At 35.8% G+C, this 72,089-nt stretch overlaps 3 protein-coding genes across 6 annotated transcripts; 1 reads left to right on the forward strand and 2 right to left on the reverse strand.

The window, feature by feature from the left end:
• The first annotated feature begins 5,893 nt into the window (after window positions 1–5,893).
• On the forward strand, window positions 5,894–22,169 carry LOC126726584 (solanesyl diphosphate synthase 3, chloroplastic/mitochondrial). Of its 3 annotated transcripts, none has more exons than XM_050431864.1 (12): window positions 5,896–6,179; window positions 7,922–8,014; window positions 9,302–9,382; window positions 9,542–9,613; window positions 12,928–13,059; window positions 14,615–14,701; window positions 15,934–16,008; window positions 16,124–16,209; window positions 18,368–18,500; window positions 19,204–19,293; window positions 20,140–20,238; window positions 21,680–22,169. In XM_050431864.1, exons 1-12 carry the CDS (start codon window positions 6,054–6,056, stop codon window positions 21,857–21,859), a joined length of 1,254 nt encoding a protein of 417 aa, XP_050287821.1. In that variant the 5' UTR covers window positions 5,896–6,053; the 3' UTR covers window positions 21,860–22,169. The 3 variants fall into 3 exon arrangements, with proteins under 3 accessions (XP_050287823.1, XP_050287821.1, XP_050287822.1); XM_050431865.1 differs by having other exon boundaries at window positions 5,897–6,179; window positions 15,937–16,008; XM_050431866.1 differs by lacking the exon at window positions 7,922–8,014 and having other exon boundaries at window positions 5,894–6,179.
• A 1,709-nt stretch (window positions 22,170–23,878) lies between these two features.
• On the reverse strand, window positions 23,879–28,716 carry LOC126726583 (J domain-containing protein required for chloroplast accumulation response 1). Its single transcript, XM_050431863.1, has 7 exons — window positions 28,034–28,716; window positions 25,805–26,334; window positions 25,656–25,723; window positions 24,990–25,046; window positions 24,749–24,838; window positions 24,436–24,612; window positions 23,879–24,274 (listed from the first exon to the last, which is right to left on the reverse strand). Exons 1-7 carry the CDS (start codon window positions 28,567–28,569, stop codon window positions 24,230–24,232), a joined length of 1,503 nt encoding a protein of 500 aa, XP_050287820.1. The 5' UTR covers window positions 28,570–28,716; the 3' UTR covers window positions 23,879–24,229.
• Window positions 28,717–45,761: 17,045 nt separating this feature from the next.
• Window positions 45,762–52,193, reverse strand: LOC126726585 (pentatricopeptide repeat-containing protein At3g04760, chloroplastic). Of its 2 annotated transcripts, none has more exons than XM_050431867.1 (2): window positions 46,207–52,193; window positions 45,762–46,118 (listed from the first exon to the last, which is right to left on the reverse strand). In XM_050431867.1, the coding sequence occupies exon 1, from the start codon at window positions 51,865–51,867 to the stop codon at window positions 49,372–49,374; it is 2,496 nt and encodes an 831-aa protein (XP_050287824.1). In that variant the 5' UTR covers window positions 51,868–52,193; the 3' UTR covers window positions 45,762–46,118; window positions 46,207–49,371. The 2 variants fall into 2 exon arrangements, with proteins under 2 accessions (XP_050287824.1, XP_050287825.1); XM_050431868.1 differs by having other exon boundaries at window positions 49,283–52,192.
• Window positions 52,194–72,089: the final 19,896 nt, after the last annotated feature.

Here is a 72,089-nt window from a genome sequence, read left to right on the forward strand (position 1 = left end):
AATTGATATTATTGAGGGTCCTTTTTTGAGAATCCAAGTAGAAAGAAGAAAGCCCAACGACAAGGGCAACAAAGGGCTGGCAAACAAATGGCAAAACCATTAGGCCCAAGCGGCAGGAATAATGGATCACGGGTCCATGAAATAAACAAATGGGCCTTGAAGAGGCAAGTGGGCTTAAAGGAGCCCGAAAAGAGAGAAATAGCATACCCATGGGCAGTATATGATATAGAAAAGTGAGAAAGGGCCACCGTAGGCCCAAAGCAATGCAAACAAAGAAAGTAAGGGGTTAATGATAGACCCATGAACCCCAAGGATGAGAATAAGGTAATTGGGTCAGGGAAGCCCAATTAAGTTAATAAAAGCCCATGAGAATGTAGAGTTAATAAAAGGGCCAAGGAAGCCCAAAGAAAGCAAATGGGCTAAGGATGCCCAAGAGAAAAACAAAAGGAATACAGGAGCCCATAAGTAGGAAAACCAATGGCCATGCCAAGCCACTGGGGGAAAGAGTAAACGGCTGGCCTAAAGAGGCCCAGCAGAATTGAGTCATTACAGCAGGAATGACAGAGTAATATGGTAGGGAATGAAGGCAATCAAGAAATGGGCCGAAAGAAATGTAAGGCCCACTATCAAATAAAGCCCAGCTCCTAAGGGGAGTGGGAAATCGAAAAGCAGCTCACATAAAAGGTCAAAGAAAACAGACGGCAAACTATGCAAGCAAGCCTCCAGATCACGACAAGCGAATAAGCAGCAGGCAGATTTTGGACACACATAGAAGGGAGGCACGCGCAAGGCCCAGGTACCACCAGCTTGCACCCAACCAATACAGGGCATGGTGAGGTTGTGGGTCAGAGGTAAGAGGGTATGGTTTGGTGGTAGGGAGAGAGGAAAAATCTATTTTTAAGGTTTCAGCTCAGGCTCTTTTGGGGGAAATGTCCTACTAGGATGACATATTACCCAAAAGAAGCAAGCTGAGTTGGAAGCACTAGGTGCATGCCATGAGGGATAGGGAGAGAGAAAGAACCCAGACCGTAGCAGGAAAGGGTGCCACAGCAGACAAACAAACAAAATACCCTTCTTTGTCTGGTGATGGGGGGGGGGGGGGTGGCACACAGACGGACCAGTGGTGGTCGGCTAGTACACCCAGACCAGACAAAGGAAGTTAAGGGCTAAAACAGTAAAATCCGGTCACGGCAGGCACTATAAAAAAGGACCCTGGCCATGAACAAAGGGGAGGAACAATAACGGGAACCATAACTAAGGAATAGGAATTCGAAAAGATATACCAGGAAACAAAAAGAAACGAGTGTGAGGGAAAGAAAGAAAAGAGAACAACTAAAAAGAAAATAGATAGAGAGTTAGAATGGTAGGCATGCACCAATAGATTGATTCCCTCTCTCCCTCATAAAATCCTGCTCTCTGTCAAAACCAAAAGGAGTCCTTTGTGCATCAACCATTCAGGTTCGTTTCCCTCAAGGTAGTTAATTTCCACGGTAGGACTTTCCTAGGAGATTAATTGCATTGAGAAGAAACTTTTTTTCCTCTCTGGTTTTGCTCCTGCGGACCAGATTTTAATCTGACTTCTTTATTCCTAATTAACCCATATATATATTACCATTTGTTCCCTTTGTTCTTTTCTAAAAGTAATTATTATTACTGTGATTATGTTTCTTGAATTGGGATCATTTGGTCATTTTCTATTAAGTTGCCAGGATATTTTATTTTGTTATTGTTATGTCTGTCTGCCACAACTTATCTGAAACAGCTCTACCTGCTGCAAGCATTTTCTTGGCAAACAAGGCATAGTTTGCGCGCAAGCTAGACCAAATTGAGTTGCAGTTGGACCGATCCCAACTCCCTTATCCAGAAAACTTGGGCCTAGTGCAGTAGGAAGCAGCCCAACACTACAAACAAGACCCACCACTTTATAGATATGAAGAATTGAAATCGTGTTTTTAAAGCACAATTTCTATATAACATGAAAATTATTCGAAAAAGCCCTTCCTAAATTAAAGATATCCAAACCTCTAAAGATTCGAATGTCAGATATCTAAACTTCTAAAGGTTTAGATGTTTGATATGTAGAACGAAAATTATGTTTCAAACACACTACATCCAAATTGATATGTAGAACTAAATTGTGTCTCTATGACACAAGTCTATACAACTTGAATGCAAAATGCTCTAATTGCTTCAGCAAATTTGAAAGTCGGACCCAACAATAAGCTATGTAGTCCTTCCAGGTGATGTACAACATTATAAAAACTATGCCCTAAGAACTTTGAGATGATCCCACATAATTAAAATTATAAACCCCCATCCCCCCTTCTTTCTCATCATTGATGCCATCTCATTAGAGATGCCAAATGCCTTCATTCAGTGCCAATTTAACCTAGTTGGTGCTCATCCTGCCTAGGTTTTCTCCATCAAACACCATGTATGCTCCCATGTCACTTCCCATTCTAGTGATTTTGCAGGTATAATTTATTTGTCATGCCACATTAGTGTTTATAATTTATTGAAGAAAATTTTAATTTAATACCATTACTACAATGTATTTTTACCTAGTATTGGAGTTTTTTTTTTAGCAAATTTTAAACAGCAATACACAACTCTAACTAGATGTGAAGGCCCTTTTGTGATCTATAATTACATTATGGACAAAATTTGGCTACAAAACTTGATTGTAATCAATTATTACAATTTCACTCAATATTTTTTTATTGCGTAAATTACATAGTTGGTTCCTATCCTTCACATTATATGTCAATTTGATCATTGACCTTTTAATTGTGTCAATTTGGTCCCTAATTTTTCAGTATCGTGTCAATTTAGTCCCTTCTGTTATTCCTTTGGAAGGAAAAATTTGATGTGTCAACAGAGTAATAAAAAACATTTCTACATGCCATGCCTACTGCCAACCGTACCACCACATTAAATTTAAGAAAAAAAAAAAAAAAAACCAAATTTGTTATTCCCACACGAGATCAACTTTTGGGAAAAATTCTAATATCCCTAAATCTCTATCTCATCAGATTACATCTCCCTCACTTATGTACCCTTATGCCAATTTTATCTGGTAAGTAATATAGATTATAGAAAATCTTGGAGCACAACCTAGGACGTGAGATCTATTGTGAAGAGATGTAAAACAATCAGTTCTATGTAGCAACTATAGCACCATTAGAAGTAGGCCCTTGCATTCTTCTTGTCTCGGTTAATCTTTGGCCATAGGTTCACAAGAAATTATGAGAAAACTAAAATTGATCCCTTACTTATCTCAGAAGAGAACTCACACCCACTTCACTTCAGAGACTTTCACTCAAAGCAAACTACTACAACTCCAATCGATCGACAAAAAAGGCTTCAAAGAGAGAGATTCGACAAAGAAGAATGTCGAAATGATGGTTTAAAGTGATATATTGAAAGAACAATCAAGATGGTCATGGTGTGAGTTTGACAGAGTTCTGTTTGGATTTTGAGAAAGTGAATGCAAGAAGAAAAATTTTTGAAGCGTGTTGAGAGGAGAGGATAATATGATGAGAGGGACTTTTAAGGATTTTGTAAATTTTCCCCAAATTTGATCTCACGTGAGCAAATTTGAGTTTTTTTTAAAATTTTTATTTTTATTTTTTTTAAAATCTAACATGGCTGTATAGTTAGCAGTAGGGCTGTCCACGGGTCGGTCCGGGTCGGGTTTGTGCCCAACCCGGAACCGACCCGATAACTTCGGGTCTCCTGAATTTGGATCCGCCGCCGACCCGCCGGAGGCAAAGGTTCGGATGGTCGGATGTCGTCGTTTTCCGGTCGGTTTCCGGTCGGGCTCGGATTGTGGGAATCGTCGCCGGATTTTGCCAAAATCTGCTTATTTTTGCTTGATTGACCGGATTTCGAAGAGATCTCGGCGGATCTCAACGAGATTAGGCCGAATCTTGAAGAGATCTCAGCAGATCTCAACTAGATCAGGCCCGATCTCGAAGAGATCCGGCGAGATCTCGGTGGATCTAGAAGAGATCCGGCGAGATCTCGACGAGGTCTCGGTGGATCTCGAAGAGATCAAGCGAGATCTCGAAGAGATCAGGCCAGATCTCGACGAGATCTCGCCGGATCTCGACAGATCGGACGAAATAGACCGGCGAACTACTTCAATCGACGGAGAAAGCAATTTCCGGTGCGTTTTCCGGTCGGGTCGGTTGAAAATCGGTTTTCCATGCTTTAACCCGTCAACCGACCCGCCGGTCTCGGGTTTTGAGAGCAGAGATCCGCCGCCGACCGTCGCCGGCGTCGGGTCGGCCGGTTCTCGGTCCGGGTCGGCCGGGTTGGGCGGGTGGGTCGGTTGACGGGTCTGGTTGGACACCCCTAGTTAGCAGTTGAGATGACATGAAAAATCATTTTTTATTACTCCGTTTAACACATCAAATTTTTCCGTCCAAGTGGATAACGACAGAGATCAAATTGATAGGGCACTGAAAGGTTAGTGACCAAATCGATATAATTGAAAGGTTAGAAACCAAATTAATACAACTGAAATGATAGAGACCAAATATGTAGTTTACCATTCTTTATTTGGATGTGAATTTTGACAAATTTACTATAGTATATCATTTTATCCTTATACACTCTATATTTGCAAAATTTTTAGAAGATCAAATATCAACATTTATATTATCAATCAAATGTTTAAATTTTAATTTTTTGTAAAATAAAATTATGCATCAAAAATAAAATTTATGAATTGAATAGTAAATAGCATTTAATTAATACAAATTTTTTGACATACTTATTAAAAACATAAAATACATACAATTTAACTAGTAAAATTTTAAAATATATAATCATGTTAATTTCTTTATAGGCCCTTTGGTCCATTATTATTTTCTAGAGTTAACTATTTTGGCTAGGCTGTGTTTGGTTCGTGTAAAAGTATTTCCAGAAAATATTCTATTTTCTGGAAAGGAAAATGTTTTCATGTGTTTGGTTGCATTTCAAAAAACTTTTCGGAAAATATTTTCTGATGGTTGGTTGTGTTCTTGAAAATACCATAGAAAACACATTTTCACATTTTCTACTTGTTGCTCACATTTTCTCACATTTTCTTGGTTACCAAACGATTATATAATATCATTTATTCATCAAAACACAAACAAAACCCAGCAAAAAATCATCAAATCCGGACAAACGAAGGCGAGATTGCGATCGGAGAGATCGCGATTGGCGCGATTGTGATCGGAGCGGTCGGCGCATCGCGATCGGCGGCGCGATGCGTCGATCGCGTTCGCGCGATGCATCAATCGCGATCGCGCGAAGATCAACGCATCGCGCGAAGATCGAAGCAGAGATCGCGATCGCGATCGCCATCGACGCTACCGCGCGAGCCGGTGATGTCAGCGGACGGTGATGTCGCGATCTCTCTCTCTCTTTCTCTTTCTCTCTCTTCTATTTTCCAAGGTCGGAAGTACTTTGAAGTGAAAATAGAAACGGAAAATCATTTCCGTTGTTTTGGCTCTCAAATTCGGTCAACTGGAAATGCTTTTCAGTTTGACCGAATTTGAAGTAACAACCAAACACACCTATTTTCCGAAAAATCATTTCCGGAATCACTTTGAAGTCGATTCAAACGCAGCCTAAAAAACCAATTTGGAGGCCATACTCTAATCACTTTAATTGTCAATGTCCTCAATTAAAACGTTAGTTGGATTTGATAGAAGCTATTTTTTTTTTTTTTTTAAAGAAAAAAAAGTGATGTCATGGTGTACAATGTAAAAGTACAAGTGTGCATGTCACCGCTCACCGCTCACCAATGAACACCGCATTGCTTTAAAAAGAGTAACGATTTTAATCATTTAAAAAGTTTTAACTAGTTTTGGTTTTGTATATTTTGAGAGTAGTAGTAATAGTTAAGCATGTGGCAGCTGTTCGCCCTCGTCATAAGTTAAACACTTTTTGAGTTTTTTTGCTCTGTTTATTTTTAGTTTTGACTCTTCTCACCGCCTCCCCTCTTCCTCATCTACCCAAAACCTCAAGCCTCCCATTCTCTCGCTCTCTTCGACTTGACGATGTTATTTTCGAGGATTTCGAGGATTCGTAGACCTGGCTCCAATGGGTTTCGTTGGTTTCTCTCTCACAAAACCCACCTTCAATTCCTTAACCCACCTGCATATTCTTATTCTTCTACTCATAAGGTAATGTTAAATGTTAATGCCTCATCTACTCTGTAATCTTAATCTATATTTTCCATTTTCAATGTCATCTTCTGTTGTTGTACCTTGTTTTGTCTTCAATCTAGGATGTTCTACCATGAGCTACTACCGCTGTACTTACTTGGATAATTATTTACAATGTATTTAGGATTCAAAGTCGTCATTTTTTAACCTTTTCTTTTCTCCCTGTAAAGTGGGTGAGGTTTAGCTAGACTGTTTCCTGTAAGTCCAACCGACTTTGGATGGAATAGAATGGTGGAAAAGAACACATGTGACGGACCCCAAAATTTTGGGGTCTACGGTTTTTTGTTTTTTGTTTGTTTGTTTGCTTGAGGTAGAAAGATAGGTAGTGGGGTTCGAACCACAAACATAGAGTATCAGAAAGGATGTCATTACTATTGGCTGTTACTTAAACCTCTGCAGGGCTTGATTTTTGTTGTTGTTTGTGCAAAAATATATTGTTGTATTGGGTTTCGTGTTGGAATATGTGGGAGTGAGGTGAATGGAGTAATGGGTCGAGTCAAGTGCGTGTTATTGGGTGGTGGGTTGTTGTTGTATTTTGCTTTGAGCTTAAGAAACAGTGAAAAAAAAGGTCTAGTGGTGACTGATTGTCATTGTTTTATGATAGATGGGGTTGGTTTTCCATTTGAAATGTATCACTGTGGTTTTGGTGTTGTTGGGTTCAATTGGTGAGAGTTGGAGATTCAATATGATGTTTGTGAGGTGTTGTAGTTCTTTAATATATTTGCATGGGAATTTACCTAATTTACCTGAAGACCACTGGTAAATCCAATAGAGAAAAATGACTGGAGAACCTCTGTACTATTCAAAGTTAACTACTTTGAAGAAAAATCCTTATGATGATCCTTTCTCATAAATGCGCGTATGTGTGCAAGAGTGTGTGCGTGCTACTATGTCTTCTACTGTTACTGGTGTTTCTTCTTTTTCTGCTGTATATTTGTTAGAGTAAAGCTCTGCTTTACTGACAAAGATTGGTGGTTGTATATATGCAGTGCCCTCTTATATTTGGTTATTTATTTATTTTTATGAATGAAAATCTAATTTTGATAAAAAATCATGTATACAAACTGTCTAGTTACACACCAGGACACAACACCAGACTAGCAGCAAGATGCTGAAAAAACCTCAACTATACACCACAAAACCAGAGCCAAAACAAGCAGCAAAGGCTTTTAAATACTCAGCTACAGAAACTTTTTATTTTTATTTTTATAGATACGATACTCTACTACAGAAACTACCTTGCCTTAAAGGAACTCTCAAGAGGCTACAAGGCACCCTATTAAGAATCAAGTTTCTCACATAGATCAAATATTTGGAATATGGTTCTGGGTTGTTTGATGTGGATTGCTTGGATGGAGTGGAATCGTTGTTTGAGGATACATAAAAATCATTGGATCATTTAAAAGAATTGTGCCAGCGCACTCTTTTTGATTTTGCTTGGTGTTGGGGTTCCTCTGATTGTTCATCTAGCATAGAGTTCCTTGTTTCTCTTAGACTAGCCGTTTGGTTTTTGTCCTTTTTCTTTCCTTGTTCCTTTGTGTTCATCATCGTGAACTCAATGTTTTTAATATTTTTGATCAATATAACTACACTTATCACCTATTAAAAAAGTCTTATGTTATTACTAATCAGTTGGAAACCCCTTCCTCAGATAATATTCTGCCCCTATTGCTCTCATTCTTGTTTTTGGTGATTAGTAGGTTTCGGGTTGCAGAGAAATTTTTTCCTGGGGTTTGCCTGCCTTGCATGGATTTAGACATAACATCCATCATCAGAGCAGCTCCATAGTTGAGGTAAGGTGTAGAATGTTCGTTGGTATGTGCACTGTGTTTGTCAATATTTCTGCCAGCTTATATCTTTTGTGGAACAATCTTGAGTGCCAAAAGTCCGAGACTCAGGGCTAGTAGATAATATGATAATATCAACAAAAGAACCAGACGCGATCCTGTACTTAGAATTGAAATATGATGGTGCTCAGAGTTGTGATTGGTAAGGCTGAAGATGGGATCCACCTTGTGGGGAGAAGGTGGGGGGTGGGGGGGGGGGGGGGGGGATAAGTGATTCAGATGTTGAATTGTTTAATTTGTTTCTGAAAAGCTGAATTGTATTGCATGATGATATAGAGGAAGGTGAAAATTTTCAATGTATGTTGCTTTAAAAAATAGGTCTTTTCTGGAAAGCTATAACTTTATAAATGTAAGGTTATCGCTTATGGTGAAAATGGTAGTCCATTTGAGCTATAAGGTTTATGACTAACATGGATAGAGCTCTATGGGGGATTGTATTCTGGGGTTTGAGTGTTGATTAGGCTGTGTGTGTGTTCGAATTTATTAAACCTTAAAATGGGTATTTTTTTTTCGTTTTTTTTATTTAATTTTTTTATATGAGGCTTGTGGCTTGACGTGGCTCATGCTATTTTTGCATAAAACAGAGCTCATGAATGGCTAAACAGGTATCCTTAATTTGTTTTTGTGCCATCCTTGTGATAATAATGCTCTAGAAAATTAAGGGAAGCAGAAGAAAACAAATAATAATAACATAGATAGTTCAAAGTGTCTAAAATTTATGAGTTTTTGAGGCAGGGTGTGTGGAAAATGCGAGAAGGCCATGGAAAGAACTGCAGAATATTTAGGCTATTTGAATTGGGTCAGCATCTTCCTGTTGTGGAGTTAATTTAATTTGTAGCATAGGTGCTTATATTGAACTTAACTAAGCTTTCACCTGTGTTTGCATCACGCCCTTGTGCCAAATAAAAGGTGCATCTTTAATCCTGATATTAAGTAGATTAAATTAATGCTGTTATTTATGGATGGTTAACCCTTTTTTGTGTTTTGAGACTAAGGCTTAGTTGTTCATGTTGTTAACCCTTTTTGTGGTTTGAAAGTGCAAGTATGTCCAACCTTCTGATCCTCAAGATGATTTGTTCCCCTTCTAGCCCTTCTATAATTGATTATTTTTACTTTATAATTTTTATGTAATGCTTCAGACTTTAGTCTTCACGTAGGAAATTAATATGTTTTTCCATTTTATGTTGATATTTTTTTGATTTCTTACATGGAATTGTTACACTTTTTCTCTAGGAACAAAATGACCCATTTTCACTTGTTGCTGATGAACTATCAATGGTGGCTAACAGATTGCGGTCAATGGTTGTGACTGAGGTATCTAATTTCTTTCTTCTTGCTTTTATCTTTTCTTGTTAACAGAGTACTTGGTACATTTTTGGGGACATGCATGCTTGGAAGTAGTAGTAGATTTTTTTTTATGAAAAAAAAAAAAATTGATATTATGCGATCAAAGCTGGATTTCATCTCATACAGGTCCCCAAGCTAGCATCAGCAGCTGAGTACTTCTTCAAAATGGGAGTGGAAGGGAAAAGGTTTCGGCCCACGGTAATAAAATTTTTATTTTTAAGCTACTCTTGAGGGTTTTGCCACTTTTTGGATGATTAATTGGTTTTCACCTTATCATCTATAGCAACTTATGCTTTTACTGTGAGTTTGATTTTGTTTCTCCTTGTTGTGAGAGGAAACCATACGTGGAATAGGTTGTGCTGCCACTCATAAGAATGCCAATTTTTTATTTTCATACTACTACCATGTTTAAATGGATTTTAAGGCTATTGTCTCAAGTCAAAGCTCAAGTCAAATCCCTATAGCCAAATTTCCAAATCTTGAGAATTATGTGACTCGAGGCACACACCCGTAGGTTTTTCTCAGCCATCTTATACTTATCTAAAAGATGTCTCATATGAGTATCAGATCTTTTCTAGTATATTACATATATTTTATCTATGGCCACAAAATTTTTAAATCCCAAAGTATTTAGTGCCCATTTTTTATAGGTAAGAAATAATTTTAATGAAAAAAAACTACTTAATGCAAAAAAAGGCATTACATAGCTGAAAGAATTACAAAACTACAAGAAATTATGTACAAGAAAGGCGAGAGTCTATAAACATTGGAATGGAATCACTAGATGCGAGTCCCTAAGGTCTAGACCAATCAAATAAAGTGCCTACAAAAGAGGCTTGAAGTTGATCCCCAAGCTCTCCAAATCCTTGAACGCACAATTATTACACTTCCTCCAAATGCCCACATCAAACACAACAATATCAAATTCCAGATGTTTGATGAATGCTTCCCTAACTAGTTTCTCCACCCAACCAAAAGATCAAGCACACTCTAGTAAAACCCAACATACCCCAAATGTTCTAAAAACAAAACTCCATAATTGATAAGTTCCCCTACAATGAATCATAATATGGTCCACCGTTTCCCCACTACATTGGGACATGCAACACCAATCCACCATAGTTTAGCCTCTTCTCCTTAGGTTATCATTGGTGAGCATCTTACCCTATGTTGCCGTCCAAACAAAAAAGGAGGCCATTTGAGGGGCCTTTACACCCCAAATACCTTTCCATGAGAAAGTGACATAAGAAGACCCCCTCAAAGCATTATAAAACGAGTGAATGTCAAAATTCTTATTCTTCTTCAGTCTCCACCTTAGTTGGTCTCCACTCTCAGTGAGAGGAATATGTGACTCCACAGGATGGAGAAAATCCACTACCAACTCCATCTCCTAATAATTAAAATTTCAGGGGACCCTCACATCCCAACTTCACCTCTCCCCCACTCTGGTTCACCCATAAAGATTCCTCTGAAGCCTCCATATCTGTAGCATTCTCATATGAAACTGAGAAGGCCACTTTAAGAGGTTGGTCATGGGTCACCCCACCAACAATCATGCCAAAATCGTACTCTATTTCCCATACCAACCTCAAACCAAATATGTTGCCTAAAGCTCTCCCAACCCATCCAAATGCCCCTCCAAAGACCACAATGATGAGTATTTAGTGCCAATTTGTTACAGCTTATTTTTTTATGCTTTTTGAAAATGGGTAGTTTGAATAAGTTGTACCTAGAAAAAAGTAAGGTTTGCAAAAGCTGTACTTTGAAGAAGTGCGGTTTCAAAACAGGATGCCAAATGGACACTTAGCATCTGAAGTCCCGAGTGCTCTTCACTGAATCACGAAGCAAATCCTCCAAAATAAGTTTGTTAGAATTTAGATGTGTGTCGTTGATGCATTATTTTTTTTTAATCAATAAAACTTTTAAAAAAAAGTTTGATACGTAAACTTTGAGTGAATTTTAAAGCGTGCACATATATATATATATATATATATATGAAGTCTTTTTTGTTTCGGAAAAAGTTTCTATACATACTGGTTTGGAGGAAGTTCCTCCAAACCGCTAGGTGGCAACATTAAACAATGACAAGTGTCCTGGATATTTACATGACCAATTTTAGCTAAAAATTGAAAAAGTAATGCTGTTTAGTAGCGTTACTAAACTTCTTCTCTCTCATTCAGTCTTTCTAAATCAGCCTCTTTTTCTTTCTCTCTCTCCTTTGTCCTGGACTCAAATCAAAACATGAGGTTTTAGCACCAACATTACATTGCCAAATTCACTAGAAATGGCACCAGCCAACCTTTTTATTTTATTTTTTTGACTGATCTGAGATTTTATTAATGGAGAAACAAAGATTACAAAGATCTTGTACAGTATCTGGCACTTGATAACCTCACCACTAGGTTAATGGCCCAACCCCAAAATCTTGTACACAAAGATTTTAGTCAAAGCCCCTGACCATACCCACATCAAAGAGATTATGAAATCTAAGACCAGCAAATTAACCCCAGCCTCTTTTTCACAACAAGGATTCTGGATATTTTTGGTTTGGATTCAGTAGGGGTTGGGCAGACTGGCAGATAGAGCATGTGGTTGGGAACTGAGGAGCAGGGGAGAGTAACGTTACTTAACAGCGTTACTTTTAAATTTTAAGCTAAAATTGCACATGACCAGGACACTTGTCAGTGTCTAAAGATGCCACCTTGTAGTTTGGAGGAACTTCCTCCAGACTAGTTTGTATACAAACTTTGTCCTTTGTTTTCTATTTTTTATAATGAAAATTGTTTATTATGCCTGATTATTTTTTTTTGTGAATTCATATTTTACCCCAAAATTTTGGGACTAAGGCTTGGTGGTGATTGTTGTAGTTGTATGAGAAATTGTTTGTTATGGAAAGTAATTATTCTGTATAGTTATTCCTTGCCTGAATAGAATAGAAATACTTGACATAAGCTGTAAGAATTGAAAATTGAGGGTGCGTCTCTCCAAGTTTGGGTGTTCTTACTTTTTCCTCTGTGTGTGTGTGTGTGTGTTTTGGTGCGTTTTTGTTCAAATGCTGCACTACACAATTGGGGGTAGCCCTTCCCCTATCTGTATATCCCTCGAAATATGGGTGAAGGTGGGATTCTATCTTGAGTCTCTGGTATGATGCTAAGAGACTACCAGTTGAAGTAGTTGGCACATTCTGCAGGTTAAATTTACTTAATGTTTCAATATAGTGCATTTGTAGGATCAACATACCTTAGCTTCCATTGATATAAGCAGGACTGAGGGGACTGGATAAGCAACCTTTTATTTGTTAACTTTAGTGGATTAGCATGAACTTATAATTCTTTTATAATTTGCTCATGTATTGTTGTGTTGACTTGGTGTTTCATCTCAGCTCTTGCTTTGGAAATTTATGATGGCTACATGGTTTATAAGTTCACACTTTATTTGGTTTTAACTTGTATTTTCTAGTTTGTGCCTCATCATCTTTCATTTATACAATAACATAGATATGTTCTGCACAGGTTTTATTATTGATGGCAACAGCTATGAATATTTCTATACTGGAACCATCTCTCAGAGGGCCAGGAGATGCTTTGACAACGGAACTGCGTGCAAGACAGCAACGTATAGCAGAGATCACAGAGATGATTCATGTCAGTTCTTTAGAATTTTATGGTTCTTTTTTTAAGCTTTTCTGCAGTGCAATATTTTGCCAATCCTGATACGTCTTTCAATTATCTGTCCTTGCATGGATTGATCAGGGCTTTGGTTCCAGTCATCTTAAATTTTTAATATTATAGTAAATTTAATTGTGAAAAAAAATGCCTTATCATATGGTTGAGAAGAGTTTCTCTATTGAAAACAATGTCATTCAGTGCAAAAATGACTTTGTATCTCTTTGATCCTCTATCATGAAATTCTTGGTCTTATGCACCTTGCTTTTTTTTTTTTTGATAAGTAAAAGTTTATTGATCTCAAAAAATGGAACACCCTAGTACACAGGGAGTGTACAAGGGTTCAAACAATTAAGAACAAAAATTACAGGAATCTAAGAAATCAAGAAAGGAAAGAAAGGATTGGTTCCGCAAAGCTGCCAACCAATCCATTAATGTTCTAAAGAAAAATTGCTTCAAATCTGACATGGATCTCTCCTTATCTTCAAAGCACCGACTATTTCTCTCCCTCCAAAGGCACCACAATAAGCAATGAGGAATCATAAGCCATATATACCCATTACCTTGCTTTAGTATTCATTTTTAATTTGCACTAGGTGAGGTTTTCTAATATCCAAGCATCACTTGCTTTCTTCTTCATGAGTCTATTTATCTTTATTGTCCCACTATTAATTATAAATATACTATTTTCTTCCACTTCCATATCATCATATTGCTTCTAAGGAGATCTTACAATTATCATTCTTCCCATCTCTGCCTCAAGTTGAGTAAAAAAATCTTCCCATATTTCTTGTTTGCATGTGTTAGTTTTCTTCAGAGCACAGATCCCCTTGGGACCTATGATATTTTTGAGGTTGGCCCTAGCGTACAAAATCACCTCTTATCCCAGTTAATGGACTGCTCTAATTGCCAATTCACGTGCACATCTATGCATTAGCAAGTATACTAAACATCCTTCCAATTCTGCAGTGGGAATGCTCTGACGTTCTCGCTAAAGTTATAGTCATCCTTTTTGTTTGTTTAACTTGTATAACTAAAATCATCAGTATCCTAGTTTTTATGGATTTTGACCACAATATCCCCTAGTAATAGAGTGTTTATGTTCAATGCTGTTATTCAATTGTATCTGGATGTCTTGCCATTTTTTTTTCTCCCCTGGTTGAATTGTACAGGTGATGAAATAAAGTGTAATTGTTGCACTTTCAGAATCATTAAAAACATGTTTCAGTGTGCCTGCATCTTCCTCTGTGGAGCACTAAGTTTTTGTTCCCATTTGATAGTTTCTGATTCTGATTGATTGACCCTAATTACTATTAATCCTTTGTGACGCAATAGTTGTAAACAAGCTATGGGATTTTTATTGAAAGAGCTGTTGCATCTTGCATGTATTGTCCATGTATTTGAAATGTCCTGGAGTTTTAGGAGATAATTTTGTTGGCTTTATGCTTTTTACTCTTAATTCATATTGTTCTTTCCATATAAAGATCCTTCTTTGTTATTGCTTGTAGACTAACAAAATCATGATTCTCTTCAGGTGGCAAGCCTTCTACATGATGATGTATTGGATGATGCAGATACAAGACGTGGTATTGGTTCATTAAATTTTGTAATGGGCAATAAGGTACATCTTTCTCTTAAAACTGGTTAGTTTTCCCTTCTACTTTTTTGAACATAAATATTTGTAACATATCTCTGCTATTCTGTATTAAGCACTGCAGAAATTCTATTTTTGGTCTTGTAGATATTAATATACTGCACCAAGGATTCTTCTTTCGTTAAAAATATCAAGGATTTTTATTCCCCTCAGCAATTGTTAGTAATCTAAGTTGAGTAGAAAACTTTCGCTAATCATTTCTCTTTTGTGGTGGGGGATGGTTCTTGTATTCTTTTTTGGCATAATAAGTGGACTGGTGATGTTCCTCTCAAAATTCTTTATCCTCAGTTATTTTTGTGTTAAGCTAATAAGGAGGCTTATATTTCTGAGGTGTTAAGCCTTCTTGTGGGTGATAATGACAGAGTGTGGAGTTTAAGTTTTCACAAGGACTTCAATAATTGGGAGTTGGCGGCTTCCTACTCCTTTCTTCATTTCATCCAAACCTGAATTCCTAGGGAAGGAGGGTGTGATAGGCTTTGTTGGGATTTTAATGGCAGTGGGAAATTTGATACTCGGTCCTTTTATCATAAGATTCGAAATGCAGCTCCTTCCACTTTCCCTTGGAAAGGAATTTGGAAAGTTAAGGTTCCTAAAAGGGTGGCTTTTTTTATGTGGACAGCAGCCCATGGTCAGATTCTAACTTTGGATAACCTTATGCTTCGTGGTCGCCCTTTGGTGAATCGTTGTTGTAATGCGAAATCTGTGGATCACCTGTTACTTTTTTGTCCAATAGCTCATTCTTTGTGGATGTATATGCTTCGGTTGTTTGGGATGGAATGGGTTATGCCAGGTTCAGTTGTGGACTTATTATTTTGCTGGTATCATTGGCTTGGGAAGCATAGCTCAGATATTTGGGATTTGATTCCAGGATGCTTAATGTAGACTATTTGGACTGAATGGAATCGACGGTCTTTTAAGAATGAGGAGAAAACGGTGGTTCAGTTATTAGAGTATTGCCAGCGGACCCTCTTCGATTGGTCTCGTTGTTGGGGCTATTCGGATTGTTCTACCCTTTTGGATTTTCTTTCATCTATTAGTATAGATTAGGGGCTGCTTCTGTCTTTCTTCCTTTGTTCACTACCGTGAACTTTGTGTGCTTTTCTTGCTATTCTTTTATTAATAATATTCTCTCCTTATCAAAAAAAAAAGAGTAGTGTAGCCTAACATTTTTGTTTTTCCTTCCCCAATTATCTGTAAAGCAGTTAGCAGTATTAGCAGGAGATTTTTTGCTCTCTCGTGCTTGTGTGGCACTTGCTTCATTGAAAAACACAGAGGTATCATGTTTCTTATGCATTAATGAACATGTCAAAGTAGATTGAGCAATGAGCAACACTTACCTATTTTTTCTGTCTCTAACACATTGCTTGTGCCATCACTGTGTGTCCTTAGGTTGTATCATTATTGGCAAAAGTGGTGGAGCATCTTGTCACGGGTGAAACCATGCAAATGACTACAACATGTGAACAACGTTGTAGGTATCCTCCACTATTTCCATCATATTTATATATTTTGTTTTTTTCTTTCAACATATTTTTTGTGAGAAGATATTGAGTCTTATAAACGCAATACCTTGGTCTTCCATTAAAAGTGCTTTTTAACTTCTTGATCACCTTTTGTCGTCCTATCCATTACTCCATAATATTGTTCATACTTGCTAATGCCTTGAGTTAGTTAATTATTTCTCCCCTTTAAAGGAACCCGAACCACTATTTTAGGTCACTTCTGTGGAGCTCATCATATTATTATTGGAATAAATTATAGAGTAAATGGTTGTCAACCACAGCTTATCTAGAGGACCTACTAACATGTTGGTTCCACCATTTCTCTAACAGTTTTTACAGTTTGAATGTCTTTCTGGTCTAATACAGGAATTATGAGTGCTTATGTGTACTCTGTACAGATGCAAATTCCTTTGTCAATATGATGTCTTTTGTGATCTGCTCAACCATCTGTATTCTATTGACATTTGTTTAAAATTAGAAATGATCCAGTATTCCAGTCTCACAATATTTTTTTATGAATATTCTACTTCATCATCTATCTCAAGTTGTTTCTTTTTCTTTATAATAATAAATTTAAGAGATTAAATACTGCCAATTGATGTCTTTAGATTTTAATCAATAATAATTTAAATGCAATTTCCAACAATTGAGATTGCCTAACTATTTTTTCTTATGTAGGTCTGTAGATCGTGAAGTTAACTCTAATTCACTATTTGTCTTTTATCTTGTTAATGTCCTTTTGGGCACCTTCATGTCATTGTTGACCAAAATACAAGTTGTTCATGATGATGAACACAGGAAAACATAGACAAACAATAAAGAAAAAGAAATCAAGAGGCTATTCTAAGAGAAAACATAAACTCAGAAAGAGAGGAACAATCCGTAAAACCCTAGCATCGAGACCAATCAAAAAGACTACGTTGGCATAGAACTTTTAACTGTTCCAACGTCTTCTCAGTGCCCTCAAAGGAGCGATGATTTTGTTCCAACCATGCAATCCACATCAAACAACCTGTAATCAAATTCCAAATATCTGAAGTATGATTGCCAAGCCAATGATGCTAACAAAATAACAACCTCGCCACAGAGCTTGGCATGACCCATTGAATACCAAAAACCTGAATGTTTTATGACATAAAGTGTCTCAAACGATGCTTCTTTACTAAATTACATTGGTGATCAATGTTTTATGAATTTTCACACTTGACAACATTGTTTGCCCTGTATCAATTCAAATCTTCCAAGAACTTTTGACCTGCTCAATGCTATGTCTTATGAATTGAATATAAGCATCCTTCCTCTTAGACTGTGGGGGTCCCACACACTTTGAGAGAGAGGATGCATATATTCAATTCATAAGATACCTTCTCCCATTTGAGGCTTAGTAAGCCAAGCTCACAAATTATGACATGTATACTGGGCCATGGTAATGTCCTGATTCACCTTTCTAATTCAAAATAATAGGTATGAACTTCCCTGCAGGCAATGGTCACCTTCTTGGGTTTGTCCGCCGAGGCCAACTTCACCTAAGGGAATTTTGTTACACCTTTTCTTAGTTAGCTCTTCATGCCTTCTGATGTGTGATAGAAATCTACTAGGAATGGCTTGCTGGCAATGGGTAATGTAGGATGTTCCAATTTTCTCCTTTGTTGGGCTACAAACTTGTGGCTTAAACACATGCGCCCCCCCCCCCCCCCCCCCCTCCCCTCTTCTTCTCTCTCTCTCTCTCTCTCACACACACACACACACGAGTCCTGGATTATGTGGCAAGAAATGGGCAGATTGGCTTATCAAAAACAAAATGGGGAGATTGGGTTTCTTCGTTGAAATTGAATATTTATAATCCACACTTTAAGTATTAGTAGTTTCATGAATGGACACGAGCTGGATATTTATTTTAGCAGTTCAATTAGCAATAAATTCAACCTTTAGGGAGTAGTTATTTTAGATACTGTTCAGGGTTTCATGTCATGCTACTGTAGTCGTAGCAGTGCAGCAGTAAAGGGTTTTTTTTTTTTTTTTCCTTGTCTTCTTACAAGTAGGATTTTAATAAACTCTAGCCTTTACTTGCACCTCCAGGATTTCTGTAAGGTGATTTTGTGATAATATAATATTTTTTTGGCAAATGCAGTATGGAATATTATATGCAGAAAACTTACTACAAGACAGCATCATTAATTTCCAACAGCTGCAAGGCGATTGCACTTCTTGGTGGTCAAACTTCAGAAGTTGCAATGTTGGCTTATGAGTATGGCAAAAATCTGGTTTGTAAATTTTTATAATTCTTTCATCTGTTAATTACTTTAAAGAGCAAGCTAAATAGTGGGATCTTTTTGAGTTTATGAGCCATGTCCCAAGATGCAAGTATTGATTGAGTGATGAAAGTATAGAGTAAACTTTCCTTTCTAACCTCAAGTTAGTAGGCCTCTTGTTCTATTCGAAACTTAGTAAACATCCAAATTAGAATAGAAGCTATCCCATAAAGATACCAAACATGGCAGTTAAACTGAATTATGCAAAGGATCTTTTGAGCTGAGATCAGGCTGTAGTGGATCAAACGGGATCATCCTTATAGATTGTGGCCTGAACTGATTACCAACATTTTCTTATTCTCAATTTATTTCTGAAGATGTTTTAATTTAGCTGTGATACTTAACTAGATGTGTTTGGCTGCACCATTTTTGTTGCAGTTGTTGTAATTGCCTGCTTCTGTTGTTACCACTAGGATCAACTATTGAAAGACAATGCTGTTATTAGTGAAAGAGCATAGCTTATTGTGTTAAAATCATAGCAGCAGTAATCTGTACCTTTATTGGCCTGTGGTTGTGACTGTTATGTGTATAGGGACTGCAAATAAATCTCAACTGGATGCCTCCTTTGCTTACTCTCTCAAAATGTTTAAGATTCATTTATTTTTGTATGCATCTTTAGAGCTGACCTTTGAAATATTTTTCTTCTCTTTCACAGGGATTAGCATATCAATTGATAGATGATGTACTTGATTTCACAGGCACATCAGCATCCCTTGGAAAGGGTTCTTTATCTGATATCCGCCATGTAATTTATCTATCCTTAATGTGATATGTTATCAAAAGCAACCCTATTAATCATTTTATTTGTCCCTCTTTGCCTCCCCTCCCTCACTTGTATAAATTATCTTACTTATGCAAAGAATGATATGAGTTAGAGTTCACACTTTAAAAATATGACCGTTCAGATACTTAGACAATTCATTGATGATGTCATTTGGTTCTAGTTGAAAACTTCTTGAATTGCATGATTCCATGCAACCCTCAACTGTTAATAGTTTGCCCATCGCTGCCTAGGGACTTTGTTGCTTTATTGTGTTTTGGAGATAAACCTACTTAAATAACTCAAAATCTTTAACTATAGCTGGAGATGTGCTGGGATCACAAGAATTAAGGGTTTCTCACTTTGATTCTTCTCTCCTTCATTATGAGACCTTTTTAACTACTAAATAGTGAGCAATACCTAAAATAACTGCAGTATTTCCTATTTGGTTTCTTCATTTGACCCAACAAAATTGGGGCTATTTGGTTTCTTCATTTGACCCAACAAAATTGGGGATTTTTCTCTGGTTATCAGATGGTGTTGTATTTATTAGCTTGAAATATTGTCGGCATCTTAGGGTATTTATTAATATCTTTATTATAAGGTACAACTGCGGTTGGCCCAGAGGTCCAATTGGTTACCAAGGATCTGGTTTTAGAATATTGCTCTCAACTATTTTTTCACTTGCTAAATTTTAAAGTTTCCGTGTACAAACAGATGCTGTATTTACACAGCGTAGCTTGTTTCCTATTTTTGTAAACCCTATATGAATGTCATGTAAAATGACAACTACACCTGGCTTTATCAAAAAATTAATAATCTTTTTTGTAGGGGATCATAACCGCTCCAATACTGTTTGCCATGGAAGAGTTCCCTCAGTTGCGTGAAGTTGTTGATCGGGGCTTTGATGACCCTGCAAATGTTGATGTAGTAAGTCCTTGTGGTTCCTTTTTCTTATTTTAAATTTATTTTTTAGACATTTTTATGTGATTTGTTATGCTAGTCCATGTTGAATGTTGAAGCTACTACAGACGTTACATGAAGATGCTAGTGTTTCACTTTCTTATATGCTATTTTAGTCTCTTCTGCAAGGTGTGGTATTGGTATGATAGTTTCTTTGTTGAAGCTATTACAGATGGTACAAGAAGATGCTAGTGTTTCACTTTCTTATATGTTATTTTAGTCTCTTCTGGAAGGTGTGGTAATGGTACAGTAGTTTCTTTACAAAACTGAAGCACCTTCTATTGCATGAAGTCCTGTAACTCTCAGCTGATTGAAACTCTCTGCAGCAGAACACCGGTTTTAAAGTTTCCATCAATTTTCTAATAAACTATTCTCTTGTCCAAAAAAAAATGGAAAAAAGAAGAAGAAAGTTTCCATCAAGTTTCTATTAGGTTTGACTTCTAAGCATTTTTTTTCCTGGTAAAATTTGCAGATGTTTCTGTTATTATTTTGATTTTCAATGCATAATTTTAGGCATCTTTCAAACAGAAGTCAATACTTAGCATAATAATGAAGGAATTATTAATTTTGGTTTTATAGGTTTCACAAAAGTTGAGAGATATCTCTATGTATCTCTTGCTAAGCACTCCTATTTTGACTAGGAAGTAGGCACCACTTTTTAGTTTGGACTCTTTTTAAGTCTATTGTGCAAGACTTCCACTTTGAATGAACTTCTCTGCTTAATATTGCTCTACGTTGCTAAAGCTTAACCAGTTTTAAGACTTGTCTTCGACTTTAATTACTCTCACCTTCAAAATGACCCATCTACCACTAACCTTTCCCAATAAGATTTTCAATCTAAGGGAAAATGAATTGAATAACTGGTTATATTTTCTTATAGGACCTTAATCAGTTATGATACTATAACTTGTATCATTGAGGGGTCTTTTCTTTTGATGAATGAGCTAAAATTTATTGAACACAACAGCACGAGTGTAGGAAGCAGCCAGACTGCAACAAAACTGATCACAAGCAAGAACTCTGCAACAATGACAAAACATCACAACCTAAACTTTCTCCAAAACAGAAAAGCGGTTTCTCCATTGACTTAGATTTTTGCCTCTGTCCTATATTTTTAAAACTGTATATGCAAGCTGTTTGGTTCTTTTATTGAACATGTAACTGCTTATTTTTGGCTAATGGCTAGTACAAATGGGACTTCCTCCCTCAATAATGTGATGTTGGGTAAGGTTGTGGGTTCAAGAACCACCCACAAGGTGCGTGTGTAAGTTACTAATAAAAAAATGAACCTGTTTTAACTTGATCTTTCTGAATCTGTTTATGGGACTTGCAACCTTGAAAATAGTATTTCAACCATTATCTTATTGGATTCATTTACTTAAAGTTGATCTGTATTGTGAAAAATTAGGCTCTTGACTACCTTGGGAAGAGTCGTGGAATACAGAGGGCAAGGGAGTTAGCCAAGAAACATGCTAACATTGCTGCGGAGGCAATTGACTCTTTACCTGAGAGCAATGATGAAGATGTTAGAAAATCTAGGAGGGCACTTTTAGATCTCACTGAAAGAGTCATTACAAGGACCAAGTGACAGACGAGTGGTGCTCCACCCATTAAAGCACATCGTAGGTTTTCTGTAACATTAGGGGAATGCCTCTTATTTTGATCAATATTCTTTCAATCATACCATTTTTGTTTTTCAATAATTTTCTGAAAAACTCTCGTCTGTTGTAAATTAAACTCAAATGTGGAGTTACAATGTGACTTGTTGCTTTCATCTGGAATTAGTTTCCAGTTTTGAAGATCACCATGTCCTGTACCTGTGTTTTGGGAAGTACTTTTGGGTTCAAAAGGTAGATATGTCTCAAGATTTTCTTCAATTAATTTACATTTTCATTGTAGTTTTATTTTTAAGCTAGCTAAACTGGATGGAAACTAAATTTATTTTTAATAAAATCCAATTTCTTTTGGTATCTCTTTCCTTAAATATATAAAACTTCACAGAGCAATGACAAGCACTTAAGCAGTCATGCTGCACAGAATGCCACATTGGACCCTATTTTGATTGCTCAATCTTTGGTCTTTTGGGCCTCGTTTAGTAACCTTTCTGAATCATCCAAATCTCCGTGAGCCCGTTTTGAGAGTTGCAGAGGCAGGTGGCATTGGCCCATTAGCTTTTTGATTCTGGACGTATCAATGCTAGACCCTGAAAGGCTTAAAGTTAATAAGCTTAAAATAAAGCACTTACAGGAAGAAATAGTAGAGACTAGATTATCTTGAGCAGAAATTGGGGAGAGAAAGATTACAAGTTTAGGACCTTCTGGAGGTAGCTTATAGACTAAAGGGAAATTTTAAAGCTAGTAAGAAAATAAGTTATGAATACAACTTGAAGTGATTGCCCTCTTATAGGTAAAATAAGCACTATTTGCATAGTAAGGAGCAATTGGAATCAACACTCACGGGGAGCAGTGGGAATCATTCAGGAAATAATAGTAGCAAGAATCAACTTTTACTATTCAATTGGAAACAACTCTTGTGGTGAGCAGGAATCATTCAGGAAGTAATAGTAGCAAGAACCAACTTTTACAATTCAATTGTCATCCAAAAGTAGTTGAAAGCACAAAAACACCTTAGCATTATTTGCATAGGGAAAGTATGAACCAAATTTTTACTATTCATTTCACTTTTACTATTCATTTTACATCTATCAAAAGAAGTCAAAAGTGGCTTAGAGTAGTTCTTTCAATAGGTCTCTCGTTAACAATTGTTTTAGTAGTTTTGTTAGTATGTATCGACAGAGTTAGTTATCAGCTAAATCAAAGGTGAAAATAGGATCATGACCAAAAAGAGCCTGATCATAAAAGTAAAAGGTCATTTTTCATAAAAACAAAGGCTTCTGAGGATGCTTCAGATTCTTGTTCATCTTCATCATCTGAGTTAGTATTTACAGCTTCCTCTTCGTCCTTCCAAGACTGTTTTAACAAGGCAATCAGGGCAGTTTTACTAAGTCCAGTGAAAGCATACTTCTTTTTTGACTTAGTAGATGTAGTAGTCTGAGCAGGAGCTTGAGCTTGAGCTTGGACAATAAAGGTAGTAGTGCTTTGTGAGGCATTCGGGAAGTCATGAGTAACATCTTATAGTTGGATTATATGTTTTATATGTTCTTACTATACATGCTAATCGGATGTAATTTACCGTTCGATCCATAAATTTATCTTTATGAATTATTTTAAATTACAAAAACTTAAATTTAAACAATTAATTGATGACATGACTATTAATCTTTGATTATCTTGAAATTTTACAAACATGGAGAATATACGAAAATAATGTAATCCAACAGTGAATTTGTTAAAATTCACATCTAATTAAAAAATATTGAAAGGGTGTAAGTATAATATTGCTTAAAGTTATATCATGTGTAATTTGAATCCAACCTTATATAATATATATATATATATATATATATGAAAATTTGAGCTAAGCTGGCCTTAGATTACAAAGTTTGTCACAGCCGTTCGTGAGCCATGCCTATTTTAGTCCTTCAAAGTCCAATGAAAATCTTGACAAATGTCCAATGAAAATATTTCAACAGAAAAGACGCGTGGGATCACAGTCAAAATAATTTGTCTGAACCTTGGCATAATATACAGGTCAATCTAGTCATCATCATCATCATCACTATCACTCTCATTCTCATCCTCATTGCTTATATTCTTATTGGGTTTTACAACAGCAAATGAGATGCGGCATATTACAAAAAAAAAAAAAAAAAGTCAAACAAACAAACAAACAAAACTTTTGAATACATGATGATCTAGTGGACTTTCAAACCATTTTTACCAATAACACTTGCTTCTTTCATTGTCCATGTTTCACGGGACTGCTTCAGCAATCGAATCTTCAGATTTGTTCATTGTGTTTTCAACTTCCAAGTCAAAAAGGATCCCATACTGTCCCATTAGTCAAGGAAGATATCTTGGGATACGTAAGCAGCCCATGCATCCTATAACAACACAGGAAAGTTGCATCATCTTAAACATAATAATGATCCAAATTGAAAACTTTTACCTACATTGGTTTCACTATTCCTTTTTCTCTCAAATTTTTTTTTTCTAGTTGTTAGTGTCTAAATTGCACAGATTCTCTGCAAGAGCCAAAAGTTACCTGGAGGATGGAGAAAGCTTTCTCTGCAATGTATTTTTGTCGGATTGTTGCTCCTCTTTGTTGCAGCTTGTCAGGGTGGAGACAAAGCCTTGCTTTTTGATAAGCTTTCTTCACTAGTGTACTTTCTGTTAGGCTTGTTATAGGGATAGCATACCATCCACTATTGGGCCATAGGACCTGAATCAATGTCAAGCAATATGGTTATATATCAACTGGCTGGTTATCCAATATTATGAAGCTATTATAGCCATATAATAAAAGTGTTAACAACAATGGTTTCTTTATGAATGTAGTCAAGCACAAAAGTTCTTACTTGATGTAGTTCTGAAAGCAGCAACTTTATGTTGGTTTCTTTGCCAGCCGACCACACCCTTATGCATTCATCCAATAGCTCCACTTCCACCTACAGTTTTCATGAAAGTAGAGATCTTTTTCATTATAAAAAATGTAGGGAAATGCCAATGTTGATAATTTAAGCTATCTAGAAGGGAAGAGAGGGAAAAAGACACGAAGTTTGTATTACTTCCTACAATAAAGGCATGTCAGAAGCTTACATCTTTTTCTGGCTGTAGTTTTTCTTCTTCAACTGTCCAATTTCTTTGTTCTTCTTCCTGCAAAAGAAGTAGATGGGAAAGAACTGTCAACACACCGGCCTCGTCATTACTTGATTTTTAAAAACTGTCTTCTTTCATGGAGGAGGACTTAGATGCGGCCAGGCAAATGGCATTTACAAGAGTATTGACTCTCCTCTTGTTGTAGAGAAGACACTTTACAAGGGACCAAAACTGTGAATACTCCTTTCTGTAGGCTAATGCTTGCACCAGTGCTGTGTAGCCAAGGCATTGCCCCCCAAAATAAATTTCACTTGTCTTCTTTACATTTGCCGTAAGAAAGGTTTCCTTCGGTTTTGACCCCCCAAAACGGTCTCACTCTATTCATTTAATGTTTATGTGGGGGGGGTTGTCATATTTCAATAAGTTTAAGAACATAACATTTTCACAACTATTAAAATGGCTTGTTGTGATTGGTGTATGATTAAAACGTTGTTAGTGGTGGACTCAGGTGACAGTGATGTTCCAATCATGACAAGCCATATTAGTAGTTGTAAAAATCATTGTATTCGTAGCATTACTCGTCCTATTTATTAGATTTATTAACAGTGCATACATGATACACCTTGGCAAGTCCTTGATTTTTATGCTCTCAGAAAACACCTTTACCTTTGTAGACTGAATCATTCCATGCTCATCTATTGGTTGATTTGATAATTCACTTGCATTTGTCCTTCCTGTATCATATGATATGAAAATTTTGTTATTTTTCTTCTTGTTGGACTCCTAATACATGCCAAATAAAATAACCACATTACCTTCTCTTTCAACATTTTGCTCATTGTCAAGTGGTCTCATGCTCAAATCTTTCTCAGAATGTGTCTGAAATTTCTCTTTGGCCCATGCAACTGCCTCGTCAATAGAAATTGCTTCACTGGTTCCCTCTCTATGGTCAAAGTTGATCTCAATGACATAAGAGCTCATAACTTCATCTTCTTCTTGTCCCTCTTCTTCTTTTGGCAGTACATGATCTTGAAATCCAGATTCAGCCTCCCGGTCCTGATGAAGCGAAGAGACAACTGATGCAGGGGAGTTCATGAGTTCCAAATCATCCACAGATACTTTGACGCTTTGATACGAACTTGGTTCAAGACTAATGGTTTCTGGGGACGATACCCGTTTTGGGAATCCATTATAGAAGCTTCTGAAATTCTCATGGTACTCATTTTCCATGAATTCTTGCTCGGTGTAGGAAGAACTATTGCTAGGAAATGTAGGCTTCCCTTGTTTCTTAGAATATTCTTTGGGCATAATTGATGAGTTCCATCTAGATGGGATATTGATTGGCCTGCAGTAATAATCAAGTTATCTAAAGTCTCAATTATCTGGATGCTGAGATATTGAAAATCATTATATCAATTGTTCCAATGACTTGTATTAGACACTGAACTTTTTTGAGCAGAGGGTGACATAAAACATGTGTAAGGTTCTATTTTATTGTAATAATTCATAAGTGATGAACAGACAAAAATTGCATATGAGGCTATGAGCCTTGCACAACTTGGGAGGCACTTCAAGACTAAAGTGCTTGCTGCGATTTATATATGATTGGCATTCATATATAGCCTAGTAAGTCTATCTTCCAAATTCCTCATCCTATAGAGATTGATGGTTTGAGCCTTCAAATACTTAAATATAGGATGCTCTAAAATGACTTGATTTAGGTAATTTTTCAAGTTGGTGCCAAATTTAACATGTCTTTGGGAAGATTACATATATCAGCTACCAAAATAGACAAATAGCACGCTTGATTGACATATTTTCATCATATCTCACAAAAGAAAGACTTGAATTGTAAACTCTATAATAATTCATACTATTTTTTTTTCCTTTAAAGCAATGAATTTGGGAGACTACATACATCAGCTACCAAAATAGATACAACATTCTTCACAAATTTTTTAATAAATTTGAGGATACATCCTATTTCACAACACATTGAAGTGGTACATTGTGGACATTTTCTACCCACCACTTCTTACATATATTCATATATCCCTTATTATTATTATTTTGAATTTTTTCTACCACTTACCGACAACCACTTCAATAAATTATGAAATTAGGTTTATTTGCATTATTATTGTAATTTTTCATAATTATTAACATGTACTATTGTGATTGAAATAATCGTTACTTTTGCAAACAAGGATGAAACCATGTACAAGCAGAGGAGGGCTGTGGCCCTCTCCAAATTTTTTAAAAATATTAAATAATAAGTATATATTTAAGATTTTAGAAAATAAGTCCATAAAAAATTATATTTACCCCTCTCAAGAAAATTATATTTGCCTCCTAGTTTCATCCCTGTTTGCAAAGCAAACTACTATTCCTCTAACTCTTCTTGAATAAATATTGAAATTTATAATAATAAAAATTGTTACTTTTACATAATTCTATCTTTTGCGAGATTTTTATAGAAAATGTTAGATCTAAAATATTTTTTTACAAATTGCTAATTTGGTAAATAATTATTCAATAAAAAAAATAATGTAAATAGTAAACCTAAATTAGAACTAGTAAATATTTACCATTTCATCATAAAAATATTCCAAAAAAAGTTTATGCGAACGTTACTCTATTTTTTATTAAGCAATGGTTAGACTTATGTTGCTTTTATTCAATTTAAAGGTTGAAACTTCTTTCTCCAACAAAAAAAAAGAAAGGGAAAAGGGTTGAAACTTGAAACTTGAAATGAAAGACGAGAAAAGTAAAAGATTGTACTTATTTGGAAAAATAGTCAGATGTCAGTGAATCCCTACTTTCAAAGTTTTACTCCCGCGATCATCGGAGTATATACGACATCGTACTACCATTATTCCAGTATTCCTATACTACCCTTACCGATCTACAAAAATTTAAAGCACAAAACCGGCAAATATAACAAATTTAAAGGGGCATAAGTGTCAACTAAAAACTACGTAACTGAAGTTAAAAACGGTTAGAAATGAAGTCACAGTACAAAAATACTTCGTACACCCACTAACCTGAGCTTTGAAACAAAGGAAGACAATGCCACGTCATCTCCGATCACCGGCCGGTGGAGAGGGCTCAGATCCTCCGAGCTCAGCACCGACGACGAGTTCGACTTCGACTTCGACTTCGCTTTCGAATTCGGCCTCGACCGATCCCTCGACTTCCGGTCGAGATCATCCTCCGATCCAAATATATCGCCGTAAAATCCCCCTCCTCCTCCGCCGCCGCCCCTCGACGGAATCCTGAACGCCGGCAAGCTCCTTCCGTCCTTATCAGCCGGAGTTACAAACTCCGGCGGCCGGAAAACTTCCCCGTAGAATTCCCCGTTGTTCTTGAAGAAGTCCCCGGAGAATTTCCTCATAAGCACGCTCCGCGGCGGCCCGCCAAACACATCGGCAAAGTCCTCGGGGTCTAGCGTTTCGGCTTCCTCACTGCCGCCGCCGCCGCCGCTACGGCTAAAAATGAACTGTTTCGACGATGCATCCTCTGTGGACCGGCGCCGCGGGAGGCTCGGCATTCCCATGCGCATTCGCCACGACTCATCCATAGATTCCGGCACACCGGAGACAATAAGAACTCTTAATATATATATATATATACAGTATACTGAAACAAAAGAATGGGGTTTGTGATAATTTTATATGTAACAACAACAACAAGAAGAAAAAGAAGAACAAAGACTTGGGACAAAAAAGGAGCTTTGTGAAAAAGTGAGTATAACTTTGTTTATAAGAAAAAGTGATTATGGTGTGCTGTTTATGAGTTAATAAGAGGAATATAAAATAAGGTTATGATGAATGAAATCTTGATGATGTTTTTGTGAAAAATAATATACCATCTCACTACTGTAAGCACACGCTTGCTTACCTGGAAAGATGTGTTTGGTTTTGCAATCATGGTTTTATCCATGTGTCCCCACAGCTGTGTACAATACAACCAACATGCTGTTGTTTTTTTCTCTCTTTCTTTTTATTTGCTTGCTTTTGTTCTTGCTTTGCTTTCCCTTTTTTCGGTGAGTTAATAATTCATGTTTTTGCGTTTTTTTTTTTTTTGCTTTACAGGTTTTTGGGTTCTTGTTTGCTAAAGATGCTGGAGGAATGAGTACTGTAAGTGCTCCGTCTTAGAAAATGGTTTTGTCATAACTTAGATTATGCCAAAAATATGTCCTTCTGACTAACCGACTTATCTTGTGTGAGTTTTCCCACCTCGAAGGGGTGATTATCTAGTTCCACGTCATCTCTCTCATGTGGAATATTTATTTATATTTTCTCTCTCTAACCACTCTCATTATTATTGCTCATCTTTATCTCATTAACAATGAAATAACCTCGTTCTAAATGGTAGGACACCTTCAAACCTATCTTGCTCTTGACCTATCCTATTCAACCTACATGCGTTTTTTCCAAACCCTAAAGAGTGGATGAGCTTTTCCCTTTGAGTCATGTCATGAATTTAATTAATTGATATCACCATTCATATGAAAAGAAGAAATACCCCATCATTGTACTTTGAATAATTACTCATATATTACATTTTTAGATTGAAGACAATGCTAAATGGCATCACCTGACTATCATGAATGAAGATGTTGTATATAAGCACATTATTACAAATGTCATAGGTAGAGTGGGTAATTATAGTATTCTTCGGAAGTACAATATATTTATACTCTTTTCTCTCACATGAATAATGAGTTCTTAAATGCAGTATATAAGCATGTCATAGGCAGGGGCTGGGTAGCTTCATGCAAGAGTATTTGCTAAGTAATGCAACCTTGCCATTAGCACTATTTCATATGAACTGATTACTCTGATTTTTAAGTAGTTTGAAGTTTCTGTTTGTAATTTGTAAGAGGTTATAATTTTGATGTTACTTGTTGCTAGTTATCCTGTGTGGCATGCAGTTTCTGGTGTTTGCAAGTTGTGTTATGTTGCTGGATCAATAGATATGGTGACATATTGATATTTGGCAGTTACATAAAACCTTATTTATTTATATAAGGTGAAAAGAAAGAGATTCTACTAAATTCATTATACTACAACATATTTAGAAAATGATTATCTGGTAAAGTTGTTAAAGGTGAGGTGAGGGAAAGGATGGTTAATATCTCATAAGGGGACAATGCATGCCCTTGAAAGCTCTCTACTTTTCCAATAGACATCATCAATCGTAATTTCAAGCAAATATTATCATCAATAACGGGGTGGCAAACCAGGAATTATCCTGATTAGCTTAATTGTAAATATAAGCTAGCCCAATAGACCAAAAAGTTCTGAATTCTTCCTACTATAACTGTTATCCTCGGAGAAAACTACATTAAAGAACCTCGTGGACTTATGAAGCTGGAGCAAGAGATTCAAATCATCACTAAAGGACGAGACAATATCTCTGTAACATGCCTATTGATTAAATTGTTTAAACCTTCATTTTAAGCAGCATACTCCTTTTGTTCCAAATTGTTATATCTATTTAGAAAACTCAACTATTTAGGAGAACATCATAAAATGTCTTTTCTCTTTAAAACTAAGTTAGAAGTTTTATAAATTACTCTTAAACAAATTTATAAAAAATTTTAAAAACCGTTTATATAAAAAAAAAAAAAAAAAAAAATTCTGCAAAGCAATTTTTGAAGTTATTGTAGATTACAAAACTCTATTCGCTTACTACCCCTACAATTATAAACTCTATTGGCAATAGATTACAAACTTATCTTCAAATTTAAATTATGTAGCCACCAAAGCTCATCCAAATTCAATCTTTATTTTCAAATTAAATTTTAATACGAATACTAATAAATTCTACAAGCTAATGAAAATGTTAATAAAATAATGGAGTTTGACTTTTCAAACAAGACTTAATTTTGGGAAATTCCAAAATGGAATATAAGCAAAAAAATTTTGGGATGGAGGAAATAATATATTATAACAAGTTTGCGAAACATTCACATAAGAGAGGAAAATAAAAACATTTCAACTCATAAAAAGAGACTTACTACTTTTCCTTGGTTAAAGAACACCCCTATCCATAAAATAATATGATTGGAGGTATTTACCTGCTTTTAAGTTTGAGAAGGGTGGCTAACTTACCTTGGCTGCAGTCTATAGGGATATCAGAAGTTCAAAAAATTGAGCAAACATTCAAAACTATGCATCAAAAGTTCAAATTATTGATCAATTGGTTTTATATGCCGATAGGTATACTAATTTTCAGTCAAAGGGCCCGAATTCTTAGCTTGTTTTTCAACTTCATCCAATTTATTTGGATTTATTTTTGTTTTTAGGCTTAAACCAATGGGATTTGAACATATAATTAATCAGTTAATCATCAATCAATCAATATATATATATATATATATATATATATATATATATATATATATATATATATAAAAGCAGAGATTTCAAATGAGAGTGCATAAGCTATTGCCATGTGGCACTCTAATATTGCATTTAGCTTTTTTAGCCTCTTCTCATTAAGTTGTTTGTACTGTTACTCAAAAAATTATGTTAACTTATTTTTACTATTATCTAAAAAATGGGTTGTTGTTGAAAATTAAACCAAGCCATATGAAAAGCTCAAACCCACTTATTCCCTTACATATTATGATTTAAGCATGATCCTTTCTCATGTGTAAATGAAAGCCTAGACCCTAACCCGCTTACAAAGTCTCTTTCTCCTTCCCCATTGTAGATGAAACTTGAAAGCCAGGACCCTAACTCACTTAGAAGCTCTCTTCCTCTGTACAAGCTTCCCTTTAGACTAACACACTCTTCAACTTCTTTACAAACAACAGTTTGTAGTTTGGATTCATTGATCCTATCTGACCAAACCAACGTTCCTACTCATTTTTCAAGTCTTAGTTCAGCCATTCTGTGTAAAATAATGGAGATGTATGGTCAAGGAAGATATAAAATCACTCTAAAAAATAAAAATAAAAAGGAAATGTACAGTTTAACCTCAACAGTCCCACCACTTTATTTTCTCTCTCTCTCTCTCTCTCTCTCTCTCTCTCTCTCTCATATATTGAGTGCTATATTAGGATTTCCCAAATTGAAAATAATATTCAATCTTACCAATGGGCTACACTTTGAAAGGATTGTCTACTAAGATAACAAGTGCTTCTCTTGTTGTATTACAAGAGTAGTTCTTAGGTACTCCCGGAGCACAGTGAATAGTGTTCCATTATCTCACATTTATGATAGGGTCCACTCATGAAATTCATGATGGGGTTCATCATGAATGTGAGAGGAAGGAACACCATTTTACTATACTCCGAAAGTACTTAAGAATTTTCTGTGTTAAAGAAAAAGTCAAATGCTATGTGATATGACATAATCACCAATAGTCATATTGCATTCAACTATATTCATATTAAATTTTGAGTCGTCTGTGATGCTATAGTACTAGATATGAAAACCAATTTGTTAACGACTTTTGATATGCTCCTACAGCTGATTAAGAAATTCACAAGAAGTTGGATCAAATTGTTTGTGTGCCTTCAAATTGCAGTTTTTTATTATTTTTTTTACACAAATGCATGAAAATGGTAGGTCCATTATAAGCATAAAGATGATTATAAGTTCAGATATTGATAAACAATTGAGATACTGCGGTAATAGATTCTAATAGCATTTGTCCCTTTTGTAGATTCTAATAGCATTTGTCATTTTTGAAAATCTAAACAATTTATAGCATTCTAACCACAAATATTTGGCATAAAATCTATGATGCAAAAATAATTTTGGTATCCCATAGTAAAAACTAGAGAGGACTACAAAAACTTTTAGTTAGATGTACACCAATTATTTATTTATTTTTTTTAAAGTCTTCTTGAAGTATTAATTGTTTCAGTTTGAGACCAATAGACCAGCATACTTTTAGGCAAAGTTTTCCCATGCATCGCACGGGTTTCCGACTAATTGAAATTAATTCTTTTGGAAATCAATCATAATTAATCATTCATAATCACATCATCACATGAAACTTAATCCCAAAATGACTCTCATCACTTGAAGCTTGACATGGCTTGATCGTGGCCAAAATGGCCATAAAATCTTAACTATATAGTTAGTAGTTCTGGTTACTAAACTATATTATTTACTAGCATCTCGAGTCTAAAATACTCGATTTTGGCCTATAAATCGAGTCTCAAAAACTCGATTTCCATGATCTGATGTGGCATTTTTTTCCTACTTGGAAATCGAGTCTCTAAGGCTCGATTTATAAACCAAAAAAATTTAAAAATTTTTTTACTCTCAAGTCTCTCGTACAGGCCAAAATACACAATTTTTTTTTTTTTAAGAAATCCAGAAACACAACAATCAGATCAAAGGGAGAAAGAATCAGATTAGATAGGAGAGGCGACTTGCCCAGAACATATCAGAAAAGAACCCAGAGAAAAAAAAAAAAAAAAAATCCCAGAAACAGAAAGAGAGAAGAACCCATAACATCAGAGAAGAACATGGATCGGTCAGCCTAGGTCGCCGCGCACCGCGTTGCCTAGCTTGGGTCGCGCATGACGCACGCTGCCTGTCCCGTGCGCAACCCAGGCTAGGCTGCGCACGGCGTGGGTCTCGCACGGCAAGCGGCGCAGCTTGGGTTCTTCTCTTTGTTTCTAGCCTGGGTTCTTCTCTCTGTTTCTGGTTTTTTTTTTTTTCTCTCTGGGTTCTTCTTTGACCTTTATAAGGTTTATAAATTAAGTCTTAGAGACTCGATTTTCATGTGGTCATCACGTGGAAAAATATGTCACATCGAAAATTATTAGACCATGAAAATCGAGTCCCTGAGACTCGATTTATAGGCCAAAATCGAGTCTTTTAGACTCGAGATGCTAGTAAATAATATAGTTTGATAACTAGAACTACTAACTATATAATTAGGATTTTATGGCCATTTGGCCATTTTGGCCCTTGATCGTTTAATCTAGTAGTTTGATTTTAGCATCCAAAATGTCGTTTTGATCATTAGGGTTAAGGATAAAGTTAGATAATGGTTCAAACGACAAATTTTACATTTTCTTGATAAAAGTACCCTAAAAAAAATTGATCTCCAGTTGCAAAATAAGGTGTTTAATTACGTGTGTGGACTTTGCGCCATGATCTCGTTGTCAGACCATTCACATTGATTCTATGACATTGGTTTCATCATAATATCTACTATTAAGACTCTGATTTTCCTCCCCCATTTGAAATTTGACAACAAGCTTACCAAAGCTTCTATTATCGAATATAAATTTGGTATCACCATTTGACTCGAGTGGCCTAGTTGTTTGGCTATCGAAACGGCCTTGAATCCTGAAAAAATAAATAAATAAATAAAACATGCAGTCTTATTTTGTATTCACAAACATATAATGATTTGCATATGACATCCAAAGGCTGTATGTTTGTTGGGATTAATTAATGAAACAAAAAAGTGAATGATGAATATAAAATATGAAGTTTTCATAGACTATGAAATAGACATAAAAACTTCTATTTCAAAAGCAATTTGATTGAATGTTTTATACAATATTTATATATACTATAAAAATTAGAACCCCAATTTTTTGACATGAGAGTGTCAAATAAAGTACCAATGGAACTTCAATAATTTAGCATTAACATTTCTAACTTGCCGGATGCCCAAAAAAAATGTAGAACACTTTAACCAACATACGTAACATAAATAGCAAATACATTATGTTTTTATTTATATAAGATAGAATTTATACTTTAGTCTAATTTAAGTGTATATGTGTGTAAAACTCCCTCTTAGAGACTTAAACTTTGGCCCTTGCCCCCTACACCCCTCAAGCATTTATACTTGTGGAATGACCACCGCACCAAGGATGTGCGGTGGTAATACATTATGTTTATTAAGTATGCCAATGAAGGCAAATCTAAAATATTACTTTAAACTTAAATAATCAAATGTATGAATTTTAAATTATACTCCATAAATAGAAACTTAATTATATGGATAGATTTAAATAAATAAAAGTACCAACTCAAACTTTTTAAATATCTGTTGAATTTAGAACATACTAACATAAACATATATTTTAACATAATAGTTAAATGAATCGTAATCTCATTTTGAAATTTTTTTTATGATATCAGATACATATTTGATATTGAAGACAAAATTTGTTAAGTTTATACTTATTATTATTGCATATATGTATGAAGTTGATAGGGAGGTCATTCCATTCTCAAAGATAGTCAAGAGCCCAACAACAATGCGCCATTTGTGAGAAGCAATATATCCGCTTGTCTCATATATTCATTCAAGAATCTAGCCACGATTGACCCTATGATGCTTGAAAGCACTGTAAAATTTAAAACCTTGTTATTAGTTTCATTCTCGAAATCATTGTTTTCAAAGAGGTATGTTTCTTTGAAGGCAATAGCCAAGCCACGAAGACTGGCTAAAGCTGCTGTGTGAAAACCTTTAAACTTATATGGACTGTGATAATTGTTTAAGCCACTAAGAGTCTAAGGTGCGGTTTGGATTCGCGTTTCCTGCGTTGCGTTTTTGCGTTTCCACTTTTTTTTTTTTTTTTATAGCTGATTTTGTTGACTTTTCAGCGTTAACAGTGCATCCGTATACTGTTCATGAACCCACAAACTTCACTTTTCAGCAACTTTTTTATTAAAAATGGGTCACACGGTAATATTCACACATTTAAAAATTATTTTGCTACAGTATTTCCAGTTTTCAATTTTCAATTTCAGCAAAATAAATTCTATCCAAACGGACCCTAAGACTCTCTAAAGCAGCTGGTTTGTGGAAACCTTAAAAGATGACATGCATTATCCAATAATGAAATGATGGTTTAAATTCAATATAGATCTACAAAATAATAAAAGTACCAAAAATTGTCATGGTAACACATCTACATTATTTTATTGCACTTGTTTTTCATTTTGGGTTTTACCGTTTTTTGAGCAATTTTGTCCTTTCTTTGTCTTTTTGTTTGTAATGGTTGTAAAATGAGTTATTATATATTTACTTAGTTTTAAAGTTCATATCACTTCATACAATTTATCATGGGTACTAGCTATTTTCCTTGCTTCATCATGTTGCATGCATACTGGGAGGGAAGGCTTACTGGGGATTGTGGGTGGTCCAATGGGAATAAGAGAAACAGGAACAGCTGAGGAGTTTAATGGTGACTTTGACTCACTAGGATTGATGGCTTTGACCTACAAAGAAGTCTTTGATAATGGGTAGTCCACTAGAGAAATTTCTTTTTCTTCTCCCACATGATTAATTTATTGGGGATATTTTGTGGATTACACTCTCGAGGGTTTTATCAAACAAATAAATAATTATTATGCTTTCCTCATTCTAATAGCATAATGAATAATGAGATATCATGAGTTTTGACTTCGAGGAAAAGATGTTTAAGGTGTCTTAACAATAAATATAAACACAAACATACATTAATATCAACCCAGCCTAGAAACCGTTTTATGGATTATGAGCTCTGAGTATTTGTCAACAAGGTATAGGATCCTAGGTGGATGCATGAATGCCATCATATCATTTGGGTGGAAGCATTTACTATTCACATGATTTAGAATACAATTGGTAATGCAAATAGTTAGGTGCTGATAATGTGATATCATTTATTTTTTTATTTTTTATGATTTGTAATTGCTTCTATGTTTTTGAATCTAACGGAGTAAGATTAGAGGAAATGTTCCAGTTGTTTGATTTATTAGAATATCTATAGGAAGGTCCACATGAAGAGAATACGGGCAGTTTTGAATTAATCATAGTAGCTCATAATGCAGAGGAAGAGATGCCATTAAATTCAATCCCTCAACTTTGGAGTAAAATTTTTCACTTACCATATATGTACTAAATATGTTAATAAACATATAAATAACAATATTTGTCTTTAACTTTACATTTCTTTTCCTTTTTTACTTTCATTTGAGCTCATTACTCATTAGATTCAGTAGTAGGTTCATTCTTATAATATCTCTAAGCTAAACACTATTTCCATAACAAAATTAGATTCTTAAACTTCCTCCTTTCTCATATGATAGATAAAAAATTATGAGTAGAGTTAAGAAAAATTAATTTGGAGTCGATCATATGTTTATACATAATTCATGATTGCTCATGTAATCTTAGGAGTGCTATTCTACATGCGCCAAGATTTTCCAACCATTGACAAGCATCAATGGCTTCAAAAATTGATCGTATTCATAGTGGCAGGGTGAGATATATGATATACTTGGAAAGAAATAATCAATGATTTTTTCTAATTTTTTTTACACCATGGATATTTTATTATTGTTGTTGCTTAATCTCCTGGATATATTGGCTTTGGAAGATTATTAACTAGGATGGGCATGAGGATAACAATAATGACATGCCCTATATCTATTGCAGAGGTTTGACTCCCTCATGATTGAGGTGTGCTAATTATAGTGTATCCAGTCTTGATTTCAATTGGGCAATTGATTTCCTATATTACAACCATAACATTAATATGATATATATATTTAATATATGTGATCTTATTATGATGTTCTATAATGCACACATCTTTTTTTTTTTTTTTTTGAAATTTTAATTTGATTCTCTTGCAATTGCCTGGTATGTGGGGATGGATGTCAAGGTCTGGCATAATCTCATCTAGAGCTCAATCAGTTTTAATAAAGTATCTCAAATAATCTCCTTTTTGGAAATGCATTTATGTAAGGAGCAATGTACCAACATTCTTTTTATTTGAAACTCTACCCTAAGGCATCTATATTGATTACTTAAAAGTTAATGATTTTTTTTTTTTTTTGGATGCAGTATGATTGGAGAAGTGGACGAGCTATAATGCAAAAAAAATCTATGCCATCATTTCAGATTGAAATGAAATTCAAACATGACTACCATAAAACTTAAAATACGTGAATAAATTTTTGGGATATTAAAATTTGGTAGGACTATTTTAGACATAGCACAATGGAATATTTTAGGAATCATAAAATTTCTTTAGAATTTAATTGAGAGAGCGATAGTAGGGGGTATTTGCTAATTTCTAAAATATAAAAGGGGAAATTGTTTGGTTTTAAAGTTTAGGGGGGGAATTGTGAACTACCCCAATATAAAGGAAGAGAAGGGGGGGGGGGGGATACATTTTCCCCAAGTTTTTTTTTTTTTTTTTTTTGTGTAAAACTAATTTTCTTTTTACTTAAAGTGGTGCATAAAAAACACAAAAACAAAAAGCTAATCCAAGACAACTGTGTGTGAAATATTGGATTTTGGATCACCAAAGTTGAAAGTTCAATTAGTGTATAAAACACTATGAAGGTTTAGACCCCCAATTAACAAATTATCAATTCAACCTTAATATCAAACAATTAATGTGAATATGAACATAAACTTAATACAGAATTGATAAACAATTTAAACCAAATAAAATCACATCCACAGCAGAAATTAAATGGCAAAGATTAAAGGGAAGAGAGATGCAAACACTAAGACAACACAACGATATGTTATCGAAGAGGAAACCGAAGCCCTCAGCGTAAAACCTCTCCGCCGCCCTCCAAGCGGAAACTAATCTACTAAAGAATGTAGTTGGGATACATGAAAAACAGAAGACCCTCCAAGCCTAATCTATCCAATGTACCTAAGCCCTCCAAGCTCCTACTCCAACGAGGTTATGCCGAACCTATTTCTTCTTTAGCTTGCCGGATTCCGCTACTTGACCATAGCATCAACCAATATGAAATTGGTCCCTTCTTAATTGCTTCCCAAAGCACTAAACAGCCTTCTCACAAATATGGGTATGGTGAGAAAAGGTTTTGGTAGTGTACCTCTTAAGGATATAACAATGGAGAGGAAGAGAGTAAAGAAATTTGAAGAGTCTCAATGTGAAGATTGTGGATGAATCAATTTTGTTTTTCTCTAGAATTTCTCTCTCAAAATTCTCTCTGAAAGCTCTCATATTTTGTGGGTATAAGGGTCTATATATAGTGGGGTGAGAAAGGAATGCGAATAGTCAGTTTTTCCCAAATAGGGTGGTCTGGCAACTTGGCCTTGCGATTGGACTGAGTTGCGAGTTCAAGTCGCGAGCTAACGGCCTGGCCAGCCTGGGACTTTTGTCCTGTAGTGCAACAGCTGGCATGACTCTTCAGCTCCCCTACATGCTTCACACGTGTGCCAGCTTTGGCGGCTTGCCAATCGCGAGTCAGCTGCGAGTCTCTGCATCTTTGCACAATCTTGAGCATTTCTTCACACTTTTTCACTCACTATCCTTACATGATTCCTACCTAAATACAGGGTTACTAATTGCTAAAATACAAGCAAATTTGACATGGAATAAAACCAACAAGATGGTTGATAAAATTCAACCTTACAAAAGTTGACTAAACCAAAAAAGAAGTTTAGGAACACAACAAAATGTCACAACATTTTTTACAATACCTTTATTTTTAGTTGTGTTTGTAGTCAGTATAATTAATATATATATATATATATATATATATATATATATATATATATATATATATATAGACCCATAAGAAACTTACACCTCAATGGTTGTGAAAATATTTGAACAAATTAAATGTTACAACATTTTCACAGTACCTCTATTTTCAGTTGCGGTGGGTTTTGGTTTGAAATTTTATTTTAATTATGAGGAATTGACAGCTTAGCAGTTTTGAATATATTGTAACAACAACAAAATGTCACAACATTTTCGCAATAAATTAGTTTTTAGTTGTGGTAGGTCCTAGTCTGATATTTTATTTTATTTTGATTTATAAGGAATAATATCTCAACAATTGTAAAAATATTGTGACAAAAAAAATGTAAAAATATTTTCTAATAAATATTTTATTTTTTTGACCTACAAAAAACTAACAGCTCAATAATTATGAAAATATTGTGACAATTTGTTATGTCGGTATAACTACTACCAAACCAAAACACTATGTCAACACATATAATTTTTTTAAAGCAAGCTCAAATCAATGTTAGTACATATAAATATTTATTAAAAAAAGAAAAAAGAAAAGAGGTGAGCTAAAACGGTGAGTTTTGGCTCATCAATTAACTAAACCAAAATGACTGTAGCAAGGGCTCTTTGGCCTATTTATAGGTGTTGCAGTTAGTTTTTTTTTTTTTTTTTTTTTTTTTTGGGTCTTTTAAAATTAATTGGTAGCCTTTGTTTCTCCTTAATATTAAAGTTTTGCCTTCCTCATCCAAACTCACCGTTCTCACGTTCCGGCTCAACAAAAAGACAAAACTTGTCTAAATCAAATTACTGTAGATAAGACTCTTCACACTTTTCATTATAGTTATTAGAAAAACATATAATTTCAAAGTAATTTTTTAAATATAATTTTTGGCATAAGATGTGTAACAATTAAGTTTACTAATAAGGAAAAAACCCAATCTAGTTTTTTATTTTATTTTTTATTTTTTATTTTTTTTATGTAAAATAAAATTCTACTCTAATCTAATTTAAATAAATAAAAAAAAGTTGTTGTAAAGAAATTCAATCACCAAAACTGTTACTACCTTATTGGCTTATCATGTGTAAGTTTTCCCCGTTTTGAAGAGTTGACTACCACATCCTGTATCATCTGTCCATCTTGAATATTTATCTATATTCCCTCTCTCTAAGCAATCTCATCATTATTTTTCTTCATCTTTCCCTTTTATCTTTGTCTCATAAATAACTAAATCATCTCATTACGGATGGAAAGACACCTCCAACCTACATCGCTTTAGACTTGTCGGTCCTGTCCCATTCACCCTACATAGGTTTTTCCAACCACAAAGAATGGATGGGCCCTCAACCCCATCACATCCCATTACCTTCCCTACAAATTACAAGATGAAACAAATGAATATATAATGTAACACCTAGAATTCTCCCTTGCTTCAAAGTCTCACCATGAATTTAATTAGTGAAAGTTACCATTCATATGAAATGAGGGAACACCATCTCAATGTATGATCAAAGTATTGAACAATTACTCATATATACATTATATTGAAGTTAATGCTAATGGCATAATGTGACTAGCATGAATGGAGATGTTGTATATAAGTACATTATTACAAATGTTATAGGTAGAGTGGGTAATTATTAAAAACTTTTGAAGTACAATAAATGCATACTTATTTCTCTCACATGAATAATGAGTCGTGAGAGTGTGTGGAGTGGTAGCTTAGAGTGTCAATGATATTTCCTTGGATGGATCGAGGATTTGCTAAGTCATACAACTTTTTTCTTATGAACTTTTTTTATTTTTTTATTTTATATATAGAAGAATTTCATATTAACTTATTACTTTTTTTTTTTTTTTAAGTAGTTTGGAGTTTCTGTTGTAATTTGTGATAGGGTATAATTTTGATGTTATTTGTTGTTGGTTATCCTGTGGCATGCAGTTTCTGCTCTTTGTAATTTGTATTATGTTGCTGTTAGAAATAAAACTCTATATTCATTAAAAAAAATAATTATATCGATATTACACTAAAAAAGAAAAAAAGAAAAAAAAACTATACGGATAGATATGGTGATACATTGATATATATTGACCATTATTTAAAACCTTATTTATTTATTTAACATCACAGAGATGAAAAGAGAGAGGTTGTAGTAAATTGATTATGCTACAAAATAGTTAGAACAAGATTTGTTGTAACTGATAAAAGGTGTCAAAAGTGAGGGTGAGGGAAAGGATGGTTGATATCTCAAAAGGGGACAAATGCATGCATGCCCTTGAAAGCTCTTTATTACTTTCCATCAGAAAATCATCAATCTTTTTCAAGCAAAGATTCTCAGAAATCAACGGATTGACAAAAAAGGAATTATCCTGATTAGCTTAATCCTCTAAATATAAGCTACTAAGCTAGCCTAATACACAAAAAAGTTCCTACTACTTCCTACTATAACTGTTATCCTCGGAGAAAACTATATGAAAGAATCTATTTCGAACATCTTTTTTTATTCGTGGACTTATCAAGCAGGAGCAAGAGATTCAAATCATCACTAAAGGAGGAGTCAATAACATGTCTAATGATTAAATTGTTTAAACTTTAAACCTTCATTCTTAGTGCATAATATATATTATAACAAGTTGTGAAACAATCATATAAGAGGGGAAAACGAAAAACATTTTTTTAATCATAAAAAGAGAGACTCGCTACTTTTCTTTTGGTTAAAGAACATGATCGCTATTTATAGAATAATTAATATGATTGGAGGTATTTACCAAATTTTTAAGTATCAATTAAGCAAACATGGTTCGACAACTTCAGACAATTAACAAACTTTGTTGATTGTGTGCAATGACGATTTTGAAGTCTATGGAAAACGGTGATTTAGCGTGAATTTGGATTGTACGTTTTGCGTTTTTTTAGTGGATCCCATAAGTATTGTTCACGGACAACTAAATTCAGCAAAATGCAGATTTTTAGGTAAATCTAGGTCTCATAGTACTATTCATATCTTTAAAAATTATTTTGCTATAGTATTTTTCATAATAAATTTTCAATTTTCAGTAAATAAGCGGTATCTAAACACAATAAAGTGTGCGTCAGGGATACACTTTCATCTTTTTTGGTCTACTGTTTGTGTGCATTTATCTTTATATCAACGGTAGCATTACTGTTTCAAGGGTCTCACATGCAGAATAGTAATATTATCCTCTCTGCCGTGCAGTAATATTATTGTTTGCCAGTCCACATTTAATATATATATATATATATATATATATATATATATATATATATTATAGTAGTTAAAAAAAAAAAATCAATCATCTTATTCTTTTTAACTTTTAGCTTTTATCTACATAATTTTCAACAGAAAGTTAAATAAGTTATTTCCAAGCGGATCTGAAATTTCTATGCTTTTGAATGAACATAAAGATAGGAAGTGAGAAAAGTGTGGAGTCATTTTTCGATTAATGGTGTTCAAGGTTTGCATTTGATTAAAGGAGTTGATTTTTATGAAGAAATTGTAATATGAAGGTGGAAAATGATGGTTTACTATCCTAAGGGTCGTGGCTTTGCAGAGTTTAATGGTACTCTTAACAATCTTAATATTCAAAATCTTTAGCTCTTTCTAGGTGACTTTCTGCATGCATTTGTGCGTTGATTCTTCTCTTTAGAGATGGAGGAGTTCAAAAACTTAGAAACAAATTGGGACTTCTAAATTTCAAAGTTATTTAACTCATATTCATCTCCCAAGATGATTTGTTAAGTTTACCCATTATAAAAATCAAGCAAACATTCAAAATTATGCATTAAAAGTTCAAAGTGTTGATCAACTTGTTCTATATGCCATTCGAATACTGATTTTTAGTGAAAGTGCCTGAATTCTAGGCTTGTTTTTCAACTTTATCCAATTTATTTGGACTTATTTTTGTTTTTAAGGCTTAAACCGATGAGATTTGGACATATAATTAACCGAAATGAATTCTTTTGAAAATCAATCATAATTAATCTTGCATAATCACATGTATATAACCTTAATCCCAAGAATGTCTCTCATTCGTTGAAACTTGACATGGCTTGATCATTCAATCTAGCAGTTCAATTTTTGCATCTGAAATGTCATTTTGATCATTAGGATTTATGATAACATGTAGAAACATGTTCTTACTTATCTAACAATTCAAATGACAAATTTCATTTTATGGATAAAATTACCCTTTAAAAATAATTATTAGTTGCAAAATGAGGTGTCTACATCTGCGAACTTTGGCCATGATCTTGCTGTTAAACAAATCACTTTGATTCTAAGGGAGTTTTCTCTACCATGGGCCTTAATGGTCCCTTGGGCTAAAAAGTCATCTTGATTTGGGCATGCTGGACCCATCCCACTCCAAAGAGTGAAAATAACGAAAGCAACAACAGTTGAATCAATCGCAGTTGAGGGCTCGGCCATGAAGCAGATAAGAGAGAACGTTTCATATGGTAGCTTTCAACATGAAAATCCTACTCTTTTTTTCTGTTCAATCCATAAGCAAAAAGAAGGTGAAAGCCCCACCATTTTCTCATACACTTGCTCCTTCACCCTTTTATTTCCACCTTTTTTTCCATCTTTTCCTAGTGTTTGCTCCTTTCATTATAAGATGCAGTGAATTAGTTGTAAACATCAAAGCAGTATTTGTACTCTTAAGGTGACATAACATGTGTACTTGAACTATAATGCGTGGCCAAGAATTTCGTTAGGGAAAGAAACAATGTCAATCTCATCTAAACCTTGAATCAGTTGAATGCCATTAGTAACACAGGCTCTAATACCTTCCTATTAGCCTTAAATTCTGGTCCTGCACATTCTTTGTAGTGTCAATTTAACTTAGAAAAGATTTCTGCATCAACTTCCATCAATACTTTTTTGAGCCCCCCCATTTATATTCCTGCAATCTCTGCCCTCAAAATCATTAAAGTTTTCTTAAAAACGTGTCACTGTAGATAAGACCACGAGCTGCACCAAGGCCTAACCTTTTTTTATTGTGCACATCAATTAGGCCAATCACAAAAGAACCAACAAAAAACAACCACTTGGTACTCTGACAGACAATAGAAGGTGTAGTTCTTCCTGTTTTATTGATGATCCACATTGTGAAAGTTCAAAAAAGTGTGCAGAGGTACATTCCAACTGTAAAGACTGGGCTGGCATTTTGGTTGCAGATGGACAATAATGGAGAGGATGGTCGAATAAAGTGGTCACATAAATCTACAACAAGGACAACCCTAAAGTTGGTAGAGGGGACAGAGAACCTCCCACAAGTGAAGGGCACCCCTAGCTTTTTTGGTGGGCTACCTTTTATAAGGCTAAAATCAATATTTGAATAATCAATTAACCGTGCAAAACTAAAGTAACAGTTTATAATACCCGAGGAAAAAGAATATCTAGCCGAACAAATAGTTTGTAAATTTCCCAAAGAGTGTTTCTATCTTTGGATGGAGTCATATCACTAAGGCTTATATATTCATAGATCACCAAAGAACTTAACCCTATGTAAAAGCCTTAGATTTATGGGTCATTTCGACCAACGAAACCACTAAATTTGGACATAGAATACTACAAATATACGCTTAATCTAGCCCAACTAAAGGCCTAGACATTAGAGCCCCCTTTTTTTCTTTTTTTACTTTAATCAAGAATGTACTAAAGGTGGACTACATATCCGAAGTCCGAACCCATTGTTATTGAGCTTAGCTCGGGTCCAACTTTAATAACTTTTTTTTTCCTGAATTAAGGTTTAATAACATGAAGTTGCAAAGCTTTTGAAGTAATTGTAGTAATTTGTTTGTATTTATTAGTACTATGCTACTTATGTTTGACAAACTGTAAAAAAAAGCCAATGATCACATTTGAAAATGGTATACATCGGTTTAAGCATGAGACTAAAAATAGAAATATCGGAGGCATGAAATAGTCCTTTCATGTCTAAATTTTAGCTACAATACAATAAGTTTAATGTACAGTGCACTACACCCAAAGGATAAACAAACTGCAACACAGGCTTTGCTGCAGTACTGTTTGGGAGGGCTAAACCAAAATATGTTTGCCTCTTGTGTCACTTGCATATGGACGAAGATTAGATGGTGAGTTGAATATGTAATGTTACATGACTTGATTAGTGATATAGCTATTGATACCATAATAAATGAATAAATAAAAATATATATAAAAGCTCGTCGAATCGTAAAGGCTGCTATAGGAATGGGTAATCCAGAAAATGAAGACAAATCACAAGTTAATTTTAGATGTTCCACCAATGACTAGCAAGAAAGATTGCAAATATTTTGGGCCAAATTTACATGCCACCTGCTCTTTACCTTCTAAGAGTTTATGGTGGATTGAAATATTTAAAGTTACATTAGTTTTTAAAGTACAGCCCACCCTAGAAGTTTATCGTTCAGTGTTAAATTAATGTGTTAGATTTCGTCATAATTATTAACATTTGAACAAACATTCACAGGAATCATTTTGATATCTACTTAAGTTTAACAAACAAACACCTCTTGGAACACCTAGAGGAACCTTAGTTGTACTCCTGGCTAACTTACAAATTGAAGATTGCCCTGAAATTACTGAGCTTTCGATGCTTCTTGAATGTGTTATACCTGAAATAATGCAAAAAATTCAAAACAGAAGAATGTATTGCATTAGGCAGAGCTGCAACTTTCCCAAACTAGAAAAACTGAAACCCACAAGCCTATCACAGCCAAAGATGGCCTAAAGAGATCTGTGCCACAAAGGTACTCTTAAATGCTTGATTATGGAGGTCAAACTTTAAAAATACAGTTTCTCTCATTCTGCACCTGCATAACCTTAAGTAATTTAAAATCAGATTTTGTGTAATGTTGAAGAAAATAGCAGCAACAAAAGGGATATTTGGAGAAAAGATGGTTTCATTAATAAGCATCACACTGCAGACATAATCAAAGTTTAAGATTTCTGCAGCTGGAGTGTCTTTTTTCTCCGTCTTTTACCAAGTCAAGAAATCATTTATGAAAGCATGATTACTTGCTTTTCAAATTATTATAGTTAATTCTTCGGACCTGAGGAGTTTTTTAAGATTCTTCAGACCTGAAGAGTCATATATACCCCCCAAAAAAATGAAGTATTGCCCTACTGTAAGTAGACTACCACTACCTCCCTTCTCAAAAACATCAATGGAAGACTACAGTGGTTCTATTCCTGGTAGATGTTTCTTAATTTTTAAGATAATATTTTTGTGTATCATTTAAGTAAAAACTGTGTGAATTCTATTTTAGCAACAGTAACAACAACAAAGTCTTAGTCCCAAAACTTGTGAGTTGGTTATGGATCCACAACAGACTAATCGGGGACCACATGTATTCTTCTCTCTATCTTAACCATTCTATTCTATCCAACATCATACCCACTATCACCTACTTAATTAACATATCATTACTACTATTGGATCAAATAACTCTTCCTCACTAGTACATTAATCGCTCTTCTTTGCACATGATCAAACCATCTCAAGAACTCTCCCTCATCTTTTCATCAATATGAAGTCGCCTCTATACTTTAAACGAATTCTTCATTTTGTATCTTATCTTTCCTTATATTTCCATTTATCCATCTTAACATTCTTATTTCAATTACACTTATTTTATGAACATGTTTCATAATAGTCCAGCATTTAGTACCATGTATTACTACTAGTCTTAATAGTAATCTTGTAAATTTTTTTCTACAATCACACTTTATTCTTGATGCATTTCTCCCCTTCATCTACCATACTCTTATCTTATGATTTACACCCTCTTTGATCTCTCAATCCTTATGAATTAGTGATTCAGGATATCAAAAATACTCACTTTTTCATATCTCTCGACCATCAAGTTTTACAACTCCAATTTTATTTCACCTTTTACTAAACATACACTCCATATACTGTGTTTTAGACCTATGTAACATAAAGCCTTTACATTCTATATCATCTACTAAAATTATATCCTCCAAAAGAAGCATATGGACTTCATCTCGATTGGTATAATAAGTTCATCAATAATTTTTGCAAAAAGATGTGTTTAGTTGATCCTTAATTACATCTCCTTCATACATATCCTTAATCATCTTAATATACTTTAAAGGAGCCCCTTTTCTCCAAAACCAACCACATAACCTCTTTATATATCTATTATATGTTTTCTCTAAGTCAACAAAAACCATCTTGAAAAGGTAATGATCATGATGATTATATCATATATAACCTTTATATTACAATTTATGCTTCTAATAATTCTTTTTTTATGATGACACTATTTATGCAAGGAAAGGGAAGCAAAATGCACTGCTCCTTTGTCATATTATTTTATGGCAAGTTCCTTCTAATTCCCTTTTTTAACTATACGAACTTTGGGGAAGAAGTTCCAGCCATAGATACACCCTAGGGACATCGTGGCAAGCACAATCACTTTCACACTTGGCATGGCCACAACTAACCTTGACCTATCAAAACAAAAATTGTTGTGATTGACCTTAATTCAGATGATGAAATGAGCAAAGACATTATCCACAAAAGGAGTGGATGTAATTTGTTCTTAGTTTGACATATAATTTGCATATTCTATTTGTTTTGCGAAATATAATTTAGTTCTTCTAAAAATATTCCTCAGTACATAGAGGACTATTATCAAGTGATGAACAACATAATAAGTTATCATCCTTCAGTCAAAGGGCAAAAACTTTAAAATAAAAATACAGAAACTCATGGACAGTTTAACAAGAAGAATAACTGCATACATGATACATCTGTTTTTACAATACTTAGAGGACTATGAGCAGGACTGCAGGGAAACTTTTCATTTAAAAACTGCAAGTACATGTAGAGGACGACAAACAATGACACGAACCAGAATAATCATCAATAAATTTTAGTATAACAGGTCAAAACATCCACTAAACAGTTACACAAAAACAAAAAAACAAAAAAACAAATATTAAAATTCAAACTGGGGAGCTAACGTATAAATTTAGTTCTCTGAACCTCTTTAGAGTAAAAACTGACAAAACATAAGAATAACTTGTTATATGTAAAAAGACCACATCAGTGACCTCAGGAGGACAACCACAAAATATGATTCTACTTAATTAAATCAAGGGAAAAATGAAAAAATGCAAAAAAAAAAAAAAAAAAAAAAAAAAAAAAAAAACCATGTGGTTTGGGTCAGTTTCATATACACCCATGTACTATCAACTTAATGTTATTAACTCATGTGGTTTGAGGAATGATGATAACTGCTCCGTCTGTCACACTTGCATCAACTGTGATGGATGGATTTTTGAATAAATTAAAACATAATTTATTTTAAATTTTAATATAATTCATCTTAAAATTATTTTTCTACAAATAAAAAAAAAGGTAAACATATGTTTAATTAATGAGAACAAATAATAAAATTTTGAATCCTGCCACAATTGAACCTTGCCAAAAACATTGATTACAAAAAACAAAAGTTTATCAATCAGAAAAATTTCTCACCATCTTACTACAATTAAAACTTTTATTAATTTTATTTTAAAATAAATTTTTTATAATAAAGCAATTGTGTGCATCACTTCCCATCCATCACAATAGATAGAAGTGCAACAGAGGGAGCAATTTCATCATTTCTCAAACTTCATTAGTTCATTAGTTACTCTAAATTGATGGTTGTAAGTACAGCGGTGTCATTGAAATAGGCCCAGACTGCATGAGATCTTTTTCGCATTTCGCTCTTTAATAAATGATTATGGAATAACGGGGACTTACACTGATAAAGCACTTAACAATGGTAGCACATAATGATGATGAAATAGTCAGATGGATATCCATCACTCTTGTAGCAAGAATAACACCCACTATGTTCCCAAATGCTCTTGACACTGAGGTGAAATGTGTCCACGCTCAACAAAACGTATCATAAGCCTATCTGCCTCCTCACATTTACCTTCTAGCATCAGTCTTTTACTCACCTTCTCGCATAACTTCAATTCAGGAATCAGATTCCGGTTGAACATGCGACAGGCCACTTTATATGCTGACAAAGGAATCCCTTTCCTCAAATAACTCTCCATAAGTATGTGACATGTTTTAGCGTCAATTCTTGAAGCTGTTCTCAACACCTTACCTAAGAGTTTATCCGCCTCCTCAAGATTTCCAAAACTACAAAGCTTTTCAATAACTTGATTATACACTGTTCTGCATGAATGTCTTGAGAGCATTTTCTCCAATAGTTTCAACAAATCTTCCACCCTACCCATCTGACAATACCTGTGGATAACTGTCCTGTATGTAACAGGAGTAGGATCCAAACCCTTCTTCAGCATCTTCATTGTAAATTCAGTTGCTTCTTCTATTCTACCTTTCTTCCCCAATGCATCTATCACTGTAGTGTATGTGACTACATCGGGGTGCTTGTTGTTAAGATACATGTCATCAAGCAATGATAGAGCAGCTTCCAAATCATCCTTCTGACAGTATCCATGAATTAAAGTGGTGAAGTTTACTACATTAACAGCACATCCCTTATTCAGACACTCCTGCATGAACTTTTTAGCCTCGTCCATTTTTCCTTCTCTGCAAAGAGACTGAATCAGTAAGTTAATTTCAACTGGGGTTGGGAAAAAGCTTTTTCTAATCATCTCCCTTACAATATCACAGGCCTCGGACAACTTCCCTTCCCTACGTAGACCATGCATCACAACACCATAAGTGATGGCATTTGGGGTCCACCATTCTTCTTCACTCACGTTCATCATCTCTCTAGCTTCTGATGACTTTCCACTCCGACAAAGCCCATGTAACAAGGCCGTATATGATACAGTGTTTGGTTTGCAGCCATTCTTGTACATCTGCTTAAGCATCTCTTTAGCTTTGTCCACCTTTCCTACCAGGCAAAACCCATTAAGAACAGCAGTGTAAGTCACAACATCAGGAAAGCAACCCTTTCTGAACATTTCATTTACTAATTCTTTAGCAATGTCAATCCTTCCAGCCTTGCAAAATGAATGAACTATTGCACTATACCCAACCTTATCAACACGAAAACCCCTCTCCTCTGCTTCCCTCAAAAACTTCAAAGCCTCATCTCCATGACCATGCTTGGAGAGCACGTGGATAAGAATATTGTAGGTAACCTGGTCTGGTATCAATTTACTATCCTTCACCATCTTATCCATCAATTCTCTCACTTCTTTAACCCTTTTCTCTTTACAGAGAAAACCCATCACTGTATAGTAGCTAACCTTATCTGGGTAGCATCCCTTCAGAGGCATTTCAGCGATTAGCTCAATAGCATCATCTATACGATGCAAGTCACAATACCCCTTGATCAAGCTATTATAAGTGACAACATTAGGTGTGATTTCAACAAGTTGCATTCGGGCCAAGAATCTCAATGCCTTTTCCAGTTTATTCCCCTTCACCAAAACATTGATTGCAGTGTTACATATTGACAAATCAGGATCAACTCCTGCTCTTTGCATCAAAGTCAAAACTTGCATTGCATTCCTCAACTTGCCTGCCCGACCATACGACACCATCACATAACCAAATGCTTCAGGCCGGCGCACAATACCCCTGCGGGCCATGAGCCGAAGAACCCGCCTAGCACCCTGACACAATTTAGTCTTACTAAGGACCTCCAGCATTGTATAGTAAACAATTGGGTCATGTCTGTACCGCCACTGCCGATCAGCCCAATAGAATAATTTCAAAGCAACCCGTTCATCTGCCTGAGAGCGCAGAACAGCACAAACTTGGCGAGGTTTAAGGCTTCTTAGTAAGTGCCTTAATTCCCCTTCAAGCTTTGGATTCCAAGCTGACCTAAGTTCAATCAACCTACAAATCTCTCTCACCAAAGGGTGTCTTAATTCATCCTCATCCAACTCAACTCTTCCAATACCTTCCCTTTGTTCACCATTTCTATTAAATGAATTCAAAACCATAAAATCATCATCATCATCATCATCATCACCATCCTCTCCTACTTCTTTGTCGTCATCATCATCCTCAAACTCTTTAGCCTCATCAAATTTATCAAAGCTAGAGTCTTGCTGGTCCCCATTATCCCAGGAACCCATTTGCCTAAATCTGCCATACCCATCATCAGTCTCATCAATTTCACCTTTCCCAGCAGGTTGACCTCTACTACTAGCAAAAGAGGTTCTTGATAAAAATGAAGAATAATATGCAACAAGTCCAATACAAGCTAATGGGTTTTCAAGGAAATAATAGCTAACCTCTTGCCCATTAAACTGACCACTATTGCCACAAACACATGTATGAAAATGTAAGAAAGCAATAAACTTATGAGGTTTTCGAATTCTAAAGTAGGAATTGAAGTTATATAACATGGCAGTATAGTTTGGAATCTGAAAGTAACAAATGTAAAGAAGTAAGAAAGGGAGCAAAGTGGGGTTTGCCTGGGAGCTTCCTTCTTATCAATGCTTCCTGCTGCTTCTCAAACCGAACAAAGACAAACAGAACAGAGCTCAAAACGTCACAGTTTATAGCAATGAGGCTAGACCGACGACAGCGTTTGTGTTGGATAGAAGAAGAAGCAGCAGCGGCGGCTGAGAGGGAGGTTTGGGAGGAGAGAGAGGTGAGAGGTGAGAGGATCGGTCTGGTCTGGTCTGGCCTGGTCTGGTATAAGAGAGAAGTGATGAGATAGGCTGAAAAAGAAAAAAAAAAAAAATTTAGTCACAGACTCACAAATTCCGTTCATACTCGGTCGGGAAGAAAATTCCGAAAAAAATAGTAAAAAAATTCAAAAAATTAAAAAACCTCTTTCCGGCATTATTTTTAGCCAAAACGGTATGAGATAGGCCAAAAAAGAGATAAAAAAATTTTAGTTCCGAATTCCATTCATACTCGGCCCGGGGAAGAAATTTTCGAAAAAAAATAGCAAAAAAATTCAAAAAATTAAAAAACCTCTTTCCGGCATTATTTTTAGCCAAAACAGGATGTGCGTGTTTTTAGAAAGCGATCTGTGTAAAATAGAAAAGTGAGTTTTTATACTAAAATAGATAGCAAATTTTACAAAGACTAATGGTTGATGAAAATGTTCTTAGGATTGGAGAATAGAAAAGTGTGGGATAGAAAATGCCAAATGGAAGGGGTGGAAAAGGTAGGAGATATAAAAAATTTTAGTTTTGTCTCATATTATTTGGTTTGGAGGTGAAAAAATATATGAGTGGAAAACTCTCTTTTTTTGTTGGGAAGAAAAATGTGAGGATGAAAAATGTAATTTATATAAATTTACTCTCATATCCTTGGTACATATTATTAAAAAAAAAAAATTCTTTTTAATTATTAAAAAAATATTCCTTATTATCAATTAAAATTTATAGAATAATATCTTATAAAAATTAACACTTCATTCATATACACACTATCCTCTTCACATAAGCGTTGCACATGCTTAGAGGGTCTTTTTTTTTTTTTTTTTTTTTTTTATTGCAAATTTTTTTATTCATTATAATTTGAGGTTGATGGTCTTTTAACCTCCAAAATTCCTAGGAGTGTAATGAGATGGAACACAAAATATAAATACATCTAAAAATATATAAATCTCATCACACCCCTAGGTATATTTGTAATTGAAAAATGCATTAATCTCAATTTATGAAGATTAAAAAGCTTTGTACTTTTTGAAAAAAAAAAAAAAAAAAGTGGCTCTAAGTACACACAATGTGCCTGCGAAGAGGCTAGTTATTTATTTGAGTTAGTATTTACAAAAAGTGGACACCAAAAGGATTATTCTATTGGCGGTATATTACAAACTTATCTTCAAATTTAAATTATATAGCCACCAAAGATCATTCAAATTCAATCTTTATCTTCAAATTAAATTTTAGGTGAAAACACCATTTTGATCCTTACATTTTAGGGTCACGGTCAATTTGGTCCCTACATTTTGATAGCGGTTAATTTGGTCTCTGTTATTTTCAATTTGCAATCAATTTTATCCTTACCATTAACTCACTAACGGAAAATGCCCACATGACAAACAGATTGCATTGTTGGTACATCTAATATTAAAATATTAACTAAAATGCGTGTCTATATTTTAGTGACCAATCAGCACTTACATGGCAAAAAAATCCCCATCAGCTTTTTTTTCATTTATTTTATAATTTCTTCACCAAATTTTTTCCTTTCTTTTTTTTTTTCTTTTTTTTTTCTTACAATTTCGTTAACCAAATATAATTTCATTTTACTTTTACACAATGTTCTTCATTGTTCTTCCCTCAAACCCAAAATATGTACTTACTAACCAAACAAAATTTTTACCTCGTCATTTACTTTACCAAATATTTTTTGGCTCAACACCATTCATTGTTCTTCTTCCCCAAACCCAGAATCTGTAGTTGGGGAGTTTAAATCTATACATTCTCACAAATTATAAAATACAAACCCATCTTTAGCAACTACGCAAAGGAGCTTTGACGTTTGCAGCAGAGACCGTTGACATCTCATCAATCAAACATTTTGTTTAGTTTTTCTCTTGTTTTCTTAGCAAACAAACAAAGGCTCACTCAAATACACATCCAAATCAAACCCGTAAATCAACCCAACCCAAACCCATAATCAAATCAAAAAATCTTTTGCTGTAGTACCCAGTAGATTCGTCATACGGTGTTATGGCACTAGACTGTATGTAAACTCCAAACACCAAGTAGCGCTTTTGGGATGGGTTTATACCCAGTAGATTAGGGATGGGTTTTAGTTGTTGGTTTGGGGCCTTTAGTTGATGGAGGGCTGGTGGGTGGCTTGTGGGTCTCGAATGGTTGGCTTTTAGGATGAAGGTGTTAGTTCATGGTGGGATTTTTTTATTCTGATTTTGTTTGAGAGTGTGGCTTGAGAAGAGGGAGATAACCATGAAGGAAGGAATTGATTATGGTCTATTTCTTTAGGAGACAAGTGGGTTTTTGGTTTCATCTTTTGACATGTAAGAACAGAGTGTTAACTTAAAGAAATTGAGAGATGATGGAGATTGAGAATGGAATGGAATGGCATGATCACAAGGGAATGGCATGATCACAAGGGAATGGAAATGAATGGAATGGAATGGAATGAAATGTATTTAAGTAAGGGAAATGAATGGAAAAGAAAGGAATTAGGTAACCTTGATTGGATGTTTTAAAATAAAAGAATGAAATTGAATAGAACGTAAGTAATCCTATTTGGGAGTAACATAGAGGGAATGAAATGAAATCATTTTATGACTATATTACTATTAGACCCTTATTTTGAAATAAATGGTTGAATATTTAGGGGTAATTTGGGAGTTTTAGTAAAAAATTCATTAAATCTAATTTCATTCCCTCTCATTCCTCCCAATTTCGAGGGGAATGAAAATTTGAGGTTTTAAGGGAATAGAGAGGAATGAGCATTCCCTCCTACCCATTTCATTCCCTCCCACTTAAACTCCCAAATGAGGGAATGGAATTCCCTCCATTAAAACTCCTAAACAAGGGAAGTGAAGAATATTCTAAAATTATTCTTTTCATTCTATTCCATTTTCTCCTCCCAAATGAGGGCTGAAGAAGAGATTGAGGAGACTCAAAGAGACAGAGGGCTCTCTTCAAGTTTTATTTTTTATTTTATTTTATTTTATTTATTATTAAAGAAATTGTAAGAAATAAAAAATAAAAAATAAATTGTTATATATATATTTTTTAAAGCTGACGTGGAATTTTTTGATAAATAAGTGCTGATGTGGCCACTAAAATTCAAACACATCAGCATTTTATTTAATATTTTAATATAAACGTGCCAACAATGCAATCTGTTTGCCACGTAGGCATTTTCCAATAGTGAGTTAACGGTAGGGACCAAATTGATTGCAAATTGAAAATAACAGGGACCGAATTGATTGCTACCAAAATGTAGGGATCAAATTGACCGTGGTCCCAAAATGTAGGGACCAAAATGGTGTTTTTGCCTAAATTTTAATACAATTACTAGTAAATTCTACAAGGATATAATGAGAATGTTGATATGTAATGAGGTTTGACTTTTCAAACAGGACTTAATTTTTGGACATCCCAAATTGGAATACAGGAAAAATAATTTGGGATGAAAGAATTAATATATTATAACAAGTTTGCAAAACATTCACATAAAACGAAAACATTTTAACTCATAAAAAGAGACTCGCTACTTTTCCTTCGTTAAAGAACATATCCCTATCTATAGAATAATATGATTGGAGGTCTTTACCATTTTTAACTTTGAGGAGGGGGGCTAACTTATGATAGGCCACAAATTGAATGACCCCTTGTGATAGAAATTAATTACTTAATTAGCCAAGTTATTAATTAATCAATTTATCATGCAAATGCGTGGTAGCACAAACAAATCACTAATAAACTAAATATGCAGTGGAAAATAAATAACATGGTGATTTGTTTACGAATGGGGAAAACCTAACGGCAAAAACCCCACCGGGTGATTTTCAGGTCACCACTCCTGAAACTCCACTATTATCACAACAAGCGATTACAAGTAAAGGAATCCAAGTACCTTACCAACCTACAGTTGAACCCTTACCCCAATACCCAATTGGACTTGTTCTGTAGTGACAGTTCCCCTTTAGATGCACGACTCCCAAGTATGTGACTAACCAATTGCGCAGATCCCAATATGCGACTTCAATCACCAACTAAGAAGGTTGTTGGTTGCAAAGTTCTTCAGTTCATCCACACGATGAAGATCAAGAAAATGTTTGGTCACAAAACCCTATGGTGCACATACACAGCAACTTCTTCAAGAGAAAGAGATGAACTAGGGCAAGAACTTCGTCTCCGGTTACAATTTGCTTGAACAGAGTTTGTTCAAAGCTTGTGCAACTTGTGAACTATTTGACGGCCCTTAAACTGATCCTTTTATATGTCTAGGGTTAGAAGAAAAGAAAGCCCAAAGACAAATTCACGGATCCCAAGAAAATCATATTGGAATTCTGAGAATCTTAAACCTCAATAGATAGAAGGTGTCGAGCAGGTGTCAAGCACACCAAATGTAGAACAGCTTCCTTAAGCTCGATAGATGCAGCTGTCGAGCTTTAATGATTTTGCACTATGAACTTTTTTTCTTGGACAGACTTGAAGGCTTCAACACTTGATCTTGAAACATGGTTTCTTGCAGTATTTAAATACATCCTAAATCTACCCAAATACAAGTAAAGTGCGTTCTGTCAAAGGATAAGCCAATTACATAAAAGAATGACATATGTTCCTAACAAGTAAAATACATATGTCTTAACAATCTCCCCCTTTGGCAATCCATGACAAAATCACAACAAACAAATGAACATATGAGAGAAGTCATAAATCACTCAACTCATATTCACTTGTTGAATACAATAAAATCTATCCTAACACAAACTCTTGAAAAAACTTTGTAAGAAGAGAGTTTATGGCAAGTAGACTTTGACAACCTGTATTTCTGAAACACTTTAAATGAAACTCATCAAGGCATCTTTGTGTGAAACAGAAATAATAGATTGCATACAAGAGTAAGAAACATGTGTATAAAGGGAGAAAAGAAACAACACATGAAGGGGTAGGTGAAAGAAAAAAACATACATCAATATAGAGAAAGAAATAAGTACAATGCATGTCTATAAATGGTCACAAGACCTCATGTACAAGAGTAATGTATCTAAAAAGAAAGAAAAGAAAAGATACATACTATCCTCGCTAAATCCCTCAAAATGTATCAACAATCTCCCTAACAAAATGGTCCTATACTAACTCTCCCCCTAAGATAGACTACTCTCATATCAAAACTACTCCCCATTTTTGTCACGAATGACAAAGGGTAAGAGTGTTAAGTAGACATCTCATTGGTAAGATAGACTACTCTCATACCAAAGCTACTCCTTATTTTTGTCACGAATGACAAAGGCTAAGAGTGTAAAGTAGACATCTCATCGGTAGAGCTAGCATCTCCATCAGCATCATCCGAAGCATCATCGTCATCACCATCATCATCATCCTTATCCTCAGAATCAGAAGCCACGGGAGAAGGTGGTGAAGGAGTAGCCTCAGGAGCAAAACCATCCATGGACGCCTGTCGCTGAGCAATACGACCGACACGAACGTTCACCTGATATAACTCCGTAGAGAGTGTATCTAGGTGAGCATCCATGCGCTACAGCTGCGCCATGATGTCTCCTAAAGTCACATTACCCGAAGAAGAGGGAGGAGCGGATGTGGATGGAGTAGAATGGGATGGAGCTAAATGGGAGGAAGGAGCTGCTAAATCCGACTATCGTGACCGAAGCTGGGTCTCGCTACGTTTAACGATAGTGTAATCTATGGCACACATAACGGTAAAATGGTCGGAAGAGGGAAAAGGAACAGAAAAATGACGTAAGATCCTCGTGATAGCGGAAGGAAAGATGAGCTTATCACGGGACGTCAAATCTAGATGAACATCCATAATAGACAGAATGAAATGAGAAGGGAAATCTATAGTAAGATGCTCAAGAAAAGATAACAGAAATCGAGCACGAGGCTCTGTAATGGAGTTATAGTGAGAAAGTGGATGCAAAACAAAAGTCATCACCATGTTCATGAATCTAGGACCTTTAGCAGAAAGTCGACATGGTGTAAACAAACGCTCACCCCAAGCAGAAGGGCACTCACAAAAAGCAGACATGAGTTCATCCCTGAACACAGTCCTCAGACGCTCACAACTAGGATAGTCAGGAAACTCTATCCTAGGGACCCGAAGCACATCTGCAACAAGCTGCGGTATGATAGGAATGCGCGTACCTCGAACGCGAGTGAAGAAAAGAGGTACTGAACGATCAATCCCGTGCATATTAGAGTAGAACTCCTGGATAAGCACGAGAGGAAAGGTGACCAGGATGTCACACAGTGACTCCCATCCCCTACTGTAAATGACAGAGGGAAGGTTGGTGTCGGCAAAGTCCGTTAAAATGACTTGGCGTTCCGAATGAATGCCTTGTCTAGAAAAGTTCTCTGAAAATACCTTAAAGGCATCATCATCACGGAACCGAATATGAGTCAGAGTTGGATCAGATGATGAAGAAGCACCGAAACGAAGAGGATTCCGTGCAGGAGTGGATTTACGCTTAGGTGCCATAGACACGACTATCGTAAACAAACAGAGAGGGAGAGAAAGAATGACAATCAAAAAAGTCCCAAGCAGTTTCAAAATATATCAAGTATATTGAGAAGAAGTACGTATGCATGGGAAATGCATGAACATGTGACATGCAAAAGAAATTGCATCATGGGCTTAGCCCAATCCAAACCTATCAGCACACAAACATATAGCACACATCTAAATGCATGACAATATCATTATAATGCTAATGTGATGCAATGTATGAGGTTTTAAACTCATTTAAGTGAAAACCCATCCCAAAATTTCAATAATAACTCATCAATTTTGAAAAACCCCAAAATTTTTCAAAAACCCCAAAACTTAGGTTTCAAAACATGAAATGCATGAATGTGAAAGGATTAGAAGCTTACCAAGTAAAGAAAAACTTGAAAAAACTTGAAGAATCCTTGAGAAACCAAGATTGGAGTGAGATTTAAGTGTTTTGGGAGAGAAAACAGAGAAGTATCGAGAGAGAGATCGAAGGAAATGAGAACCAGATCGCACAAGAGGCTTATATAGGACAAGCAGTAAATCTCGACAGATGCAGGTATCGAGAGGTATCGAGGTATCTATCGAGGTGGTGTCGAGGAAATGCTCGTCAACAGCTGAGGTGTCGAAGAGGTATTGAGGAATACCTCATCAGAATCAAGAACAGAAGCTCGATCGATCCACCAGGTATTAAGAAGCTATCGAGGATGCAGACCCAATCTCGATCGATCCACCAGGTATCGAGGTGCTGGCACGATTGCGATAAGAAAAAGCTTAGGAAGCTTGACAGATAGCTAGCTATCGAGGAGGTGTCGAGCCAGCTTTTAAAAGCAGTTTTTCGAGATGTGAAAAACACAGACATGAATGCAATCCAACATGCAACTCAACCAATGATCCAATCAACATATTAAGCTCTCAAAAACATCTCTTAAATAAAATTTTAAGCACATGGATCTTCAAAAACACACACACACTAAACAAGTCTAACCAATTTTATATTTCAAAAACAAGTCAAGACAATTTAGTGAGCATACATTAATACATGTAAAATCTCATGATGACCAAATCACATTGTACCTGCACATGTATCAAGAATAGCAAAGAATATTGCGTGTTGTGTGTGAAAAACATCGCAAGATTGCATAAGTGTATACATGTTATGACGAATTGAGATATGAGAAAATCACTTTAACTCACACACAATCATAACTGCTTGATAGGGACTATCACCTTTGAGGTACATCCTATAACTCTCACATCTCCTAGAATACACGCTTGAATCATATTTAAAGCATTTTTGATATTTTTACTTTTGATTTTTCTTTTAAGCATATCATGCATTGGCATATTAGAGAGAGAAAAGAAATACCCAATGATATTTGACATTTTAATTTTACTATGCCTAAGCATACAAATGTCATGGACACTGCACTTTTGTTATGCCGAAGCATACAAGTGTCTTATTATGATTGGCGGGTAACAGTGGTGAGATGGTTATTTATGCCTTTCTTTCAGGATTTTTTAGTCCTTCCCGTCAAAAAGAGTGATATGAGTGTTAAGTTTAAGAGACAACTTAATCGTACTCATTACAAACACAAGCCACAAAGCTCACTTGCTTAGTTGTGCATAGAGATGCTCATCTAAGCTACAAATGATACAAAGTTTAGAAGATTTTGTTTCAATGGCCATCCAAGGTACACAAGTACCAAAGTACACAAAACACACACTGTTTTTGTATTTTTCTGATTTTTCAAAATTTTTTTTATTTTATATGAAAAACAAAACAAAGCAAAACTGAAGAAAAATGACAAAAACATGTTAAACACCCAAAGCATAAAAACTAGATGCAGATGCATGAGGAAGAAAGAAAAAGAGAGGAAGATCATCCCATGGAGATAACACCAATGTTTTGACGAAGGAATTCGAAGCGTTTACTATCAAGAGGTTTGGTAAACAGGTCAACCTTCTGATCATCGGTGTGAATAAACTCAAGAGTGAGAGTACCATCTTAGACAAGCTCCCTAATGAAGTGATGTCGAATCTCTATGTGTTTGGTTTTAGAATGTTGAACCGAATTCTTAGAGATGTTAATGGCACTGGTATTGTCACAATAGATAGTGAGATGTTCTTGACAAATACCATAATCATAGAGGAGTTTTTGCATCCATAGGAGTTGGGTGCAACAGCTACCAGCAACAATGTACTCAGCTTCTGCAGTGGATAATGAGATGGAGTTCTGCTTTTTACTCATCCAAGAGAAAAGATTATTACCCACATAGAAACAACCCCCTGAAATACTCTTTCTATCATCAGCATTCCCAACCCAATCAGCATCAGAGTACCCAGCTAGGACATCACTTGTGTCCTTGCTGTACCACACACCAAACTCAACAGTGGTTTTGACATACTTTATGATTCTCTTTAAAGCAGTCATATGGGACTCTTTGGGATTAGCCTGATATTTAGCACACACTCCTACACTGTAACTAATGTCAGGTCTACTAGCAGTAAGGTAAAGAAGACTACCTATCATGCTTCTATATAGAGAAGGATCAACACTTTTACCTAACAAGTCAACAGTAAGTTTAACATTTGGGCTCATAAGGATTCTGACAGAGCTAGCAGATTCTAAACCAAACTTTTTCACAAGATTCTTAGCATATTTAGATTGAGATAAGAATATACCTGAATCTTGTTGACGAATCTGCAACCCAAGGAAGTGAGTTAGCTCTCCAATCATGCTCATCTCGAACTCGGCCTGCATGAGTTTTGAGAAACCATGAGCAAGTTCATCCTTAGTTGATCCAAAGACGATGTCGTCAACATAGACTTGAGCAACTATCAGCTCGCCATCTTCTCTTTAAATGAAAAGAGTCTGATCAGCTTTTCCTCTTGTGAACCCGTGTTACACCAAATATTGTGTAAGCCGATCATACCAAGCTCTGGGGGCTTGCTTTAGCCCATAGAGTGCTTTCTTGAGGTACAGTACATGATCTGGAAAATGTGGATCAATGAATCCTTTTGGTTGAGCCACATAGACATCTTCTTTAAGCAATCCATTTAAGAAAGCAGTCTTTACATCCATCTGATAAAGCTTGAATTTCAATTGGCAAGCCAAGGCAAGAAGAATTCTGATGGATTCCATACGGGCAACTGGAGCTAAGGTTTCATCATAGTCTACTCCTTCCATTTGTAAGTATCCTTGAGTTACAAGTCGAGCCTTGTTGCGGATCACATTGCCCTCCTCATCAGTCTTATTGCGGAATATCCACTTTGTGCCGATGATGTGTTCACCCTCCGGTCTGGGCTCCAAAGTCCAGACATCATTCCTCTGAAACTGAAGTAGTTCATCATGCATTGCTTCAACCTAACTTTCATCCTGAAGAGCTTCTTCAACCTTAGTGGGTCCAACCTGTGACAAATAACAAGAATAAGACAAAAAGTTAGCAACACATTTATCAACCGTTCATTTCCTTAATGTGAGTTCATTTAAATTTCCCACAATATCTTCTGGAGGATGATTTAGTTTAATCCTTGAGGAAGGTCCTTTCTCCTTATGGGATTCAGAATCTGGTGAAGTGGTTATATCTGCTGAATCTTCCACAATACTAGGACTAGCTGGAGTGTTAGGAGATGCAGGTTCTTTTCAACAATTTCTTGAACTTCCCTAGGCTCTGGAGGAAGAATTTCTTTAGTGAGTTCCTTAACACCTTTTTCAGAACCGGAATCTGAAGACTCATCAATAACAACATTCACTGTTTCCATTACCTTCATGGTTCTTTTGTTGTATACTCGATAAGCCTTACTTGTAGAGGAATAACCCAGAAATATTCCTTCATCACTCTGGGAATCAAACTTTCCCACATTTTCCCTATCCTTTAGGATAAAACAAGTACTTCCAAAGATCCTGAAATACTTCACATTCGGCTTCCTTCCTTTCCATAACTCATATGGAGTCTTCTTGGTACCAGGTCTAAAATATACCCTATTAACCGTATGACATGCAGTGTTGACTGCTTCTCCCCACAAGTTTCTAGCCACGTTCTTATTATGTAGCATTGCTCTAGCCATCTCCTGAATAACTCTGTTCTTTCTTTCTACTACATCATTCTGCTGAGGAGTAATAGGAGCAGAGAATTCTCGAGAGATACCTGATCTTGTGCAAAATGACTCCATATATGAGTTCTCGAATTCTTTACCATGGTCACTTCAAATTCGATCAATTTTCAAACTCTTTTCATTCTGCAGTCATGTGCATAAAGCTTCAATGTGCTCAAGAGCATCAGACTTGGATCGTAGAAGAATGACCCAAGTGTACCTAGTGAAATCATCTACCACAACCATGATGTATCTCTTACCACCAAGAGACTCGGTTCCAGTTGGACCCATAAGATCCAGATGTAAAAGCTCTAAAGGTCTAGATGTAGCTGATGTCTGAGTGCCAGGATGCTTAGTTTTAGTCTGTTTTCCAAGTTGGCACGGTCCACATACCACATTGCTCATTCTACTGAGCTTTGGTATCCCTAAAACTGACTCATGCTTAGATACAATAGAAAGATGTTTGTAGCTAGCATGTCCCATCCGTTGATGCTATAGATCTTCATTTGGCAAACGAATGCTATTACATACAATATCAACATCAGGAACCAATCCACAACAGTTGTCAAGAGTGTGAACACAACTTATGAGTTTCTTTCCAAACTCATTCATGACAAGACACTTTCCCTTGGAGAATAGCACCATGAAGTCTTGATCACATATCTGATTTATACGCAGCAGGTTCACCCTCAGACCTTCAACATATAGAACGTTTGCAATGTCCGGCAATCCGGGTAAAGAGATGATTCCCTTTCCTTTAATCTGCAATTTGCTCCCATCACCAAAAGTGACATTGCCACCTTTCTTAGACTCAAAAACCTTGAAGAGAGATCAATCTCCAGTCATGTGTCTTGAGCATCTACTGCCAAGGTATCACAAGCATGTGTCCATTACTTTAAATGCAGACTTCATCATAAAACACACTTCGTGCTTTGATGATAAATCAGTGGGAATGGTACTTTCTCTCAACTGCCTTTTTTGAGCTAAGATTTTAACTTTTACTCTTCTCAGACGAACTCCTTTGCATATTTTCATTCTGAGACAGTCTAGTTTCTTCTTAGCCAAACTGAGATCTTTTTCAATAGTCATCATAAGAGAATTCAAATAACTTTTAGACTTGTATTTTCTGAAACACTCAATCAAAAAGAGATTAGAAAAACAAAATGTATTTGAAAACAAAGATCTTTTTAAGTCGGTTACAGCCATGACAGCAAGGGTCAATGGATTAACACAGCAAAGATTAAACCCTAATCAGAGTGTGCCCGCTCTGATACCATTTGATAGGCCACAAACTAAATGACCTCTTGTGATAGAAATTAATTAATTAATTAGTCAAGTTATTAATTAGTCAATTTATCATGCAAACGCATGGTAGCACAAACAAATCACCAATAAACTAAATATGCAGTGGAAAATAAATAACACGATGATTTGTTTACGAATGGGGAAAACCTAATGACAAAAACCCTATTGGGTGATTTTCAGGTCACCACTCCCAAAACTCTACTATTATTACAACAAGCGGTTACAAGTAAAGGAATCCAAGTACCTTACCAACCTACAATTGAACCCTTACCCCAATACCCAATTGGACTTGTTCTGTAGTGACAGTTCCCCTTTCGATGCACGACTCCCAAGTACGTGACTAACCAATTGCGCGGATCCAGTATGCGACTTCAATCACCAACTAAGAAGGTTGTTGGTTGCAAAGTTCTTCAGTTCATCCTCACGATGAAGATCAAGAAGATGGTTGGTCACAAAACCCTATGGTGCACATACACAGCAACTTCTTCAAGAGAAAGAGATGAACTAGGGCAAGAACTTCGTCTCCGGCCACAATTTGCTTGAATAGAGTTTGCTTAAAACTTGTGCAACTTGTGAACTGTTTGACGGCCCTTAAACTGATCCTTTTATATGTCTAAGGTTAGGAGAAAAGAAAGCCCAAAGAAAAATTCACGAATTCCAAGAAAATCAGATTGGAATTCTGAGAATCTTAAACCTCGATAGATAGAAGGTGTCGAGTAGCTGTCGAGCACACCGAATGTAGAACAGCTTCCTTAAGTTTGATAGATGCAGCTGTCAAGCTTTAATGATTTTGCACTATGAACTTGTTTTCTTGGACAGACTTGAAGGTTTCAACACTTGATCTTGAAACATGGTTTCTTGCAGTATTTAAACACATCCTAAATCTACCCAAATATAAGTAAAGTGCATTTTGTCAAAGGATAAGCCAATTACATAAAAGAATGACATATGTTCCTAACAAGTGAAACACATATGTCCTAACAACTTATCTTGGCTGCAGTTCTACAGGGCCATCTTGACATAGTTTAAGACTTTAAGTTTATATATATATATATATATATATATATATATATATATATATATATAAGTTTTTCAAACTTATTTTTAAGACTTTAATTATCACCGGCTAGACAGAGACACAGACAGAGAGACAAAGAACACAACCACACTATCACCAGCCAAAAAAGAATGGCTTTAATACCATAAAAGGGGAAGCACACCAAGCTGAAGGCGGAAGCATAGGTAGAAGAACAGTTGCATAGTAATAATATATGTTGAAAATAATATGAAAGCAAAGTAGAACTAGCCAAGAAGGCGGTATTACAGTTATATAAAAAGTAATTTAAAGGCAGTAGTAAGGTGGTAGAACCAGCCAAGCAGTATATATGAAAGCAATAAAAATTTAGAACTGTCCAAGATGGCGGTAGAAACAAGTAGTATAATGAACAGAAAACTGAAAATACTTGTTATTGAAAGTAGAACAAACACTTACAGTAGTAGTAGTAGTAGTTACAAGATCTCAATAGTACAAGTTAACAGTTACAATGCTTGAACTAGTCCTAGTTACAAGGATTGTAAGGAAATAGTGGTAATAGGAACGATGAATTTTCTCTCTAAGAAGGCTTCTAAGGGAAGAAGTTCTAAGGCAAGAAAATTCTAAAGAAAAACTTAAGGGACAACCCCCCTTAAATAGGCAAAATTCAGAGTGAACAGTGTCATGAATAGTAATAGGTGAATAGTAACGGATGAACAGTAACAAGTGAATAAGTGAATAGTGACAGATGAATAGTAAAAAGTGAATTTTTCCACTTTTGGCTCAAAATTTTGGGGAATCATACGGAGGATATGTAGAGATAATTGTTGTCCTTTTGTACCAAATAATACCAAATGAGCACCATTATTAGGAATCTTTAGAAGTATCGTATTGGTGGGAAACAAGTTTTTAGCGGTGGTAAATATTGAAGTGTTTTGGCTGTTGTGCAAGCCAGACAAATAGAAGAATCAATACCAATCTTCTACCAAATCCGAGGTATCTTCAAACAGTTCTGGATTGTAAGGGTTTTCAACAACATATTTTCAAAAACATTGTAGCATTTTAGCTTTTGTGCAAGCCATACAAACAAGGGAATCAATAGTAGCAATAGTAGTAGCCTAGGGAAGCTACTCATCAATCAGTGGAGTGGGCATCAGATGGATAACCATCATAAGGATCCCATGGAGAATTATCATTACATGCATGCTCATGATAGATAGCATATTTATTACATAGTCTGCAATATAAAAGTGGCTCAAACTCTGGAGTTTTTCCTGGGATGAGAAGACTTCTTGGATTACAATGATCTGCTATCCGCAAATGAGCAATGGCATTGGCATAGGGTCTGGGACCAAAAACAGAAATTCTATCTGTGGTTCCTATGAAATGATAATCTTTCCATAGATTCTAAGCAACATCAAAAATTTGATTATTAAAATAATTTCTCCAACATTCGACAAGAGCAAAAGGATCTTCGAAGGACAAGTGAGAATTTCCTTCAAGCCATTGCCCTTGGTAAGTGTGACCATTGATGAGAATGGGATGTTTTGAGGGCTGGACATTCATCCAGTTATCTCTTTCCCATTTTGGCAAAGTGCTCTAGCATTTGATGGAGACAAAAGATCTAATGAAAGAGCTTTCAAACCCTTTAATAGCAGTTTGGATAATTTGTGGAAGCTGACTGGTCTGTTTATGGCTTGTTAATTTTATGAACTTGATAAAACCATATTCAAACATTTGGGAAAGCCAGTTAGGATCCCTATCATCATCATCATTTGAATTACTATCAGCAACATATGAACCATCATCATAATCAATCAGGAGACCAAGAAATGGATGTTTCTTTTCATACACTCTGAGACTACTCCCAAAGTGTTCTTCCCAGTCTAGTTGGATAAATACATTATCAGATTCATCCAATTCATCAGGATCAGGAATAGTAGTTGTAACAAGTTTTTTGAAATATTTGAATCATAGGTCAAAAGACCTAAACATAGCCTTATTTTTCAGTATACGAGATTGTATATCTGTTGGCAAGTTGGCAAAAGCACTTCTTAATAGAGATTGGGTCTTAAGACTCAATCTGGCATAATCAGTGCCTATTATAGTCTCTTTATCCATTGAATGGATTTCCTCTTTGCCAAAGAGTTGACTAATGTAGGCTTCAAGATGGCTTCTAAGAGCCTCATTTTCTGAAACAAGGTTATTCTCTGAAATAGAGTTATTTTCTGAAACAAGGTTATTTAGGTTATCTACTAAGACAAGGTTATTCATTGAAACAAGGTTATTTTCTGAAACAAAGTTGTTTTCTGGAGCAAGGTCATTTTCTGGAACAAGGTTATCATGGTGGCTCATATAAGCCTCATTTTGAGCAGTAAGGTTAACAAGGTGGATTTCAAGGGCTCTTAGGGTTCTTTGGAAAAGATTACAGTGGTTTCTAGTAAAAACAGCTTGAAGGTTATCAAGAATAAATTTGATAGAATCTGGTAGTTCTGAATAGATTCCATTGTGGAATTGTAAATGTCTAGACAAAACTTCTTGCAAAGTAATTACCATATCACCACTGGAATATGTCACCTCTGCCGGGACAAATTCTTGAAGGGATGTTGATCCACTAGATTTTACTCCAAAAGATGCGTCTTCATGCATTAGAAAAGGTTGTCCTACTGGGAGTCTTTTGTCTTGAGAATAGCCCCGTGCTGGTGCTTTTCCCTTGTTCTTCCTCTCTACCGAAGAAGTCATAATAATCCACTTAGTAGTGGTATAAGTATTAGTATTATTCCACTTATTAGTGGTACTTATCCACGTATCATGCATCGATTCCTACGAAGAACTATTGATAATGTTAGGACAATCAATAGTAGTTAACATTTTGGTGCTATGAGTATTACCTTTAGCAATATCTGTGAAACATTGGCAAGAACCTATCATTAAGTCTTGAATAAGCACATTAATAGGGAAGTTTTCAACATAAGACAGATTATCAATGTGTATTTTCTCATGGCAAAAAACATTAGGAGCATCATAACAAACATCATCAGTCAAAATTTTCTGAAAATTATCGATTTTTAATTGCAATAATTTATCAGAAAGCTGTTCAGCAATTTTCTTGTGTCTAACTTCTTACTTAAGGAAGTTAAGATGTTCAACTTTAGCATGAGTCAAATTTAAAGTATCAACATCAATTTTAAACTTTGAAGCAAATTTGAATTTTACTTTCTATCCAAAAGGATCAGTAGTAATTCCATCATGTTCAACAAGAAAAGGATATAAAACATTTATAAATGGCAAACCAAGAATCACTTTATCAGTCATGTTTTTAACAAGGACAAAAGGAATCTTGAAACAGACATTACCATGGCAAACATGAGAATTTTTAATTCATATTTGATCTTCATTTGAAAACCAATAGCGGAGACTAATCTTTCAGTTAATTTTTCAAAATATTTTGAAGGAATTAATCCTTCTTGGATACAGTTCATATCCGCACCAGAATCAATCATGGCAATAACAATATAATAATAATCATGAGAAACAACAATTTTAACTTTTGTAAACCAATATATTAACAAGATTGAGTTGGGAATTATCAACAAGATTGAGTTGGGAATTATCAACAATACCTTTATCAGAAAGAAGAGCCTGTTGACTGGATTCATTATCAAAAAGAAGAGCCTGGGAATTATATGATTGTTCGTTATCAAATTTATTAAGATTTTTTTATCAATTTTTAACATTATCAACTCTTGTTTGAGATTATTTTTATCACTTTTGATGTTTTTAAATTCATGTTTTAATTCACTTATCTCTTGTTTAACAACATTAATTTCAGGTTGAAGATCATTAACAGTCAATTCTTTGGATTTCTCTTTATTAAATCTTTCCAAAGTTTCTTCAAAGCTTATAGTTGATTTTAGTTTTTTACTAGTTTCATCTTTTATCAAATTTTTCTTAAACTTATCCAAGTATTCTTTTTGTAATTCAGGGTTTTCAATTTGATTTATTAATTTTGTACGGCACCTAGATCCCAAGACCCATTTGGGCCCTGGGCTCAGGCCCAATGGAACGGCCCCATCGCCCTAAATCCTTCTTGAAACTGCCTTCATAGAAAAAAAAACGAGTTTTGGGCCTCGGATCCAGAGATGCGCTCGGCATAGTACCTCCCGAACAATCATATAAACCTTGTCCAGGCAAGTCATGGGATGCTTAAGGAACATCATTACCGAGCAGATTCGCCTGAACTGGAACCAAGTTCCAAGGCCATAATTGTTACATCCCACTTTCACCTAAACACCCACTTAAAAGAGATAATATTGGACCTTCAATTGCACTAGCGATGGCAGTAATCATGATCTCCCCACTAACCTAAGCTATAAATAGCAGAAGTTGGGGAAGATGAAGAGGTTCAGAAAAAAGGAGAAAAAACAGTCGTTGAGGAAGAGAGGAGGAATATTACTTTGAGTCTCCGTGCCGAGAACGACCCAAAGTAGGAAATCTTGAAGCCCACTCTACAAATAAATTGTGAGCCCAAGCGAGTTCAAGCCCAACAGTCTCATTTCTGGTTCCCACAATTGGCGCCCACCGTGGGGCTCTCCTACGAAGCTGTGATTCGACTAAGACTCAAACAAGGGAAATGTCCGAGGAGCGATCGGGAGGGCGTGCACCGAGCGGTTCCATAGGATCTTCTCGGGGATCGACGTGGAGGGAGAGAAGGCAGAAACGACGTGAGGATAGGGAGCACCCCAGAGGAGAGGAAAGGTCTGGATTGGGAGAAGGGTCGAATCAGACCCACTGAACGGTTTCGGGTGTCTCGGTGCATAGGCAGTATGATGATAGAGATCGAGAACTGGAGCGGTTGCGTAGACTGGTAATGGATCTAGAACTGGAAGCAAGGGGTCGACGCCCGGAAAGGGATCGCAACCGCCGGCAAAGGAGAAATTGGGGCGAGGAGGGCTCCAGTCAATCCGGTACACAACGATTCCAAAATCGATCACACTCTCAAGAATCACGCCGGCACTCCCGAGAGACACGTCATCACCAGGACCGCTCACGGTCGCATGAATACGATTACCGAGGGTCAGAATCGCCGGAGGAATGGCAGCCCCACAATGCTGCCATGGACGCCATGAGCCGAGCCCTACGAATGGCTGCCCGGTCACCGTTCACCGACGAGATTGAACGGGCCCCTATGCCGAGTAGATTTACACGACCGCCATTCAATTCCTACGATGGGAAGACAGACCCTGTGGAGTATGTCAGTCATTACATCCACATGATGTCCATGCATGCACACAATGATGCGTTGATGTGTAAGGTGTTCCCTTCCAGTCTCGGCTCAACGGCCCTAAGATGGTTCAATGGGTTACGAAAAAGCTCCATTCGTAGCTTCGCCGAGCTGATTCAAGAGTTCGGCAGTAGATTCGTGACATGCAGCCGAGTGCCACAGCCGGTGGACGCGTTACTTTCCATAAAGATGAGGGTCGGAGAAACCCTTCGGAGTTATGCCAGTCGGTACTGGGAACTCTACAACGAGATTAGTGGAGGAAATAAGAAGATTGCGGCAAGCACCTTCAGGATGGGGCTCCCCGAAGACTCTGAATTACGGGAGTCATTGACAAAAAGACCTCCCGAGGATATGAGGCAAATTATGAGACGCATTGAGGAGTACAAACGCCTGGAGGATGATCGGCTGCAGAACAGGGGGAAAGCTCCGTTGCTCGGGTGATCTCGGCAAGGCGTTATACCGGTAAGACCAAAAAAAGACTTCAGGATGCAGGAACCAGAGGTGCAAATTAAGGAGTTAATGTGGCGTTCAAAGAGCCCGTGCACAAAATCTTAGATCGGATTAAGAACGAATCATTCTTCAGGTGGCAAAAAAAAAATGGGGGGTGAACCATCTCGGAGGAACCAAAACCTGTACTGCACATACCATAGAGACAAAGGGCACACCACCGAGCAGTGTCGGGTACTAAAAGATCATCTCGGGCAGCTAGTAAAAGCAGGGTACCTGAAAGAGTTTGTAGTAGACTCCACTGACCGAGAAGCCGGCCAGGGTGTTCAACAGAAGAGGAACCCCCTTCCGCCACCACCGGGGGTGATCGAAGTCATCCACGCTGCACCAAGAGGTATGGCAGTAGCTAAAAGGGTATTGACAGTGGCTTGCACGGAAAGAGATTCAGCCGAGAAGAAGAAGAAAGTTGAACGGCTGACCATCTCGTTCGGAGAAGAGGATTTGGAAGGGACGGTCCAACCTCATGATGATGCGTTGGTAGTAACAACTCGGATAAGTGGGTTCCTGGTGAAGAGGGTGATGATAGACCAAGGAAGCGAGGCTGACGTCATGTACCTAGATCTGTTCGAAGGGCTCGGATTGAAGAGTCAGGATTTGGCGAAATATGACACGTCGCTGGTCTCATTTGACGGGAGAGTCGTGATTCCCGAGGGATAAATCTCTCTCTCGGTGGACATGGAAGGCAAGGGAGTTATAGTGACCTTCATAGTAGTCCGATCATTATCACCGTATACTGCAATCCTGGGGAGGCCGTGGATTCACGCAATGAAGGCTGTTCCATCCACCCTCCACATAAAAGTAAAATTTCCCACTGAGTATGGAGTCGCCGAGGTGAGAGGGAACCAACGAGTGGCGAGGCAATGTCTTGTCGCCGCAGTCAGGTGGAAAAGTGAACAACTCGGACAAGCGGAGCAAACCGATAGAGAAAATTTATAGCAATTACAGAAGCCCCGAGGGGAAATGGGGACGGACGTTGCCGAGGAGGTAATGAAGGTTAGAATTTTTCCAGATACTGACAGGTATTTCCAGATAGGTACAAGCATGAATGACCGAGAAAAGGTAGAGATGTTGTTGTTCCTTTTGCAGAACGTAGACGTTTTTTCCTGGAGCCCGTATGAAGTACCCGGCGTAGATCCTGAGTTCATTGTCCACAAACTTAACGTGGACCCATCAGTTCCCCCGAAAAAGCAAAAACCGAGAAGAGCATCAAAGGAACATGT

The sequence above is a fragment of the Quercus robur genome, chromosome 5 (assembly GCF_932294415.1).
Source record: "Quercus robur chromosome 5, dhQueRobu3.1, whole genome shotgun sequence".
In the NCBI taxonomy this organism is placed as follows: Eukaryota; Viridiplantae; Streptophyta; class Magnoliopsida; order Fagales; family Fagaceae; genus Quercus; species Quercus robur.

Excerpts from the sequence above, each read along its gene's own strand:
- LOC126726584 (XM_050431864.1), top strand. The coding sequence starts at position 6,054 with ATGTTATTTTCGAGGATTTCGAGGATTCGTAGACCTGGCTCCAATGGG. Across the intron at positions 9,383-9,541 it reads GGTCAATGGTTGTGACTGAG|GTCCCCAAGCTAGCATCAGC; the intron begins GTATCTAATTTC and ends CATCTCATACAG. Across the intron at positions 9,614-12,927 it reads GGAAAAGGTTTCGGCCCACG|GTTTTATTATTGATGGCAAC; the intron begins GTAATAAAATTT and ends TGTTCTGCACAG.
- LOC126726583 (XM_050431863.1), bottom strand. The coding sequence starts at position 28,569 with ATGGATGAGTCGTGGCGAATGCGCATGGGAATGCCGAGCCTCCCGCGG. Across the intron at positions 26,335-28,033 it reads TCCTTTGTTTCAAAGCTCAG|GCCAATCAATATCCCATCTA; the intron begins GTTAGTGGGTGT and ends TTATTACTGCAG. Across the intron at positions 24,613-24,748 it reads TGCTTTCAGAACTACATCAA|GTCCTATGGCCCAATAGTGG; the intron begins GTAAGAACTTTT and ends ACATTGATTCAG.
- LOC126726585 (XM_050431867.1), bottom strand. The coding sequence starts at position 51,867 with ATGTTATATAACTTCAATTCCTACTTTAGAATTCGAAAACCTCATAAG.